Source organism: Hoplias malabaricus, chromosome 3 (assembly GCF_029633855.1).
Source record: "Hoplias malabaricus isolate fHopMal1 chromosome 3, fHopMal1.hap1, whole genome shotgun sequence".
Taxonomy (NCBI): Eukaryota; Metazoa; Chordata; class Actinopteri; order Characiformes; family Erythrinidae; genus Hoplias; species Hoplias malabaricus.
In genome coordinates, this window is record NC_089802.1 from 61,758,332 (window position 1) to 61,830,420 (window position 72,089).

Below are 72,089 nucleotides of genomic sequence, written 5' to 3' on the forward strand. Positions count from 1 at the left end.
ACAAAGTGTTGCTTGTCTGAAATATCAGCTACGAAACAGGCTGCATCTCAAACCTCTCTGTTCACCCTATGTAGTGCACCATGCAGGTGTGAAATAAAACAATACGTTTATAGTTGGCTACACGCATCACTTCTTCCTAACATTTAGTGCATTGGGTCCAACCTTGACGTCCTTTTCATGTTAGTCTATTAATCAGAGCTTTAGTACTCCAAATAGCTTAATGCCGGTGAGCTTTATACCCACTGGCTGAAGCTTGTTACTGTATGTATGTTACTGTAAGCTCATATGCAGCAGCTCCAAAGTGTCCCATACAACGAGTGCAGATGAAGCATGTCATTGTTGAGTGTATCTGCCCATTTTAAATCTGCCAATCTCAAAACACTCTTGAGTCTTGGATCATGGACTCTGAGCACACACTGACACTTTGGCATGTCTTTGTCCTCTTTTTTCATCTCTCCCTCACTCACGTCTAATAGGGTGTGAAAGTACTGTTAGGACGCCGCTCTCCACGCAGGAGAATCTTAGCGCTTTGGCGAAGGGGCTCTCGGGGAGTGATTTGTGCGAGGATTAAATAAATGCAGCAGCAAAAACTGTGTAATGTTGAATGATGAATAGCACTCTGTTGCTTTCTGCTCTGTTGGTTGTGTGTGTGTGTATGTGTGTGTATGTGTGTTTCTCCTCCCTTTACTTTCATAAATTGGTTCAGAGACACTAATGCACTAAGCCACATCGGCTTTAACTGCATCTTCAGTCCTCACAGATGTGAATACTCTCTCTTTCATTCTTTCATTCTTTTCTTTTCCTTGTTTTCTCTATCTTTCTTTAACTTTCCTTCTCCTTTTATTAGTTTCTTCTTTTTCTTTCTTCTCTCTCTCCTCCTTCTAATCTCCCCTTTCTCTCTCCCTCTCTCTCTGTCTTTCTCTCTCTCTCTGTCACTCACATCCTTCTATTTCTGTCTCTCTGATTCTTCTATTTAATTCTCTTTTTCTATCCAAATCTCTTTCTCTTTTTCACTCATACACAAACACACTCTCTTACAACCTTCTGTCACAATTTCTGTCTTTCATCCTTCTATCCATATCTTTCTCTAACTCTCTCTCTCTCTCTGTCTGTCTCTCTCTCTCTCTCTCTCTCTCTCTCTCTCTCTTTCTCTCTTCAGATCTTATATCTGCTTTTCAGAAACACAGTTGTTGAACGAGTGCCCAAACAAACACACTCACACTCTCACAGCTGGATCACACATCAGCTTTCAGTGCCACAGCGGACACCTTACACTGCAGAGTATACGCGAGCAAAGCACTACACAAGTATCTGTCACATGTGCAAAGAGCTCTCCTTTCACTTCACCAAGACCCAATATCTCAAACGCGGCGAAAGAACTGATAACCCAACACACAATACCCGGGCTGTTGGGGATGGGTTGTGGGGAGTGGGGGGGGGGGTGTATGGGGACAGCAGCAATTATGAAAATTGAAAAGAAGAATAAATGGAAAAGAAAAAAGCTCCACAGCCGAACCTTCCCATGGTTTGATTGATTCCGAGCACGGACGCTCCCAGCCACGCTCTCGGCCGCTGTAGGTTCACGCCATAATGATAGAGCTATAATTAAGATTAAACACCACCCAACACTTGGCTGACACCACACAGGGGCACGGGGCTTTTTCCGTGCCATGTGGAATAATCAGAGGCAGCCCCCCACCACCCCATCTCTCAAACACACACAGATTGGTTTTAATAGAATGTCAGGACATGGGGTTATACAGACCCACACTAAGCTTGTACCTCCAACATAGTGACTTCCTCCAAACCTACAGTGATGGACAGTAACGAAGTAAATGTAATTCGTTACTGGACCTAAGTACTTTTTTCGTGTATCTGTACATTTCTGAAGTATTTCCATTTTGGGCAACTTTTTTTTACTTTTACTCCACTGCATTTCCAATTCAAATACCTTACATTTTACTCCACTACATTGTAAAAATCTGCCATTATTTTTTTGTTTATGTGTGAATAAAACCATAATGTGTCTCCAAATCTCCCGTAGATAAAAAATAAATAAATAAATAAATACACTCTCCACGCTAAAAACAAGTCAAAATGTTTCTCCGCCTAAAACCAATAATACAATAATAAGGCTGACTTTGTGTTTAACAGCTGTTGTGCGAGTTTGACACAGCAAGTAATTACTTTCAGTTCTTAGAACCATTATGAATTAACAAAATGATTTGTACCATTTAGAATTTGGCTGCATGTGAGTCATCAGTAATAACTATTCATTCATAAACACGGTTTATGGTTCTGTAGATGCCACAAATCACTCACCAAGGGTGAGAGTCAGTTGGAGATTTATTTTAAACACCATATGTAAAGCAAGGTCAAACCCAGAAGAAATATTCCAAAACCCAAAAATCAGTACAGTACATGTCCAAAATCAAAACCGTAGCCTGTTGTAGAAACAGTTGTCTCAGAATTGCAGAAATAGCTCAGACTATACTCTGCAACTATGTAGACAAAATAGAGAGCTTAAAGGAACACCATGTAATATTATTACCTTAAAATTACTGCTTCAAAATTTGTGATGCTTCACAGACCTGTAGTAGGGAGAACTGATCCTCTATCGTTGATACTCTCAGTTCAGCACTGCAAAAATTGTACTATGAAATGTTTGGAGGAGGGTAGGAAACCACCCCTTCCCTCCCCTTCCCTACCAATTTCAGTACAGTGCTATAAAAGTTAATTGTACTAGGGGGAGCCCCAGGAGGAGAAAAAGTCGCCCAAATCTTACCTAGTGTTTGAGTAAAAATCTATGTTATGCACAACTGTCCTATGCCATTGTGAAAGATTAAACTTGTGCTGCTAGAATGAAAACCAGCAGCCACACCGGCCCTTTGTGGTTAAGATTGATGACTCAGGAACTAGAGTCTTTTCAACTAAAATGTGTTAAGCATGAGTCTTGTTACAGAAATGATCACGGCACATTAGAGCCATAATATGTTATGGTACTTTTACTTTCAACAAAGTTAAGTACATTTGAAAGTAAATACTTTTGTACTTTTACTCAAGTAGAGATCTACAACAAGGACTTCTACTTTTACTGGAGTAATATTTTAACTTGAGTATCTGTACTTTTACTCAAGTACATGGTTTGTGTACTGTACCCACCACTGCAAACCTGTAACCCAATCTAAAAATAACACTAGGGAGTATATTTTACCTTATAATTACAGCTTCAAACTCATTGTGATGCTTCACGGATCTGTAAAAGGGAGATTAGTGCCTCTGTTGGTGCTATTTAATGTTATGCACTGCAGAAACTGCCCTTTGTAACTTTTGGATGAGGGTAGGAAACCACCACTCCTTCTCCACCCTTAAATTCCCCCTTGATTTCAGGACAAAGCTGTAAATATGATTTACAAATTCAACTGTAGGGGAGCCCAGGAGCAAAACCACCAAATCTTACACTGTGTTCCTTTAAAGCATCTGAACTGTAATTAATCCATGGTTATTGATGAATAACATTTGCTTTTTTACTATTATAAACACACTTGATTTCAGAAGAAAGGTTTGGTGTCTACACACAACGTCTCTTTTAAAAAGAAAACATATATATAACTTCACAGGAAAAGAAAAAAAAACCTTCTTGACTTTCAGTGGAAGTCAGTGTAAAACGATTTGATTCCAAGTAGTTTTGGAGTGTTTCTATTGGTCTGTTCATCATGAAATTTTCACACAATGTGAAGGACAGCTGCTGGGTTCAAACGATGATAAATATGGAGATACATTTTTTTTTTTCCTTGGACAGCGACGACATATAATTTCCTTTAATATTTATTGAGATGGCCCCATTAAAAAGTCCCTAAGCTGTGATTCACAACCCTCTCTCTTTGGCAGCTGAAAATCAGAGAAAGACACATAACTTCAGAGCCCTGTTTCAATGAATATTTCTTTTAGAACAAACAAGAAGTTACCATCCAAAGTGGTGACCACTCTATGGCTACTCTACGCTGACACATGCCTTTAGAATCAAACAGAAGCCGCTATCTATCTATATATCTATATCTATATATATCTATATCTATCTATCTATATCTATATATATATATATATATATATATATATATCTTTTCTTTTCTTTTTGATCACTGGTGGAGCATCTTTGTTCGGAAGCGTTGGGATTCTTCTCTTTTTTCCCCCTCTCGAGTCCCTCAAATGACTAATAATCATATCAGAGGTGTCATGTCACTCAGCAGATTTAAGTAAGAGGGGCTTTGGAGCAGCATTTGCATGTGCCTAGCTGCCTGGGCTAAGAGGCTAATGCCATAAAGTACTGCAACGATGTGATTTAATGTAATCTGTCATGTCATATGCTAATCTTCAGCCTCTTCTGGCCGACTGTAAGTGAGGGAGACGGAGCGCTGGGGGTGAGGGGGGTGGGGGGAGAGGATAGAGGGAGTGGAAGGAGAGGTGAGAGAGAGAGAGAAAGAGAGAGAGAGAGAGAGAGAGAGAGAGAGAGAGAGCAAGAAAGAGAGAGATATGTACTTTTTTTTCCTTTTCTTTTTTTTTTCCCTTCGCCGTGATGTACCCATCGCGTTTGGTCAGCTCAAATTGGTTCTGGGCAATGAGTACAGGACTCCAGTCACTTTGATAAGGTCATGCCTGTACATGTGTCTCCTTTTCTCCACCACCCCCTCCTCATCTTTTTATTTCTTTTTTTTTTTTCTTTTTTTTGGGGGTGCTCCATCTGTATATTGGAACAGCTGTTTCTTTCCGGATATTGCGTTTCGGGGGCTCAAACGGAGCTCAAACACACCCCACCAACCTCCCCCAACCTCCAATAAAAGACAAGGGCAGCCCGATAGGCTGCGATTTATGGTTATAAATAGCTTTTACAAATTGCTAATCTACCTCTCAGCCTCCTAAGTGCCTTTTCCTTTCAGAATTGCGCTATTGCACAACACTTTCTCATCAAAAAGTCAAACAGAGAGGCAGGAGATTTATTCCCAAGGCTTACTAAGGGAAAAGGAGCTGTCACCCCACACTCTATACACCATACACCCCCCCACACACACACACATCCTCTACACACTCTACACACACTCCTCCATACCTCCTCACTGTGTGCTCAGCGGGAAATTCACTGCCTTTGGCTCGAATCAAGAGGACACCCCACTAATTCTGACTTAGGATGGACAGTATCAGTACATGAGAAAGGAAGGAGTAGGTGTGAGAGGAGTATTCGTGCTCTGTCCAAAGAGGTCACCATCCTTCAACCACACTAATACAGATCATGGGTTAGAGAGCATTACATTGTAACAGTCTAAAATAAAAAAAAAAAAAAACATGTATTGCCAAAAGAGTAAATTCATAAGAAAAGAAAAAAACCTTCAAAAAACCTTCATAACCTTCAAAGAAAGTTCATGTAAAAATATTGAGTGGCTGTCACACTTTTTTTCCAATGAAAATATTTAGTTAGGCATTGTAAATACAGATCAGGTAAAATAACTTGCTAATAATTTCTTAACTATAATCAGAATGGACTGTTATTCCTGTATCATTCAGTTATCCCATAGTAATATATTATTGGGATAGTCCACTTTTAGACACCCTACAAACAGTCAACCAACCATCTACAGACTCCCACCCAACATTAACGTTGAATAGTCTTTGAAAAAATGATTTAGCCAGCTGTCTCAGCCGTCTAAACAAAGTTTACCTAGGGTTGATTATGAAAGGTGAAAAGACATCTACAAAAAGATGTCTCTTTGTGTCTAAAAGTGGTTGAAATATGGTAAAGGTTTTGAAAAAAGATGTATGTCTTGGGCTAAATTTGGACCAGATCAGGAGAACCAAACAGAGCCCAAATTTCAACGCCTATTTTTAAGGATGGCTGACCGGATTTGGCCCGAACAATAAGGTTCATACGATATCTGGTGTTTGGTGGGCTGTCAACAACCTATGGTTCTCATTAACATTTACACAGTCTAGTCTATAGTAGTAGATGTTTAGTTGATGTTCTGTAGTTTACACTTTATTTGGATAGTCTGCTGTGTTCTATGGACTAACCAATTGTCTAGTGTTATCATAGTTTTTTCTTGTTGTCATAGTGAAAGCAAGGAGCCAGACGCAGGTGTACAAGCGGAGATGAGATACCTTTATAAAAACAGGGAATCACAAACTAAACAAATAAACAAATGAAAGGAAACCAGGAAATAACAAAAACCAATATACACCGACCACCTTCTTAGTTATACACTCACAGCCCATTCTCTCAGCTCTCAGCAGGAGCACTCTGTTGTTCTACATTTACAAAGTAAAGTCCATCTGTTGTTCTGCATACTTTGTTTGACCCCTTTCACCATGTGTTTCAGTGGTCAGTAACTGGAGCTCCACAGAGCAGGTATAATGTGGGTGGTAGATCATTCTCACGCTGCAGTGACACTGACGTGGTGGTGATGTGTTGTGCTGGTAGCAGTGGGTCAGACACAGCAGTGCTGCTGGAGTTTTTAAAAACGATGTCCATTCACTGTCCACTTTGTTAGCCACATCTGCCTTGCTGGTCCACCTTGTGGATGTAAAGTCAGAGAGAGTAGCTCATCTGTTGCTGCACAGTTTGTGTTGCTCATACTCTAGTCCTTCATCAGTGGTCACTGGACCCTTAATAAAACCTGCAAGTTTTTTTTTGTTTGTTTGTTTAAGGGTTGCATAAAATTAAATAATCTACATCCAGAGATATAAACATGTACCTATTCTCAATTTTTATATCTGGATGTAGATTGTTTAATTTCATGCAACACTTCTGCAAAATGATCATAATAATAATAGTATTGTATATAAATTCAGTCACATTCCGTTCAGTGTAGTGCCAAATCCTGATACTTGTCCAATTCAAATATGAATATTATCAGTAAGGAGTCAGATAATATGCAAAAAAAAAAAAGAATTACCTCATATGACTAGAAACAGAGATTTGCTTATATATTTGTTTTTTATATATGTTTGTTGATATTTAGCCTACGGGTAGTTGGTGCAAATTACATCATAGTTGTAACTGAATTAATAAATGAATTCGTCAGTTGTTGATACATATACCCTGCAGTCCATAAAGACTCTGAAGATGCTTTGTCAAGTGTTATATTAAAATTTATTGCATTCTTAGTTGACAGACAACACGTAGGGTGTTGATTGAGTTTATGCCTCAAATGTTTGTTGAAAGATAGATAAAGATCTAGCCACGTGTTGCTTACATTGAGTTGATAAGCCGGTTCATTAATGTTGACTAACAGGTTGTGACAGTCTGTAGATGATTTGTCGGCTGTTTGTAGAGTGCCTACAAGCAGACATTCCCAATAAAGTATATAGTAATATTATCCATACAATCACTTATTAACACATTCATTCATCTTGTGTAAGTGCTTCATCCTGGAAAGGGTGTCAGTCCATCGCAGGGCAACACATACTCAAGAGTATTAATATTAATATTGGTATTGGTATTAGTATTAGTATGTGTATTATTGTTGTAGACCACTCTCAGGTTTGCTTCTGTATTCCAAAGCTACTATTCCACTGCTCACTAAACTCATCCTTTCCAAGCAAGAGTGAAATTTTCTGCCGCATCTCTCGCCAAAGTCATTTAGAAATCATCTCTCCAATGTGACTCACAGCCACTTTGACTCTTGCTCCATGTTTTCATGGACTAAAGGATCACTTGAGGTTAACCATGCAGGAGAAAGTAAAACGAGAAAAAAAAATCTCTGATGATGAAAACTCTCAAGTGCTCTGATGGAGTTCCATAAAAGCACTTTCACAAAACACTGAACTCTGATCTGCTACAGAAGAATGCTCTGTGCTGAGGGCACACTGAGTGGATCTTGCACATTATGTGGTCTCTTCTTTGGCCTAGTTAAATATATATTACACTGCTGCATGATTCGAGCAGGTTTAATCAAACTAATATGATTTAGCAGAAGTTAAGGTTTGTATAGAGGTTTGTGAAGGGAAACAGATGGCCATGCAAATATTTCAGTTTCTATAATGAATATGGTATTAACTTTAACATTCAGCCCACACCAGGACAGAGACTCTGATATCTGAAGTGCATTGACCTGGCTGCATTGTCAAGGTTCTGAGAGATGCATTCTGATTGGCTATCCATACTTCTGAACATACACACTTCAATGAATTGTTTTGTACTGGTCTCTTATTTGAGATAAAAGATAGTGGGACTGTTTTATCTTTCTGGATTTTACAGTTGTGTTTTCACTTAAGTTTAGGTTAAAGATCTAAGCTTAGTGGGGTTAAGAGTTAGTGCTGTATTTTATGTGGGGTTGCCAGATATACTTGTATAATTTGTACACAGTTTACAAATCCTAGGAATGCTCTTTTAGTAAGAAAAATATTTTCATTTTGATACCATTCTGGTCATAAATGTATATCATTTAAAAAATGGAAATATGCAAAAGCAGTCTGTAATGCATTTTGAAACAAAATATATATGATAACATTAGCAGGTGCAAGCTTGTTAACAAAATGTAAGTAATAATTTAATACATATATTTCAGTTAAAAACACTATGATTTTAATGTCTTTAACGCGTTTTCATAGTGTAATCTGTAGTCATTAAGGCTAGAACATACCTGCTCACACAGCATGTTGCACTGATAGGTTCTGAAACTGCTTCATAAAACATCAACAAGCAGCAAACTGACAAAAGCAACAAAAGGAATATTCTTGGTAACACTTTCTATGAAGCTTGTATATTATAAGTGCAGTTAGAACTCTTTGTAATTTGGTGACCAAAAGGAACTTGTAATGAGGCATAATTGATTATTTTGTAACTTATAAACATATAGTTATACCATTGTCACTGTTCATTACCCATCCATCCATCCATTGTCTACTGCTTATCCAGGTCAGGGGGAAGCAGTCCAAGTAAAGAACCCAGACCTCCCTCTCCCTTGTCATCTCTTTCAGTTCTCTTCAACAGAGCAAACCTCTGCAAACGCTGTACCAACCCGCTTGTCAACCTCCTGCTCCATCTTTCCCTCACTCGTGAACAAGCCCCCAAGATACTTGAACTTATCCACTTGAGGCCAAAGCTCACTTCCAACATTGAGAGAGCACTCCACCCTTTTCTGACTGAGTACATGGGTCTCAGATTTGGAGGTGCTTATTCTCATCCTGTTCGCTTCAAACTGGAAGTCTCAACTTGATGAAGCCAACAGGAGCATGTCATCTACAAAAAGCTAATGGGGGCCCTGAGACCCCCAAACCAGAAACCTTCCGCCACTTGGCTACGTGAGATTTGTAGCCCTGAGTCCAACTCCAAAGGGAGACCAGTCTGACTCACTGCCGGCACTACCTCCTGCTCTGTTTATATAAGGACTGGATAGATTTTAGCAATGAGCCCAGTGCCCCATACCATTTATAATAGTTAATACATATTAAAAGACATTTTTATTATTATTCACAGGTCATTATACGTGTAAAAATGTTTTAAATGAAAAGTGGTGAGCGTCATGGTGGTGCAGCAGGTAGTGTTGCAGTCACACAAGTCCAGGAACCTGGAGGTTGTGGGTTTGATTCCCGCTCCGGGTGACTGTCTGTGAGGAGTTGGTGTGTTCTCCCCATGTCCGCATGGGTTTCCTCCGGGTGCTCCGGTTTCCTCCCACAGTCCAAAAACACACGTTGGTAGATGGATTGTTGACTCAAGAGTGTCAGTGTGTGCATGAGTTAGTGTGTGTGTTGCCCTGTGAAGGACTGGTGTATTCCTACCTTGCGCTCAATGATTCCAGGTTGGCTCCGGACCCATCACGACCCTGAACTGGATAAGCGGTTACAGATGATGAATGTAAAGTGGCACTTGTTAATAAGTTTTTAAAAATAGTCTTATGAGGCATAATAAGAGTTTATAAGTATGCTTACAAAACTTTATAATCAATTTACAAAAAGTTGTTACAAAGAGTTGTTTCACAGTTCTCTTCAAGAGCATTCATTGCAACAAAAATGCAGAAGCAGTATGAACAAGAACAAGAGAGAGAGGCTTCATAAAGAAAGAGCAACCCCTGACAATATGCAATAAATGACACATATGATGTTTATGATATATATATCTTACAGTATACATCTGTTGAATTTGTTGACATTCTGCATTTACACAATGAAATCGTGTTAATTTATAAGATTAAAGCAAGTAAAACACACACACATACGCACCCACACAGAGTAAGAAACAAGCAACAATGCTGAAGCACTAATGACCTCTATAAGATCTTGAAGCCCACATATTATTCCCTACTGTTAGCAAAGAGGAAATACTGATTATTTTTCCAAAGCTAGCAACACTTAATATGATGACACTGATGCACATGTGAGCAATTACCCTTGCACTCTACTGGTTTTGGTCTGCTAGTCTGAGCCACTGAGTCACCGCAGTGTTAGTTAATAAAAACAGACATATATGAATAGTGTTTCATCTGAACAGCACTTGGCTCGTGTGCCTCGGTTCTCTCCATTGCCTCCGAGTCTCTCCCTAATGAGTCTGACTGCCTTAATTGTGAAATATGTTTTCACATCTGAGTCGTCCTCACGTCCCCATAAATAAAATGATAAGGGAATGAAAATGAGACAGGGAGAAAGAAGCACGTGTCTCATAGAGAGAAGGAATTGTGTGTTGTGGGTTTTACACAAATCAAAAATGGGAAAAATTCAAGGGAGGGTCACTTTAAGGCTCTTTTAGCTCATCTCTTTAGAAAAAGCTGACTTCTTCCTGTTTTGGTCCACATTACTTGGATTATTGATATCAGTCGTTTTCTCAGATGATTCTTCTTCATGTTATAAAATGGCCGTTTACTAACACCTTGTTTTCTGGCTGTACCAGAAATTATTTAGTAAACGAATTAATAAAAAAGTTCACAAAAATCTGTACATTCATTCATTCATTATCTGTAAGCGCTTATCCAGTTCAGGGTCACGGTGGGTCCAGAGCCTACCTGGAATCATTGGGCACAAGGCGGGAATACACCCTGGAGGGGGTGCCAGTCCTTCACAGGACAACACACACACTCACGGACACTTTTGAGTCGCCAATCCACCTACCAAAGTGTGTTTTTGGACTGTGTGAGGAAACCGGAGCACCTGGAGGAAACCCACGCGGACACGAGGAGAACACACCAACTCCTCACAGACAGTCACCCAGAGCGGGAATCGAACCCACAACCTCCAGGCTCCTGGAGCTGTGTGACTGCGACACTACCTGCTGCACCACCGTGCCACCCTAAAAGCTGTACAATGTTTACAAAATATAGTTTGCCCTGCATAGAAGTCCATTTCTGGTGCATATACCCAGTGTTAAATATCAGCCATTAACCTTCTCCTAATAATAGCCTTAACAAATACCGTGAACCTGACCCTAAACCTAACCCTTAGCTTAAAAGCGGTAGGGTTTTCTCCTGTGTTACATTCTATCAAAACAATTTACTGTGCTATTTCTGTCATTCTTCTTTAGGTACATAACAGAGAGCTGGTGTGAGAGCTTTAGTGACTGGGCTATATCTGAGCTAACAATTTTGGAAACCTAAAAGATCCTAAACAGGAACACACTTTGTACAGGGCACCTACGCAGACACCGGGAGAACACACTCCTCACCGACTGTGATGCAACAAAGGGATTGAAGCTAGGACTCAGAGATAAGGAGATGGTCAAGAGCACAATACAAGCATCAATGGAGGCTACAGTCTCAAACAGTACAGAGTTACAAGGTTGCCTTGGTAATAAATTGGCCAGGGAGTGTAAATGGTTATCATCATTTCTGCATTGATATAAGATACTTTAAGGATGGCATTGCACAATGTAACCATATGATATGACCAATATACCAAATACCTTCTGCCCTCCTTTGTTAGTAATTGAACACTTTAATGGCTGGATATTAATGCATTGATCCTGGAGCTGTTGGAGGATCCATCTTTAAAAGCAAAATAAATAATAAAATATATATATATTAATAATTTTATGTGACATGAAAACATGAATAGCTGCTTCTCCCTGCTCTTACACTTAGCTCTTGTAGGCCAACACGCATTCCTCTCGCCGCAAGTGGTGTTTCCCTGCTTCTTCATCAAAGTCAGGCCTGTACAAATGGTTAGAGAGATGAAGGGAAATCTGTCTTGAGCGACCCTGTCGCCCAAATACCAGCAAATGAAAAATCCATCCGGAGAGCGAAAGCCGGAGCTGCGGCGTGCACTTTCAGCTTCTGAAAAGACACAATTACATCCCCACCCCCCACTGTGCTGGAGGAGGTGGCATTTCATGCTGGTGGTCTACAGTGCAAACTCACCATGCCAGTGCCTGGACCCCTTTGATCTTCACAAAAGAAGCCATCCAAGAATGACACCAGGGGTGATGTAAGAGAGAAAGGTTTGTATAAATGTGTGTGTGTATGTGTGTGTGTTTGTATGTTTACCAGAAATATATCACATCGTGGGGACAAAAGCCTGTTTACACACTTACATTGTGAGGAATTGTCTTCCTTGTGGGGACAACCTGCTGGTCCCCACAATGTAAATCACTACCTTTAAAGGAGAAGACATGTTTTAATGTTGGGTTAGGGTTAGGGTTAAGCTAGTACTACTTAAGGAAAAGTTAATGGTGAGTCACCAACAAATGAATGGGAGTCTACATAATGTCTCCACAATTCACATTCAACATTCACATACAGGACACATTGTATTGTGTGGAGCATGTTGGAATTACAACTATAAATGTCTCTTGGCCTTGACATAGATTTCTTGGAAAAGTCAATTGATATACAATTATAAAAAGAAAGATGCTACAAAGGATTCTTTGAGTGATGTCATAGGAAAAACACATTTTTCCCATAAAGAACCATGTTTAAGAGATGTAGGAGAGTGAATAACCCTTGATTTTTATTGTATAGTACAAAATGAGGAATATTGAGGAGACCTTTGCCAAAATGGTGGATTACCAACAAGACACAGTGTTGTGACTTTACTAAGCCCTATATAAAGTAAGTGTTGTTGTTGGAGATAATGAAAGTACTGTATACTTTGGGCTTTTAAATGGATTACATGGGATATTTCTTACTAATTCGACATTCTTTCCAATGGCTCATAATCTGAAGATTTAATGACTAGGCAAAATGATTCAGCTTTTTTTTTTTCCAGATTTCAAAGCAAGAACCCATCTGGTCATTGGAGCTGGTTGAGTTCCTCTCAGACAGTAAGAGATCTTTATTGAGTGAGGCAGATAGGAGATGAAAGCGAGTCACTAAAATCTCTTTGTTCCACCATTTACACATGGCTGAAGCAGACCCCTCATCAGTTTATCATTCAGAGAGTCTTCATAAATGGAGACTGCTCTCATGATTCCCCTGGAATCTGTATCAGCCAGGCCTGGGTGAGTGAATGAACAGATTAACATATCCCATCTGCACTGTCACGAGGAAGCTCCTCATCTCCGAAACAACCAGGAAAAAGATGAGAATATCTCAGCCTCCATCATGGTTTACTTTTGCTAGTTTGAGTTTTTAGGGCTGTAGGTTTGAATCAAAATGATTATCAAAGGCCATAAACTAAGCAGCCAATTTTGAAGGTTAAAATAAATATAAGACTCTTCTGCAAAAAGAAGTACAATATGAATTCCTGAACGCTGATCCTACTAACAGCCCACCATGTATTTGGTGTGTAAGTTAGGAAGTGTTTAAGAGTCTTAATTTTATAGTTATTACAGTCACTTGGTAAATAATAATAGTTCATTAATTCAGTCATTCAGAGGCTTATTTCACGTTTTTACCCAAAAGATCTACCTAAAATGATCAACCCAAACATTCATAGCATGTTTACATTATGATTTGTTATGGTTCATAATTATCTTAAGTTAGCATTCCTCCACTGACAGTGCTGTTTGGCCTAATCCCATGCAAAATTTCTGTTCATCCATTCATTCATTCATTCGTTCGTTCGTTCGTTCATTTATTCGTTCATTCATTCATTCATCTTCTATAACTGTTTCATCCTGAGGTTGAGATGGGTCCAGAGTCTACCCGGAATCTCTGGTCACAAAGTAGGAACAAGCTTTGACAAGACACCCGTCATCAGAGGGAGTCACACACTCACATAGTCACTCACACCTGTGGACAGTTTAAATAGCCAATCTATCTACCAACATGTGCAGGGCCCAGGCATCATGCGACCTGTTATGCATCCAAATATGATTCACAGAAAGTTTTTTTGTAGAAAGTTACACAGGATAAAATCCTGCCACTTCTAAATGTATGGAGCTCAAAGTAAAGCATGGTTTTAGATTTATCCACACATATCTGGATATTTTTGAAAAACAAAATTTTCATCCCTCTGTTTTTGAAATCCATCAGCCATCCAGATGAATACAAAAAAATATGCCAGCACTATATAGGGCCATATAGTTTACCATAGAGAGACATCAATACACCATAACGAAACACAGGGGTTCATACTCCCTGTGTAGTGCACTGTGCAAGTCATGAAATTACTGAATGTAGATCTTAATACTGCATGATATATTTCACATAAAACATCATTTACATTTATTCATATGTGGGAATCTGAAATCTAGTGCTATCTGCATGTACACAGCATTATGACTTATATATACTATATAGTGAATGAGGACCTATTTGAGTTTTAGCCAGAAACAGACACATTGTGGGATGCCAGCCTTTTTGAAAAGTTCTGTTTTGCCTGTAAACAGGACACCACTGACAACTGAGATTTCAAAAATCCCCATCTTGAAGAGCGTTATCAAAAACCTCCATTTTCAGTGACCTAAAAGACCATTTTCATGTGAATGGGAGGCCACGCTGGAGACAAAAACCTCAAGTTTATAAAACTTGAGATACATTGAGATACGTGTGGATGGGGTCTTAGGCTTAATATTATGGTTAGGATATAGGCTAGCGTTAAGGGTTTGGTTAGGGGCATTCATGGTGGGTAGGCATCAGAAATTAATGTGTACATCCATGAATAAGAACCTATATTTTGGACACATTGTACAAATGATGGGATTCATATGTCATAAATGTACACATTCATATTAAAATGAAAGATTTGAATTGATTTTTTTCTTCATTAAAAGTATTTATGAATTGACTGAACTGTACACTCAGTAGTTACTCTTTCATCAAAGGGAAGTCATCATTAAATATACAAGTGCACTTAAAATACATATGAAATGAATTGTTATATTCATTGAAAGGTTGGAATCGACTCTTTAGAATAAAATTCTTTGTATGTTTAATCTACTAGAAACAGTTCAGCTGAATGAAAGATGGCAGATGGCAATCTGGCAAAGTTACATTTGTGATGCACCACTGCATGTTTACAGCAACTGATGGCATGGCTTCATGTCAAGAATACACTGTGGATTGCCATTGCATATTTATATTGTACCGGGGCAGGAAGCATACACGTGAACTGTTATAGCCCAGATTAAGATGGTGTTTACAGTGCTGGAACCTTGTTTGTTTTTGTGTGTAATCCTCCTGAGCCTGTTCCCATTGTGGCAGTTTGAAGGTAGAGTCAGCTGTGTTTAGTGTCAGCTAGAGCATGGTCAACATGAATCACTCTGAGCATGTCATGACACTGAGGTCCTGTTCCTAAGCCTAATCACTCATGCACACACAAACACACACACACACACACACACACACACACACACACACACACACTTCAATTGATGTTGGTAAGTCTCTAAAGCAAAGTAAACACAGCTGAACTTAACATATCCTGAACAGTTCTTATGCAACGTTACCAGCTATGATGTCTCCGCCCTTTTCCTTCAAAAACCTCTCTTTCTTCCTACTGCTGTCAACCCCAGCCAGCTTCCTGGCTTCCCTCACCTCGCCCTCACCAGTGGATTTATCCCTTATTTTATTCTAATGCACGAATTTAAAGTCATTATAGTATAAATATGAGCGGATAGGGATTGGAAGCCATTAGCATATGTTTCCCCCACATGAGCATTAGAGATATAAGGCTTTGGTTTAGAGAGGAAATCTGTCTCTTATTAGTGACACAGGAGAATTGTGTTAGCCTTATCATCCGCCACTAGCCTGCTCCAACATCCACGTGTGTTAACCACTATTCCTGCCACACGTCAAATAAATCAGCTCTTAACATCCCCTCCTCATATTTATCGCCCTTTTTTCTGTGTATTTACACACCTCTCCACGATCCGTTGTTGATGTTAATTTCATTAGAGAAGCACAGAAAGCATTATTCTCAAGAGCAATCCTTCATTGGCAGGTGCAACCATCAAGGTGTGCCCTTTTCTATTACTGCATTTCCATATCACACGATAAAAAATCATTTAAAGTCATTTTAGCGCGTTGGTTTCTCCAGAACACCTGCGACTCCTCAGATCTGATTTACAGAATGCGCTATATGTCTTCGCTTTTCAAAGAAATGACAGGGTTTGCATTTAGGATTACAAGTACCAGGCCCCTTTGACCCTTAGAAATCAGGCGTATTGGCAGTGTGAACAAACGCAGCGTTTTATTTAATATTAGTTTTCACTCATCATTGAAAAAGGAAAAATAAATGCGTACAAAATTTGCATATTTTACTATCATATATCAATTTTTTTATTTATACTTGTTTAAAAGTTACTATGTTGTGCCTCTTTATTTTCTTAAAGAAAAATCTTACTAACCCTGGCCCAGGCACTGTTTATGCAGACCTTGCATATAAGTGATGAAATAGCTAACATTTTAAAATCATGCTGTGTAAACTGGATGCTTTCTCAATTACAATAACAACTGTAGGGGATTTAGACTTTTTTTTAGTCTTTCAAAAATTTCAAAACTGTTTTGTTAACTTAGACAGCCCCATGTCCTTGTGACTCCTGGTTATCCTCTTTTACATCAAAGCAAATTCTAGTCAGTGATGTGAAAACCTGATGATACAGAAATACAGAGGAATGTAGACGTAGCCTAAATATATTACTATGTAATAATGGTGTAACTACATTAAATAAACATAGCAAACCTATATACTTCCCATGTTTCTTTGCTGTTACTGGGGTTATGTAGCCCACCAGTTTCCAGTCCCTCTTGCTCTGTCTGGTGGTGATCAGTCAATCCAGGGTGGGAATAAAAAGTCCCTGTCCGCTCCTGTCCTGTCCCATGTTTGACATGCCATCCAGCTCTGGAGCTGTCCAGACGTCAGAGGCAATCGGCAGAGCTCGCAGAAAGTCAAACATAATGCCTCCCAACATGGCCGATGTGAGCGTGAGTCACTCAAACGTTCAATCGCATCCAGTGCTGCGCTCTGCTCAGGAGCGCATCTCATCCAAATGCGATTTGAGATGATTGAAAGCTTTTTGATTTGGAAGTGTATTCTCTTAAGCTAAGTGCTCCCTGAGACCATCAAGGAAATTCAATTGCTTCATTTAGAGTGGGGAGGGGGGGAAAAAAGAGGGTTTTTCAGCCCAAAATCATATCAGATCTTAATGTCTCAATAGAAACACATGGGATTGGATGGGCCTGGGTGGGTGCTTAATTTCATTGGGAAATGCAATTTTCTGATGGCATTTCCTTACGCTGATGCACAGAGAAACATAAGATTGATCAAAATCTTAATGAGTCATTTTCAGAAGTGGACTCTAGCATGCTTGTCTGTGGATAATGGAGCCAAAGGGCCTTCTCTCTGTTAACCTTCAGAAAGCCTGATGCTACATGGCCGATGCCTGGACGTTTCAAAGCTGGAAGCAGTGGCCTTAGCCTGGCTGTGGCTTCTTCATCAAAGATAAGTGAAAGGAATCAATGAGGTGCAGATCCGCCATCTTGGCTCTGATGTTTCTGTGCTGGGCACAGTTGCACGCCTCTCTATCTTCAGGCTATTGACGTGCGCATGTTTCCAGGTCAAAGGAGAGGCTGGGGAGAGTATGATAAGACGCTGACCGTTGATTAAGTGCCGTTTGGCAGAGGCACGCCACACCCTGAACACCAGCACTGTGGGAGGACAAAGGTAATGCAGTATTGATCCAAGCTGACATGGATGGCTCCACTGCTGTGTGATCATAGTGTGGAGGCCCAAAGCCAGCCAAACCAATCAAGAATGTCCACCAAAAATCACACATATGCTGGAGGAGATAGGAAAACCACACAAGCACACAATTCTTTCTTCTTCACGATTCTGTCCACATATATTAGTCGTCCTGCCATGCATAAACAGCTAGGTATGTAAGCAATATCTGGGTATGAAAAGCCTATATTCCACAAAATTATGATTCATAGGTGACCTCTCTCTCTACTCATAAATGCATTCATTCATGGTTGATAGGTTGACCATGTTTTACTGAACACATAATATTGGTCTGCTGTTCATTCATTCATTCATACATTTTTGGAGAACACTTCATACTGGAATCATAGACAAGACAAGTACACACCCTGGACATTGCATCAGTCCATTGTACATTCACACAATCACTCACATGCTCATAACTATGGACAATTTCACACAGCCAGTCCACCTACCAGAAAGTGTTTTTGCTATTGTATTAACAATAGTGTAAATATGGGTGATCTAGTCATAAAGCTTGTCCAACCTTTGTTTTTTCTGATATCGCATGTGTTGAAAGGCAGTTTGCCCTCCTTATCTGCAGTAGTTGCTGCTTAAACTCTTCTGAAAGGCTTTACACTGGATATTGGTACATTGCTGTATGGATTTGAATCAGCCACAAGTGCATTAGTGAGGTTATTTCTGTATCACAAATGCCACTCCACAATATTCTAGAGGCATTCAGAGAATGCAGTTCAATGCTGTGGTTCCACAGGCCAGTGCTGGGCTTCTGTTGTCCAAATACCTTTGAACATGTAGTGTATAAAGCGTATTATGCGCCATGAAGGGCAATAGGTCACATATTGGGAATGAGAGGCCTATTGCCCACATACAAGCCACGTCTGTTCATACAAGTCTACGAAAATGAATCAATATATCTGGTGTGTAAATGCTGGAGTGTAAATGTACTGTAATCACATTGCCCATAGTAGGTAACAGGGCTCTTTATATGCTATGTATTGGCTTTACAGAATGTAAGAGGAGAGAAAGAAGTAAAGCACAGCGTGCCTCCTCCATATGCCTTATTCTGCGCTCTGCACCGTATTGTATTACATTCTCTTTTCATATCGGAGCTGAGGTACAAACTGTGACCTGGAGACCTGCCCCTAGTGAAATGGGAAAAAGCCTGAGCTCAGGTGTATTCATAGAACTCGTTTTAACCCCAAGGCTGCGTGCATTCATATAGAGAAGCAATTGCACAAGCTCTCAGAGCCATGAATTGGCATAAAGCCTGTTATTGGATTGAGAATGGGAGCTGTATACCTGCTCCTTGCTAAGAGGTTGATTAAGATCTAACATAAATAAAACAGTGGCAAGCATAAAGTAATCAGCCACAAGATTAAAACCACTGACATATGATATGATTAACATTGATTATCTCATTACAATGTCATCTGTCATGGGGTGGGAGCAGCAGTCTTTTGGAGGCAGGTAAATTGGGCAAGCATAAAGACATGAGTGACTTTGCCAAGGGCCAAACTATGACTGCGATTGTCATAATGTTTTGGTCAGAGAATTTCCAAAACAGCTGTATGTAGTGGTCAGTATCTATACAATTGGTCCAAGGATGGATAACGGGGTCATGGACACCCAAGGTCCAGTGGTCTGGTCCTTCAATCTTAAAATCGATTAAAAAATAAACAGACTGTCTACTTGCAGCTCAACCAAATGATGCTGTAACAAGATCAACAATGTTGTTCATTTCACAGGTTTATGGTTTTAATCTTGTGGCACATGTTGGGCTGTGAGAGGTATGAAAATATTAAGCAGCCAGGTACTTACAGATACATTCTGTCGTCTTATTAGAACACACCTACACAGGTCATGCCAGCATTACTTCAGCATTAGGGTTTGAATTAGTTTCTTAACTCAGCAAAAGCACCACTGAACCCCCCTTTCAAGAAGCATTTCTTCAAGACTCTCTGCACATATAGTGTAATTAATTTCTTCATAAATAAATTACTCTCACAGCAGTGCACAAACTCAAGCATATACACCCCCACAGAGCCCTGAAACACCTTGATTTATTTGAAACTTTTGTCCCTTTCCTGATGCCTTGATGGAAGGAATTCAATTAGATAAAGTACACTACAAAGATGAGTAAAGGAATCCAGAACTTATTATGAAAAAAGCCTTGCAGATAATGATCCACTTAAAGAGGGGGCTATTAACATAATTTGATGCAGATTGCTGATTGTAATTTAATTTTGGAGATAGGAAACCCAATTACACACAGGAAAACTTTGGGAGGAGAGTGAGGGGAATGACATGGCGGTAAATTGACAAATTTCTGATTATGTTTTACTCAAGTGGTTTGGAAACACAGGATGGCTTCCCCTTCAGGACATGTGGGCTTTGTGAAGGAAACCAAACCTAAAGATAACAAAAAAATAAAATAAAAAAAACATTCTTTTTCCTTATGCAGCAATGTTTTTTAGCTTGTGCAACTGTACAATCAATGGCTCTACAACTTGGGATCACTTAACCAAGAGGAATTAGCCTGGAATCTAAAGAATTCAATTCAGCCAAGAATAAGGGCTATGCAGTTCTTTAAAGATGGGAAAAAACAAAATCACATGTGGGCTAATACGGCAAATACAGAAAAGGTAAAGCTTTTCTAGAGTCTTTCTATAGGCCAAAATCGCTGCTTTCTTGGTGGAAGGAATTGTAATCTTTTTTGTTTACATTAGGGTGGGTTAGAAGTCAGCTTTATTTACTTTTTCATGCTTTTTGGGTATCAGAAATTAATGTGTACATCCACAAAGTGCTAATTATATTGAGTACATATTAGGTACATGCTGTGGGCAGCGAGTATGTTGCAGATTGACCAGAGAGGCCTGTCAACCAGAGCTCATTCAAATGCAGAGCTCATTCAAATCCAACACAAAACTCACCGCTTGTAAAATCTCTGAAGTTACGGCAGCTTCCACATTTATTTACATTTCACATCTCATAAAATTACCCCAAGATGTTTCTAAGATGTTTAAACAGTCATTGGACCAATGGCCAATGGAAATCTCCAGCAAAATGTGAACATGCAACAAGGAAAACTGATCTGTGTGAACTGGGGAATGGAGCTGTGTTCAGTCCAAAAAATAAAAATAAAAAATAAGTAACAACATGCAAATATACAAGAACTAAACAATGCCTAACTTTACCGCCAGCATTGTTGTAGTTTTCAAAATCTGTGGTTTCTGTTACAGATGGGTTTTTGCTATGACACTGCCGTGGAGAAGCTGTGCTAGTAAAAAACAAACAGGTTCAAAGCGAGGCGAGCCGAGCAGACCTAAGTCAAGTCAAGTCGAGTCAAGCCAGTCCCACGCACTGGAAAAGCACCATTAGTCAAATATGTAGGAATTCATCCTGAAGCCAGCCTGGCAGAACTATTGGGACAACATAATCTGCATAGATAATTGGTAACACCATTATCTTCCCCACAACATTCTAGGGTTTGAATAAAAGCTATGGCAATATAGGGCCTTGGGCAAGACTCTTAACACCACACTTGTCCACATATCATTACTGTCCAAAGAAAAATATTTATCTTCAAAATAGTAACTTTACAGGAGATGGAAGAAACTTCTTCTTCTTAACTTTCAATGTAATGTCGAAGTTATTCCAAGTAATTTTGGAGCATTTCTATTGGTCCATTTTTTGTGAAATTTTCACACAGTGTGAAGGACAGCTGCTGTGTTCAGATGATGTATTAAACTAAAAATTGACACAAAAAATGCTTGTAGATGTTTTTACTTTGGACAGAAACAATCTGTACCATGATTAAACTTGTAAATTGCTCTTGATGAAATACAGTGGATTCCATTGTGTGAACATGGATAACATCATGATGTTTGGCTTGTGATTGCAACTGGTTATTATTGACACACTCCCTCTCTGGCAATTATATATGGCTACAAATGTCAACTCTGACTTGTTGTTTTTTTCACTGTATAACATACAATGCGTCTGATATTTTTTAAGGGACACCAATAAGCCTATATCACTCTGTGCCTTTATCTTCAGTATCTTATATATATATATATATATATATATATATATATATATATAACTGCAGCACTTTTGCCAGCACCTAACACAGGTCCATATTGAACTTCACTAGAAAGATGTACTTGAGGGCCTCGGTGCTCTATAAAGGGGCTAAAAAGCATGATGGGCGAGATATTAAGCAATATGATCGGTGCGTAATAACCTTTCTACGGGTCCTCTTACTGCTGCCACTGCAATGAGACCCACCACCGAGGGCTAAGTAATAAAATCCTCACCTTACCATGTGACAAATAATATCTAACTTTTATTAAGAAAAGGAAGCCAAGGCCTTTCGCCTCTTATTGATTTTCGACACACTTCCCTGTGCACCCTCGGCTAAGCAATCAAGCCGCGGAGGAAAGCTGCAGGCAGAGGGAGGGACAGCTACTATGAGAGTCACCTCCGAGCCACAATAATACACAAAAGCAAGCCTCTAACATAGCAAACTCAACCAGAGCTAGAACTAAAGTGTCAGGACCCAGACAACACACACCTGAAAATACATCTGTAACCATAGATGGGGGTGGTGGGACAAGTGAGAGAAAAAAAGATGTAGTGAGAATGAATCCAACAATATCCAGGCAACAGTGTCCTATGGGCAGTGACCACTGATGAAGGACAAGCGAATGAAGGATTTACACAAACTGAAGCGACAGATGAGCTCTCTTACTTTACATCTATATGGTGGACCAACAAGGTAGGTGTGTCTAACAGAGTAGACAGTGAGTGGACACCATTTTTAAAACTCCAGCAGCAATGCTGTGTCTGATCCACCAGTATGACAGTGTCACTGCAATGCCAAGAATCATCCACCACCTAAATAACCTGTTCTCTGATTTGTTCCTGTGGTGGTCCTGTCCAATGAAGAGCAGGGTGAAAAAGGACTACAGCCTATATGTGCACCTATATGGTCACTAGCGCTAATAAAATAGAAAATGGAGTCTAGGAGCAAGGAAGGTAGGTGGTATAAATATTTTGGCTGACTCACATAAGCATGCATATCAGTTTATTAGATATTTTCCAACCACTGGTCTGTGTATGAGCTTATGACCTAGTTTCTGAGCACAGGACTAGATCAGATATTGTTCTGATACAGAGCTTTAATGCTGATGAGTGTAACAACATTGAGGAGTGTGTCTGGTGTAGAACCCTGCCCCCACCCCACCACCATCACCACTTGCTTAATAAAACAGCTATAAGGGGGATCTGTTGAAATCTGCTATTATAGGCCTCCAGCAGCAGTGATGGTTGTACATATATCAATACAATTGTAAGCAACCTAGAATATTGTAGTTGTTTATTTGGCTGCACTACAGAAAAAAATATTTGTAAATTATTTTATTAAATTATTTAAATTATTTAAAGTTGTTAAATAAATCCAAGGAGATTGAATTATGAATTATGGTAGATCATTCCATATGAGCCTCGCATTAAGGAGAGAACTTGCAGAAAATAAGCAGGTAACACTTTAAAATAAGGGTACATTATTTAATGGTACTTAACACTGCATTATGTAATAAGAGAGTAATAAGTATTACTAAACAATTATATAAAGTCACAATAAATATTTTTGAATTTTATAAACAAGAACGAACATTATTTTAGGATTTTATAAAATCCTAAATAATCATCATTAGGTTTCTTTTATATATATATATAATTGTGCCATTAACTGACCATTTAGTAAGTATCGGGAACTATGTACCCGTTTGTAAAGTATTTACAAAAAGGCATTTAAAGTACAGGAGCCAATGTCTGAGTAATATCTGCCATAAGGGACAGAGTTTTTAAAATGCAGCCAATACAGACTGATACATTCAAACCCTTTTGTGTTGAAGGAGCTTGCATGGCAGTAGGAATCAGCAGCACATACAGTTCAGTTTCACTTCGATTTCTATTTTTTGCTGCTATAGAAACATCATTATATAGTGAGTTTTGTGAGGAATGATGATTGGTTGGTGGGTCTGCACTCATAGGCTCTATATCCGCCACTGCTCCAGGAGAACTTGGCTTTAGTACATTTTTGTAGAACCACTCGTGTGACCCCAGAGTCCACACTGAGACCCCTGGTGAGCTCACAGTCTTATGGTTAAAAAAATCCTTTGACTAGAGCAGTGGTTCTCAAACTTTTGTCATTTCCCCTCTCAGACGAAGAGGAATTTCTGCGCCCCACCTGTCCCATATCGCCCCCAAAAAAATAGCAATAAAATACGCATGCAAGTTTACAATTTTCTAATTTATTCAAGTAACATCAACTTCTATCTCTAAATCAAGGCTTAACATTATAACACCAGATACAACATTACCATCAATGTTCAAAAATACGGAAAATTAGTAGAAATTCAGAAAGTTTAAGATTTAAACTGTGCTTCAGTTTCTCAGCAATCTGTGCAAAAATGAGCAAAGGCAAGTGCAGGGCGTAGGAGTTTGATATTGGGAGGAATATATTTGATGAGTCAAAGCCCACCCCATACTCAAAATATTAGCTATAAGCTGATTCCTATGTAGATAAGGCAGTAAAATACTGCATTTATAATGACGTGGAACAGCATTTGATTAACATTAACCTTAGACACTGAGGCTGTGTTCCAAACAACACACTATGGAACTTTACATACTACGTTACAGAGAGCACTGCTAAGGGTGGTAGCTAGATATGTATTTTCATACTATCCAGAGCATCAGTGTGCAGTCTGGGACATGGCTAGAGACTAACATCAACTTGCTGCATATTTAGAGCGCTTTCTCACAACCTGAACAGAGCTAATATTAACGTTAACTAACTCTCAGATCCTTCTCTTTATAACTGTAATTATCCGTCGTTGTTATCTGTTGTTTTCTCGTTACTGACCTCAAGCCCAGAGCTGGTAAAAACTAACTTTATAAACCAGACTCTGGCGGTGAATAGGAGGCCAGTGAAGCTGATGATTGGAGCGGCTTTATATTTAAACAGACGCCTTAATGAAGGCTTAAAGAAGACCCTTCTCAGACTCACTGTTAATCTCGTGGTGCATTTTCAAAATAAAGATTTGCGGATAACAGCATAATTTGGTTCCAGGCAAGCTACATGTTTCTGGTCTCCTATTTAATGTTCTTTTATTATGTTTAAGGGTTATTAATGAATCCGTTGTGAGTGGGTACTTTTTACTGAGTAAGCTTTATAGGCAAAACCGAAAGGCATTAATAAATACAGGCTCATTATTAAGGAAATGCGCATTTCTCCAGATTCTTTGCACCCCACCTGCAATACCTACACACCCCACTAGTGGGGCACGCCCTACACTTTGTGAAACGCAGGACTAGAGCATGGTTAACGGTAAAGGTGTCTCCAGCTGAACACCAGAAATGTAAGAGTTTGCAATGAAATAGTGAGTAAATTTTTTTATGCAAATCTGATTCAACCCAGTTCCACACATAATGTATTTTTATGCTTTTTTTTGTCATTTTTAAGTCTTACTAGACCCGCATTAAGTATTTTGAAATGTTGCAGCTCTCACTGACAATGATGACAGTCCTTTTTTATGTAAGACACCATACCATACCTGTGAGCTTGGTTTTTACACAAAATAACTATGAAAAACAACAACTACAGTATAGATCCCACATTGTTCGGTCTGCTGGGTGTCGGCCTATAAATTAGCAGGGACTTGCATTAGCGCAAACTGCTGATATGTGGATTGAAATGGACTGGGCTGAAAAGAAATCTGTTCATTAAACAGAGAGAGGTTGCATCCACTCTACCTCAGCCCCCTCAATTAAGATAATGCCTTGAGTATGGTCTTAAATAGGTTCCACATTGTAGTGCGCTGTCGAGGATATATATTACAGACCCATTAAGCGCCTCTCTGTGACTAAGGACATCCATTTCTTGAGTAAATCCCTCTGCCGGTAAGTGACTGATGTCAGGGTCACTTTGCGAGAGCTTCTCCAGCCTTTTCTCGGGGCCTGGAAATGGAGGCTGTCACTCGTGTAACGGCAGCTGGTGATTTTGGCTGATGCCCCTTTTTGCCCAAAGTGTCTAAATCTCTCCTCTAAGCAGTGAGTGAATATCCAGACAATTGAAGTGGCTGGTTGTGCTCGACAGAAAACGACTTTAACAGAGGATAAGTAGGAGGGAATCAAAGTAGTTCAGGTGTCGGCGTAAAAAGAAGTAAATAGCAGCACATATGGGTCAGGGTCATATAGATAGATAGATAGATAGATAGATAGATAGATAGATAGATAGAATGGTCACTTAATAATTGGACATTGAACATCTGTCATTGCTGTTTTTGTCTATTTTAGTGCTACCATATAAGAAAGACATATATTATTATTCAAAATCCCAACTTTAGTGAACATTACTATATACTAACAAACCTGACGATAAACAATCATGAGTAGGAACAGTGTAATGGATAACACTTCCCGACACACAGTACACCAAGGTTTGACTTTAAGCTTGGGCCAGATTACCATGCTAAAATATTAAATATCCCTGGCCAGGACGCCTAACAGTGCATTCGCTCATGCCTGAAACATCTTTAAAATCTGCTCTGATTAAAAGTGAGTGTGACTTCCATACAGCTCCAGGGTCCTGGGGTTGTGGGTTCAATCCTCACCTCAGGTCACTTTCTGTAAGGAAATGTGTTCTCACTGTGTCTGTGCGGGTTTCCTTCAGGCACACCGGTTTGATCCTACAGTCTTAGAACACATGCTGTATAAACAAATAAATGTATAAATGATAGATAGATAATAAATAGAACCGTCTGCTAAATGCCAGGTCAATGTTCACTCAGCTGATGTTTCATTATACATCCCCATAACTGTTTGTTTTGGCTCTCTGCACTTTCCCCATTCAGTCCGTTTGTTAGAGTTTAATCTGTATCTATATATCAGTTTGATCCCCAAATTCTACAGTCATTTATATCCTTTCAGTTAAGCTTGACCTCACGGTTAAATTCTTGATATTTACCAGTAGTTTGCAATGTAGGCCATTCTGGTTAGTTCATCTCCTTATGGTCATCTTTGTGTGTTGGTATATACCTGAATGTTTCTTGTTACTCGCATAAAACATTTTGAAACATCTGATATATTAATTCTCATCATTCAGGCTTGTGAAGTCCTAATTTACTGATGTTGACTTTTCTTTGGCCCTCATGTTGAGAAACAAGAGTAAGTGACTCATCATGCAGATGTGTAGGATGGAATCAACTCTAGATCCTCTATATCAGATGCGCTGATGTAGCAACAAGTGACAAGTCAAGTAAATGTATGAGTGATATAGATACACTGAAATATATGGCATTTTTCAAATTGACCATATACTCTTTGTATAGATTCATTGTACAAAATGACAGATGTGGGTTTGGACTGTACAGACCGTATTTAGCTTCAGTTAAAAAAAAAAAAAAACCCTGATCAGAATTTTAAAGCCACATCATGAAAACTGCATGATGATCGGTGGTGAAATTAGAGCATTATTTCCTGTATAAGTAATTATGGAAGGGCTCAGAGTTAATTAATCTCATATCCATGAAGCCATTAAGACTTTATTAAGTTAGCAGAAAGACTGAGAGAGCGACCCTGCACTGTTTATTTGCCTGCTGCTAATGAGCTCGAGTGACTCCAACACAAACGGACTCCCAACTGTCAGTGTGAGCCACTGCTGCTTCTCAATCATCTATAGCAGACACACAGAGGAGAGAGAGAGAGACAGAGAGAGAATGAAAGAGGGGATACAGAAATAATAACTTAGTGTATTGCTAAGCACAGAATCGTGAGCAGTGAGCTTTGTGAGGCAGTTTCTTTATGTGAGCGAGTATGTAAATGTATGACTGCGTGTAAGTGATTGGCTGAATGAATGAGTGATTTACAAGCCAATGCCATGAAATGTTAAGCATCTCTTTATAAAATGAGAAGGAGAAAGATAAAGTAGTAGAGGATGCAGTTCAACAAAAGAAAAAAATAAAGCGAATAAAGTGATGAGGGAGTGAGAAGAAGAGTACAACACAAGATAGAGAGAGGGTGAATGCTAAAGGGAGGAGAATTCCTGGAGGAGGTCTACTCTGAACTGAAGAGCCAGGGCTGGTATGATCCGCCTGCAGCCGCTCGCTCAAAACAATCCGGGGCCTAGAGCAGCAGCTATTACACAGAGAGCTACATTAGCTAAATGAATCATCCTTTTTGGCTAATAGCATCAATAAACATCAGTCTTCTTCCCTTCCTCTGCGAAATAAGATGGCGGAGGGATCAGGGAGGTTTAGGTTGTGCAGACCCCCCCCACCCCTCCTTATCTTAATAATATTACCAGCACACCCAAAATGTTTTTAATGCATTCATGAGCATGGAGGATATATTTGGGGCCGGCTTGACCACGCATGCCCTAATACTGGGAAGTGAAACACACAGGAAGAGGAAAATGCAGCTTGGTAGGAGATAATTAGCTCTCCTAGCTTGACAAATGGGATGATACCTATGTGCATACATGCTTTAGAAAGCTGCATATGGTGTCTTCATTAATGGGCTTGGTGTGGCGTCCCTCTTTGTAACACACATAAATATTTATCGCCGCTACTCCTTAACTGAGTCAAGCCGTGGCACCAAACAGAACGCACATGCTAATAGCACCCCGGTGGAAAGGTAAAGCAGAGCTGATGGAAGTTTTAGATGAGCAGTGGTGTCCCGCAGCCCATAGCCCCAGGCCGTCAATGCCCCTACATGACCCTCTAGCTTGGAAAAGAATAAAGAATAAGACTAAAAAAAAAGGTAAAATAAATGCATTCATTTTACAGTGCTGCATACCACTGGCCAACTATCTCCACCACAACCCAACCCAAATCAATGCCAAACATGGAGAAAGAAGTTTAGACCCACTTACAGACAAAGGATCCACAGGCCCATGAATACATATGAGTGTCATTGATTTGTTAGTCAGAGAACTAACAATTATTTTGCATTTTATAGTACATTACACCAGGTCTTCCCTCTGTATGGCAGAAATATGGTCATAAATGTACTTTAATATCATATGTTTATTTATGCTGGAGTGCTGCTTGTACAATATGCACCCATTAGAAAAAACATCATCCATAACCGTTGGGATTAGTTGGAGTGGGGTTTATAATTCAGATCTAAACATTAAATATCAATACATCACTTCACTAATAATCTTGTGGTTGAATGCTGCTAAGGCACAGGACGTCCACACTTTAGGCAATGCAGTGTACTGTTCAATTTATGACACTTACATTAAAAGTGACGTTCATGATTTTAATCAAAAAACACTTTTAATATATTTCTGAGCATGTTTCCTCACTATTCGCTACATCTCCAATCTGTTTGCATGCATTGGTGGTATGCTAGGCTTTCTCTTTTTGCTCACACAAGTAGATCTGCATTTTTTTAGTTTTTTAGACAATGATGACGCCTCCAAACGTTGAAAAGCATGAACCAAGATAAGGTTATTGCTCTATTCCTGCTCTGTAGGTGGGTAATATTTACTTTTTTTTGCTGTAGATGGATCTGACTAAATTTAGGAGAGCAGTAATTGCATGAAAGTGCGGCACGGTGGCACAGCATGTAGTGTCACAGTCACACAGCTCCAGGGGCCTGGAGGTTGTGGGTTTGAATCCCGCTCCGGGTGACTGTCTGTGAGGAGTTGGTGTGTTCTCCCCGTGTCGGTGTGGGTTTCCTCCGGGTGCTCCGGTTTCCTCCCACAGTCCAAAAACACAGTAGGTAGGTGGATTGGCGCCTCAAAAGTATCCGTAGGTGTGAGTGTGTGAGTGAATGTGTGAGTGTCTGTGTTGCCCTGTGAAGGACTGGCGCCCCCTCCAGGGTGTATTCCCGCCTTGCACCCAATGATTCCAGGTAGGCTCTGGACCCACCGCGACCCTGAATTGGATAAGCGTTTACAGACAATGAATGAATGGATGAATAATTGCATGAAAGTAAACACGGAAAGTAAGCACAGTGCTACAAAACTAACCAACTCTAGTAACAAACATGTTTCTGTGGTAATTCAAACAGTGAATTAAAATTTACAGACAAGTTAAAGTTCAGCTACATACAACCAACAAACCAAAGAACAGCATTTCCCCACAATCGCAGATGTTCCCTTTACACTGACATATAACACATTTAATTCATTCAAATAGCAAAATATTATGTTGCAAATATTGACATAAGCTGTGTATTAATACCTTAAATAGGATATTCACTGCTTACACGTGCTATAAAGTCTCTGTAGGTAGGCTTAAAGCATTTCTGTTTTTTCTTGTTTACTAGGAAATGTGTGCATGCGAATCAGATTTTCCTTTGAACAGGACAGATATCCGATCATGGCCTGCTCCCAGCGAGAGAGAGAGAGAGAGAGAGATGTGGCTACTGGCTATCTCTCTCCGCATCAAGGATAAGTGATTCCATTTAGATGCTTTATAATAATACGGTTTATGGGGATTCTTATCCTAACCCGCTATAATCACTCTCTCCTCTGGCTCTGTGTGTGTGTGTGTGTATGTGTGTGTGTGTGTGTGTTGTTAGGAGCAGGGAGCTCATTATGATGGCACTGAAAGCATAAATATTACAATCTTGAATCTAATCCCATTTGAGGTTCTTAAATCCCTTTTTGTATGTTTGATGGCTGATTCAATTCTTACACTATGTTTTGAAAGTTGAGAAGCTGAAGGCTTCGCACACTGTTTATAGCAGGATTTATTATCCTTTACTACTTATTATCAATTATCTATGATCAAATACTGTTTTCAATTACAACATGTTAATTGATTCATAAAATATAATAGCTCTACACAAGAATATTGTTGATGGAAAGAATGGAGTCTTACTCTCAGTTATTTTAGTCATTAACAGTTAGATACTAATTTCACTCTTTTGCCATATCTTGACCTTAATTATTAATGATCTCACATTTAATCCCATCTGTGGATGTCCCCTGACCACACACAGTGCAACCGGCCTTGGGAGAATACTCTCAGACATATGAAGTCAGCTCTTCAATTAATGCATTTCCTCTGAACAGAATGCAAACAGCCCACATCTACCACATCAGATGACTGACATCACTAAGCCCACGGAATTAAATAAAATGTTATACATTCATTCATTCATTCATTATCTGTAAGCGCTTATCCAGTTCAGGGTCGCAGTGGGTTCAGAGCCTACCTGGAATCATTGGGTGCAAGGCAGGAACACACCCTGGAGGGGGCGCCAGTCTTTCACAGGGCGACACACACACACACCTACGGACACTTTTGAGTCACCAATCCACCTACCAACGTGTGTTTTTGGACCGTGGGAGGAAACCGGAGCAACCAGAGGAAACCCACGCGGACACGGGGAGAACACACCAACTCCTCACAGACTAGGAGCAGGACTAATTTAGTGAACCCACTAAATTGTTATACAGAACAATATATATTATTATACATGCTGGATACATCTGGTACATACAAAACACAAGAGGGTTTGCATGCCTCATATTTTTAAAGACTCCATTTTAGAATTTTGCCTTATTTTATGGAGATACGGAAAGGCGGGTTGGTCTGTTTGCGTAAAGCTGTCCTGTCTGTTGATCCAATACTGAACAAATATAGCACCATAGTTTTTCAATGCATGATGTAGTTTATCCATAACGGTTGCAAATCCCTAGAAAATAATATTAAAATATTACATTATGGACTTTAAAAGTTTCCCTGAGGGCCTGGGCTCGAGATGAATTTGTACGCGTTTGATTAAAGTCAGTCCTTCCCGTTTGTAAAATGCGTATGGAGTGTAAGTCATGCTTTTTGAACATTGTTGCTGTCCAAACAAACATATATCTCTACTTTTTTCTAGTTTTAGTTTACTACATCATAGCCTACTACAAAAGAGCAGCTGTCCTTCGCATTGTGTGAAAAATTCATAATGAATGGACCAACAGACAGGTGAATATTTTTTCTCATATTGACTTCCACTGAAAAGTAAGAATGTTTTTTCCTTCTCCAGTAAAGCTACTATATAGAAGATAAAAATCTTTCTTTGGACAGAGACAATATGCAGGTTGTATGTACAGTGTGAAAAATCAGCCTTAAATCAGCCAAGAAATCTTAACCCGAAATCTAACCATAAATTTAGTCCTAATCATAGACTTCAATTTACTAAACCTAGCTCTAGTCCTAAACCTAACCAAAACCTTAGCTCTAATGCTATCTAAAATCCTGACCCTTACTAATTCTAACAGCGAAATTAGCCCTAACCCTAAACCCTACAATGTTTCTTGTTCTAAACCTAACCCCAGCCCTAGCTTTACACAAGCCTTAAACCTAGCCCTAACTCTGACTCTTGTCTTATTCTGAGTCCTAGCTGTAATTTTAATCTCAGCCCTAACATTATTAGCCCTACCATCCAAAACATCAGACATGACAGGACTTTCTTTCCCCAGTAGTCTAAAATTATCTTCTTCTACAGCAGTTTATAGTATTATTCCTCTAATTCCTCTTCATGGACCTCACAGAGGGTTTGTGTAAATTTGAGGAAACTGTGCCATTAGTTGGGAGAGCCTGATAAAGCTGAAAGGTTAAGCATATGACTGTGATGCACAGATCATTTTTTTACAGCACCGATATGAAGGCTGTCTCTGCTAATAAAGGCAGATCATGCCTAAATTAAGTACAATTATCTTTGATCAACCACAAATGAAAGGTAAGAAAAAATTACCTTGAATTTGCCACCTCCAATTTTTTTTCTTCAGAGTACAACCAATTAATTAGTCGCACTCTTGAAACTCAGAACTCAAGTCTCATTAAAGCAAGAGCATGTGTGTGTGGGAGAGAGATGGAAAGAGAGGGAGAGAGAGAGAGAGAGAGAGAGAGAGAGAGAGAGAGAGAGAGAGAGAGAGAATATATATGTGTGAAGAGAGAAATACAGTGAGGTAAAGCAAGAGAGAGAGTCAGAGAGAGAGAGAGACTCTTATGCTAAATTAATTTCAATATCTGAAATTACATTTCTGACCACAATCTCTTCCACCCAAATGAAAGTTTAAGGGATGGTGCTCTGTGGCTGTAGTGGAATCCATAGCTTTGAAGTAAGTGTGTGTGTGTGTGTGTGTGTGTGTATTATTATTAATCTCCAGCAAAAGCTAGGTGCCTCTGATTTCACTGTTGTACTCACAGCCACTTTTTTCTTTTTTCCCACTCGCATCACTTCATCTCATTTATTTTGCTGGGCGGTAATTCTATTTATAAATGAACATCTTATTAAAAGAAGACAAGAAAAATTAGCCGGTGTTCCCTGGATTGGTGGCAAAGAAGCAGAATGAGCCGTCTAACCCAAAGTGACACTTACAAATTACCTGTTAATTTCAACTGGGGTGAGGGATGACAGAGCTGAGCTGCAGCGACAGAAGGGAAACTGGGCGAGTGACAGCAGGGCTCGGGCAAAAAACTCAATGCCAAAACATCACCATGTACACCACAAGCCGGTCACTACTGTCCACTCTTGCCAGCACTTCATTACCTATTAACCACTGCCCCTTTCTATCTGGGATGTTCTCACCCAGTGTAATAATACTGTATGTTATTGTGGTCTTTATTGGTATGAGGTCATGTCTTGCCATATAACTGTAAACAAATCCACTCAGAATTGCTTAATGTGAAATTCGCCATCGTATGGCAAATATGGTCTATAGTGATCACAGGAACCAGACGTCTGGGAGGTTTAGACCTTTAAAAGCCACTGCATAGAAAGCTATTGCATAAAAATGGTAATCGATACAATGTTTTATGTTGGCCAAAAATATACTTTACAATATATTCATCAGTATATTCATCATGCAGATTTTTCAAACACTTTTTTAAATAGTTAATAGAAAAACCTGGTATTAACTGAACATGGTTTTTTTTTTTAATCATTGCATAGCAGTATAGTCTAGTGGATCAAAACTAGAACCCTTTCAGTTCCCAGCATGCTTCTTGATTACCCAAAGCCAGGACCCTAAAAATTGCACCCAACGTGGGGCTCGTGCGCATGACTCTGATATTAAGACACGCTACTGACTGAGTTAAATTCTTGTACAAAAATGTAACTTCAGGAGATGCCATTGTCACACATTACATTAGTAGAGTGTATGTTAATATGTAATTTGATTGATTATATCTTCTGCTATTTTCTGTTATATAATATATATATATATATATATATATATATATATATATATATATATATATATATATATATATATATACATATATATATGTATTATATATGTGTATTAAAAGTAACATAACACTTTATTTTCTGCGTAACTGTAACAGAAAGTTGTGTTATAACTTACAATACTGGACTGCATTTCTTTGCCCTGTACTGGTAAAGTTGCCCTGTACTGAAAGTAAAGTGACTGAATCTTGAAAAACTGTGTTTTTTTAATTTGCTATGTTTCCACATTTGTGCGGTCTGTGTTCTCTCTCTCTCTCTCTCTCTCTCTCTCTCTCTCTCTCTCTCTCTCTCGCCCTCTCATTCCTGTTACCGTTAGTGCCAAGGCAAAATGATGAATAGTAACAATCAGTCTTGTTTTAGCAGCTGGTGCTCCAGAGGATAGCAGCCTCTCAGCGAGCAAGTAAGAGAGTGAAATAGAGAGAGAGAGAGAGAGAGAGAGAGAGAGAGAGAGAGAGAGGAAGAAAGAATGAGCGCATTCAGTAGAGTCCCAAACCCAAGGTGAGTTTTGCCGTGCTGGCTCGCAGTGGTGTCACCTTGCGCCTGTCCCAGCTTTGCTCTCTCTCCCCCCTAGTCTGTATTGATGAATAGCCCTCCGCCCCATTTGCGCCCACTGGGCAGGGTCACCCAAACCCATTTCAAATTAAGTATTTAAAAAGAAACTGCATACAGTGAGACAAAACACACAATCGGCCCCTCCTGCCCAGCCCTCCTGCCTCCCCACTTGCTCTCCTCGTGCTGTAGAGCGCACTTTAGGGAGCAGTAGCGTGTGCCAGGCATGTGACATTTGAATTGAATGCCTCCGTAATGGATGCCATCTTCCCCTGACCTCCATTTAGCTGCAGGAGACGCAGTCACGCCGCCCCAGTGCCCGCTTCCCCGGGTCACAGCCAAGCAGAGGACATCACTTAATGACAGCTGCATTAGTGCACTTATGCTCCTTCACCAAGTCCAACCAAGATGTTATCAAGCAGACGTTCAGAACTGGAGCACATAAGGGGGAAAAAAACAACATATATGGAATTTGACTGAAAACAAAAAGTAAATAACAACAACAACAGCAATGTAACAAGTGAATACTTCTAAAACTAACATGTCTGTCTCATGTACTTACTCATGTCTAGACTTACAGATCATTCTTTAATGATGCTACTATTCTGTGCAATATTATGTGTAATTTAGTTTCGGATGCCAGTACCACCCACCAGTTAGATTCCACCACATTTTTAATACAACTTTGGTAGGCTACATCAATTGTACATTACTTAATGTGTTGCACTGGAGGGAAAGCTGGAATGCACTCAGAATTGTTAACTATGTGTTTGGACACCACTACAAATTAGAACCCCCAAACAGTGCATTATGTAGTGTCTAGGTCATAGTTTCAGACACAGTAGGAGTCTACAAGTTAGTTCTATCTTGTTAGCTAATGGTGCTTTTCCACTGTATGATATCTACTTGACTTGATTCAGCTCTACTCAGATCCTTTGCTTTCCCGTTAGGAAAATCTGGTACCTGGTACATGGAACCAGGTCCTTTTTTTAGTATCTGCTCGCTCATGGTTCCAAGGAAGCCGAGTAGGGACTTAAACATAATGTGTAAACTTTGTAGTGCACTGATTGGCTTGTGTCTTGTGTCCAGTACAAACTAGGTGTTTATTCAACCCACAATGGCAGGTCGTAACATGACACCATGGTTTTTTTGAAGAGTTATGAATGCTCCTTGGATTGGAGGCCGACAGAACCTCCTGTGAGTGCTGCATGGGGCAACAAAAAACAAAAATCTACACTGAGCTGGGGTGTGGAGCTGTGTTCAGCCCAAAAAAAAACAAAAAACATGCGAATACAGGATGCAACACTTACCATTACCGCAACTGTTATTGTGGTTTCCAAAGCTGGCGATTCACATTAGAGATTTTGCAATATCACCGGTTACATTAAAAAAAATATTTTTTTTTGTACAAAAGCCAGCAGAGCTGATTAGAGCTGTGTAAAATGGAGTAGACTAGTACTACTCCACAAATGCTGGCATCATGTGGTGTGATAGGGTGGGATGCCATCCAGAGGCCCAGTGTGGACCTTTCTAATCCTGGCCTTGGATTTTGGGGGCATCACTAGGGATCAAACTTGTGGTACACTGATGATAACTTTTATTAAATTATGAGCAAGGAGTGATAATATTTATTTTGAACATAAGTACGATATTTATGTTAGCACACATTCATTTCCCAACCCTGTCAATGCTAAAAACATCCTTCTAAAATCACCTACTAGATCATGAAATTGATCATGATCATAGATATTAGATCATGTTACATAATACTCTGCTGTTCATGTTTTTGATTATATAAACATACTGAACCCATTCCCTGTTAACAGTTTCTAATCCATACTTTCAAAATATGGAGGAAAGCAACATCAATGCACAGAAGATTAGTCCATACAGTGGTCATGATGTCATACAATCAGGCCTTCTTTGATCACTTCCATCGTCAGTGTGTTAATGAAACCCTGCAGTGGCGCGTGGCGTGCTGGTCTGGCTGGGGATGTTTTTTTTTTTTTTGGTTCTTGTGTGACGCTTGCTGTGATGTGGCTTGTTTTGGGGTCAGGCTGCCTCTGAGAGGGAGGTCATTAAGCTCTTTGTGCTGCACTGGCCCTAAGGTTAGCCCTGCTCTCTTAATGATGTGGCCCTGTCACCAGCGCACTGGACTGGACGGCACGGGGTCATTGGCTTCCCTCGGTCCGGTCAATCGTGGCTGGAGCGTCCAGTTCCGTCCTGACCTGCTTCCAGAGCTCGTTCCCGGACACTCTGCGTCTCCTCGGCCCCATGGCTGGAGGAAAGCTAATGAGAGAGAGAGAGAGAGGCTGCAGCGGGGCCTAATGGGCCTCAGCCTCGTAGCTGCAGGCAGCCCTGCTGCAAATGAGCATTTAACCACAGCCGGGTAATTGAAAAAATGACAAGCCACACAAAACACACAGAGCGAAGCGACACTACACAAGGAGAGCACAGGCCACAGCAAATTATTCTGATTATTACTCTCCTCTGATTGCCCTCTGTCCTCTTTCAATCTTTCTCTCTCCGTGCCGCTCTTTTTATCTTCGTATACTTCTCCTTTTCATTCGGATTCTACTTCTACATTTCTCTTTTGCTGTTGCCTGAAAATCACAAGCAAAGAGGCTAGAGGAAGTGGATAAAGGGAAGCATCATGATATGATTGATTGGTATGAATATGATACAGTTGTTCCAATTAAAAATGAAAACAGAACTCCATGCATCTTCCTGCAGTGAATCTGTCATTTCCATCAAAGAAAAGAACTTCTTCTTATTAAAATTCCTCATAGGTTCATAGGTATAGGCTTATCACAAATGGCATAAACCTGAATATACATCTATAAACTCTTATTCCAAGCAGGTTCAGCTGACTTAACATTTTCTAAAGATAAACTGACCTTAAACTGCAGCTTTTTTTTGACACCTAACACCTGTTGAAATAAGCCTTTATAATAACATATATTGTAATGGATGTCAGCGGTTGTTATGTAAGGCATATGCCAGTGTCATATAGTCATTCAGATGCTTCACTACAGTAACCAGTTACTGGAAATAAATTAAACTATACATAAATACTGCTTTACACTTTGCTGTATAACTGTTCTCACAAGGCTTTGTGACAACAGACATAGCAACAAGATGTCCAATAATTGGTGCATGCACTATTAAAAAGGAGCATCCCAGATATTCATCGTATTTGTGCATTGGGTTGCATTAAATAAATCATTTAAATCCAGTTAAAAATGCGAATGAGTACATTTTAATCAAATTATGTCTGGAGGTAGATTATTTAATTTCATATATCCCTTTGATGTAAAAAATATTGTTTCATTTTTTCATTGTTTCAGTGTTGAATCATGTTATGATTCATAGGTAATTTCTGACATTTAAGCGAGCTCCCATCCACTGGTGGCACTGTTTCACTAAATCACAATTTGTCTGTTTTGTGTCTGAAAGAGTTACAGAAAGAGTGCTGTAAATCACATGGTTATGCCAAAGGTGTACTATAAAAACTATAAGGCAAACTATAACTAGTACACATCTTGAAATCTTGTACAAATCATGGGAGTGCTCTTTTTTGTTGAGTAGCTACAAACTCCCCATTCATAAATAAAGACCAGGCTGGATATAGACCCATATAAGCAGTTATAATGGCTTACATTTTCTGACATTAGTTTGTCATGACATTTTCTGGGGTAAAATTTCAACTTTGTAGTGCATTATTTGTTGAAAGGTTCTGTGACCCTGAAATGGTGTTTGTGTGTGTGATTATTTAATGATTATTTGTAATATTATAAAATAAGAGCTATATGTTCCTGTGAAATACTGGGTTTGTACTGGGTATTTTCACTTCAGTAAATTTTTAATGCGCTTCTTAGTACTTTCAAATCTTAATATGCAAGTATATTAGTGAGTAATTGAGTCTGCCATTCACTCTACATTTTAGCTGTTCATAAGTGATTGGTTGAGGGTGTGATGCCCTGTGATGGATTGGTGCCTGTGTAGGGTGTGTGCCCAATGAGTCCAGGTAGGCTCTGGACCTACCACAACCCTGAACAGGATGAAGAATATGATGAAAACTAAACAACTTTTTTTTCAGTGTGTTCTACTTGTGCATTGCATGGTGATTGGTCACACCACTGTGTTTCCTGTGCGGTTGTAGTATTTATACAGTGATAAAGAATTTCTTGAGCTGCTATTATATCTCTACTATTAATTGACTTGAGTCATTACTTTACCCAAGTAGTGATAGTACAGTTCACTTATCTTTTTGCGTCTTGAATACGTCAGTGTTACAGGTGAATCTAGAGGCTCTGAAATATAAAGGAAAAGTACCCAACCTGACCCACTTCAACAGCACGTGGCCACACAAATGTACTACTCTTCCACAGCACTGACTGACACACTCTCTTCCTCTCTCTAACAATGTGGACTGTGCTCTGTTATGGTGTTTTCTGAGGGTTTAACTTTGCACACAGCTCCACCTGCCTGTCATATATTGATAGTGACTCACTCAGCACTCCACCCCACCTCCACCCAGCCCTTCTTCGGCATCTCCAAGAAAGTTTATCAGAACTGCAGCTACTGAATCATTATCAGACAATACCAGGGAACATCAAACTCAAGGACAAACTTAAACAACCCTTAGCACAGAAGACCAAAAGAAACTGATTTACAACTAAGTTACTCTGATGTGCTACGTCAACTGTGTTCAGATTTCAAATGTTATGTTCTAGACCCCATCTGCTCTTCATACATAAGCTAAACCGAAAGACCATGTTTGGAGTGCACTGTTTTTGTTATGTCACATGCAATGCATTTGCATATATCATACCCACACATGCAGCACTTTGTTTACTATCATAACATTTTTAAGGAGTGTTTCCTCAAAGTTTAGTTTTGAATGATGTATTATACTTGGCAGCCAATCAGAACTGAGCAGCCAATCAGAAGAGGCAATTTGCATAGATCAGTCTTAAAGGAACAGTAAAAACAGAAACAGAAAACAAAGCCAGACAGTTTAAATCAAAGTGACAAACAGTGGTTGCAAAAATCAGTTATAGTGTATTATTATATTAATTATGATACATAAACTTGTTAAAGACATAATGCAAGTAAAATCAAAATAATTGTATGCATATAAAGTACAGCTGGCTGAGATTGAAAAGTTAAATGTGGTGAATGTGGCAGTGGAACAGTTCAACAACAATTTATACATATTTCACTTAAAGACAATTCGCAGGATTCATACAATTTGTACAAAATAGAGTTTGCCCTTGTACAGTGTGCAAAAAGATTTTCACCCTTGTACAATGTGTACAAAATACAGCTTGCCCTCATCCAATTTGCACAAAATACATTTCAACCTCATTTAATGTGTACAAAATAAAATGTGTCCTTTTTGGATGTACACGTGAATATCTGGCATGAAAAATTAGTCTTCACCATGCCCTTATTTACCATAATTCTAACACTAAATCTAACCTTGAGCTTGAATAAAAGGTCCGGAAGGTTATAAATGGCTGAATTTCCTCCCACAACTCTTTACAGTGCTTTCGGTAAATCTTCTTTAAATATGTAAGAGTTTGCATGGATTTAGCGAAATATCATAAAATAACTACGACTCATAATTAATCATATAGATCAATTGTTACAAATATTTGGGCTGCTTCATTTAGTGGTTTATACACTAATTTGCTGAGATGTTGTTAAGTGTATGTGTCTGTGTCAGAGTTCTTTGCAGAAGTCTAGGCCCAAGCAGACAGGTTTAACAGAGATTAAACTAAACCAGAGACACAAAGAAAGGGGGGGAAAAAAGGCTGAACTAGATAGAACAAGGCTTGGCCCAAAAATAAACAATACTTGGAATAACAAAGACTGTCACACGTAAAGCTCTACAAAAAAAAATAAAATAAAAAATACAAACAGAACTAGGCGAAATGTAAACAAAGAAAATAATTCTATTGCAAAATAGACGCAGGTGTAACCAACAATGAAAGGGAGCTATTATAAAGCTGGAACATTCCATGATATCATATGACAACAAGAAGATACAATAACAAGCTGATTTGTGACTCTCACCAAAGTCAGTATTTTGTTTACAAGCAGTCAACCCAGTTTTAGATGTTATCTGAGGAGACATGACTATGCTGAAATAAAGGGAGCGTCACAGTGAAAAAGCAAGAGAAAACAGCCCTACAGTCACTAAACTAATTGCTTCGGCACCTACTAATCGACTCCTGTGAACATCAGGTTATCGTTTTGTGGTCAAGGTGAAGTCCATATTAATATATAATATATAAAGCACTGCATATGTTTTATCATGTATATATTTTCATTAAATGTCACTGAATCCCATTATGTTGGTGGCCCATATCTATCAGATTTCATAAAGTGTAACGCTGTTGTGGGGGGGGTCGCAGTGAGGTAAATAAATTAGGTGTGTTTGAGCACTGCAAACCCTGTATGTAGGAGTGGGGAGCAGGGGCTTACCCATGGTTCGATCTGGCCCATATTCACAGAAAAAAACAGGATACTGTTTAGGTATATGCTTGTCAATAAAGGTACAAACAGTGGTGTTAACACTAGAAAGAAAGAGACAGTCTTTTTGACCTTTTTGGATTTTGAGATATAAAAACTTTCACCAAAGAGCATATTTTAGTCTAACATTGTTTTGAAATTAATATTACAAACCCAAAAAGTGTTCTGAGCACATAAACCTGGAAAGACAAGGTCATTTTGACCATTTACATTATGAATGATCTCTCGTCTCCCCAAGCCAGCTGTTTTTATTGCTCTTCCAGTGCGTCAGTTGTTACCTTGACAACTATATATATTATGTATATAAAAAAAGCTTTCAACTTGTTGTGTAAACCATATTTAATTGTTATTGTTCTTTATATTTGCAAGTATTTTTGTAAATGATTTGCAATTTTTTTAATGATTTTTGTTTTTATAGTTTTTATTTCACAGTAAATTTATATATGATGTAAAACGTAATATATCCATATATTGCAATAGTATACTAACTAGTACTGCACATTAAATATTATCAATAAATAAATAATCATTAATACAATTTAATATTGTCTTTCTGATGTTTTATGACCATTTGCAACAAAAGGATTTTAAAATTTTATTTATTTATTTATTTATACTGTATGATGTCATCAATACGTATGCAACTATTAGAAGGTCAAAATGACCATGGTGCTTGTTCTAGTAGTTATGGAATCCTGGCCATTCTGGTGTTAAAGTCCACCAGTTGTGTTCCCTAAAGTTCCGTAACATTCTCTTCTCCAGAAGGATAGGCGAATATACTGTAGTAAGCTTTCATTACAAAAGAATGTAAAATAAAAGAACAACATATAAGTCCTGAGATGAAATGGGGTGAATGAAATCTATAGTTAATATAGAATATGGTAATATTATGTTCCTTAACTAAAGGAATACTGAAAATGTAGACTGTTTTCTGAGAGAGCACCAAAACCGCATAACAAATTCCCTGCATGTGAGTTTGGGTGTGTGAACTCTCCTTCCTGGCTGTTTTGCACACATTTCTGTAACTCAGAAGTAAAGCAGGTGGGGAGGCGAGGACAGCATGAGGCATATTCAAGACAATACATAAAGACCCAGTCAATAAAGCCCACTCAATGGTAAATGTTTGCCAGTGCCCCTGGTATGGAGTCTGAAAAATATTATCTTCTAAAAGGGGCACTGCAGAAGAAGTTTAGGAAGCATTGGTTAATAAAATACTGCCAACATAAGATTGGCAAACCAGCAAGCCCTGTCTTAGTGTGGCACTTAAGTTGCTTTGGCTGAAGTATAGAGTAAAATTTGAGTAACCATGGTTATACTGCAGTGTGTATGCTTAATAGTAAATTCTCTTTCATATCAATGCTTTTCTGCAATGTTATTTGTATTTTGACTGATAAATCAATTCACTATTTATGGCATCCAGTAACATTTTGGAGCAGAGGAATCACAAGACCTAACTTGTTACCTAACTAACAAGACCTTATGTAGCTGTGCCCCACTAAAATCACTGCAGTAAATATAATTTTTATCCTGAGTTGCAGAGCAGAATTACAGGACATGGCACGCAAATTCACCACAGGCACTATAATTCCCATAATGCCAGAGCATCTTTCCAAACACACTTTCAGTCAGAGCCAGTTCAAATATTTTCTATTTAAAAGAAAGTCAGCCATGTAATAGATAATGATAATGCTCATAGCCACATATAAACATGTAACTTACCAAAAATACATATTACAGTAAAAAAGCAACAGTCTGACATTCCCTGTCCTCAGAAAAGAAGGGTAATGAAACACCATCAAAATTTTCATGAGCATGTACCTTTTAAAGATGTTTCTGAACCAGTCAATTCTACACAATACCATATTAATTTTGAAACATAAGGAGGTAATTAATTAAATAGTTGTCTCAGTTTTCAGTGAACCCGATGTGTATGTAAAGAAGTGTGGAAGCAGCTTTTGGCAAATGATGCAGACCTGAGAAGAATTATATTGTATCTGTTTTTATTTGTGTATAAAAGTGCACATAAACAAAATGAATGCAATTAACAGGTTCTTTAGTGTTAAAATGTTCATGGTAGAATGCCCAGAGATAATGTAAACAGAGCAACCTTATTGGGCTTTAGTCTGTATTTGCAAAACTACAGAATGCAGAGTGAGTTTAGAAACAAGGAGATGGTCATAATGTTATGAGTGACTGATGTATATAAGACTCACATAGAGATCATAGCCTGTTATAACAGAGTAATGTTATGAATATAGATTAATTTGTTGAGAAATTGCTTTGAAAATCTCTATATTCTCTGTATTCACATGGAGAAATATTGCGTAGAAGGTATTGTACTATGTTCCTAATATGAGCTTCTACTACTGAAATAACATGTGTAACAAAGTCAAAAGAACTTTGTCCTTCCTTTACTAACTATTAACTAATGTGTAAAGACACTGTGTGGTATGATACAGCATGTGCTTCAGTTGTAGCAGACAGAGACGAGGCTGAAAAGCCATATTCCTTTAATGAGCCCCATTGCACAGGGAGGCCTAAGGATAACAGGCCTATAATTTTAACAAATTGCAATTTCTTAAATGCTAAGGGCAAGCGGTCATATGCCCAAACGCATGAGCAAAACAAAACCGCTTTTGATGCCAAATTGAAATTGTCATGACACGGGATGACCTCCGACCGTAAATCCTCGGCCACTAGCCTGCCCTTCAGAGTGCTGGCTTTTCCAGTGGAATGGGCAGGCTTGAATAAAAATGTCTCTGGTTGGGGGAGGTCTTTCTCTCGGAGAGCCCCTTGTTTTGGTCAGGTGAGGGAACTCTGAGTGTGTACTCATATTACTGTATTGAGCTTTAATTAAACAGGGCTTATTAAGGAGCTCTGTGTTATTAATCACTAGCTTTAAACTCCTGACGCATGAGTGACTTTCCAGGGTTGGGCTGTGTACACAAATTTAGAAAAGTAATAACCTTAGCAGCTAATGTGCTATGTTCACATTTCACACGTAGTTCCAAATCCCACGTCCTTTTTATTTTTTTCTCTTCCCCAGCTTTAAAAACAAAGCACTCTTGTTCTGGAGGAGGTTGAAGCTGCCAGGCTGAAAGTGGCGCTTTGTAAACAGCGCTGGAATGAAACAGGTGTAGTTTGGGCGTCTTCCTGCTACAAGTTTCTGTCTGTCTCTGTGTGTATATATACGCGTGTGTGTGTGTGTGTGTGTGTGTGAGAGAGTGAGAGAGTGAGAGAGAGAGAGAGAGGGAAGGTGGCTGTGTGTGCTGCACGTTCATTAGTGGAACGTGGTGGTCCCCAGTATGCCGAGTGGGCTGTCTAATTTGAGCGTCTGAAAGGGAATATGTTAAAATGTTATTTGGCTGGAGAGAGAGAGAGAGAGAGAGAGAGAGAGAGAGAGAGAGAGAGAGAGAGATCCCCACCTCTAATCCCCCACCTCAAACGCTATAATTAAGAATGTAAACACTTCTTATTGATTATTGATACCTTATTACTTTTCAGTACGTAATGAATATCTTATTCTGTATATTCAATATCGGATCAATTTTTTTTCTCAAATTGATTGATTCATTTCCTGATTATCATTATTTTTACTGTAATTTATATTATCTATTCCTTTTTTTATATTTTTATATTAATTGATGATTGTTTGCTTAAATAATATAACTATTAATTATTCAATTAATTATTTGTTTTTGAAAATATATACAAAAATATACATGTTCTTTTTAATGTTTATATGCTTTGGCAACATAATAAAGCCAAGCTGAATTGAAATTGAGAAGAATTGAGACAGAGAGAGTGAGACAGAGAGAGAGAGAGAGAGAGAGAGAGTTGCTCTCTTAATTTGAAGCAGTCTGCAGATGTGAATCTGAATTAATAATCCAGAAAATTGATACTACCACCATTACGTCTCCAGGCAAGCTCAGCTTTCAATATTGACTTGCCCTCTCTTCTCTCCTTCACTCTCTCAATCCCCCTCCCTCTCTACTCCAGAACTCTTTCTCCCTCTTCTCTCTCATCCTCATTGTCTCTCTCTTTCTCTCTCTCTTTCCTCCTCTCAATTTCTTTTCCGTCTCTTCATTTTACTTTTTTACACATGTCCCTCTTCACTCTCTCCCTCTCTGTCATTCTCTCTCTCTCTCTTTCTCTCTCTCTCTCTCTCTCTCTCATTGCCCTACCTTTTTCACATTTTTACTTCCTACTCTCTCATTACATACCCCTGGATGTCTCCTCTCACTTTCTCCAACTCTTTTTTTACTTTTTACATACATCCCCTCTATCCCCTTTCTCTCTAGTTTTTTCTCTTATCCCGCCCTCCCCTCTCTCTCTCTCTCTCTCTCTCTCTCTCTCTCTCTCTCTCTCTCTCTCTCTCTCACAGCAGGGTCTTCATTATCACAGTATATAGATGTAGTAGAGCTAGGCCTGAGCTCTAATGAGGGTCAGGAGCATGGCTTTCCAGAGAAACTTTACAGCCGCCGAAAATTGTTTACGATTGTTTTTAATATTCCGAAGAATGCCGAAGACCGGAGTTGCCGGGGAAACTGAAGGTCACATGGTCACATCGGGTTCAGGGTGTGTTGTCGAGAGCGGCACAATAAGCCGCAATGATGATTTATTCAAACAGAGTTTAAAACCTTCACTTCTACCCCTACCCCCACATCTCTCTCCACTGGCTTAATGCAGCCGGGCCCCTCATTCATAACTGTCAAGAAGCTATTCATCTGGACCTCGGCTTATTTAGTCGAAAATTATACATAAAAGGCATTTTCCACAGAAGTGAGTAGAGCAGAAGAGGAGAGAGGGGACACTGGAGACAGAGTGTAATGGAGTAAGGCAATGATTCCATGTCTTTTGACATAGAAAGGTCCGTTTTTTGTTTTTAATTTATTCCGCAGTAGTACTCTTTCAGTGACTTTAAATCTATCGCTGAGCCGGTGAGGAGCAGGCCTCAGCAGTTTGACTCTGGGCTGTGGTTTCTCTCTCAGATCACAGACAGTGTCGGTAACCCTCACTCTGCCCTATTCCAACAGAATATACATTAATGAAGGGGCACTTTATTGTTCTACAATTGCACAAATTGTACAGTTGTTGATCTGCATACTTTGTTAGGTCCCATTCACCCTGTTCTTCAATGGTTGTGACCCCCCCCCCCCCACACACACACACACACACACACAGGAGTAAATAGAACATAAATACATACATTAACAAACATTGCTATAACGAATAAATTAAATTAAAGGAATGTAGGTTAAGTCAAAATGGATAGTTAAAAATTCTGATATCTTTTTTTATTCTAAAAGTTAAATAACTATTTAAAACTTGGGTAAAAATCTCTAAAATGTCAATCAAATCCACCTCTGTGTTTAAATTTTGGCTTTAATGGAATAGCGTGTTAAAGCAACGTTTAGTAGTATTTTACCTTATAATCACAACTTCAAAGTCATTGTGATGTTTTACTAGCCTTTAATAAGGAGAATAGAGCCTCTGTCATTGCTACTGCAGAACAGCAGAAACTGCAGTAACTTCTGGAGGAGGGTAGGAAACAAAGCCCCTTCCACCTGTAAAAGTGAACTATACACTACAACAGTAGGCAAAACTACTAAATCTTACCTAGTGTTGCTTTAACATTGTTGATGACGCAAAACGTGCTTCAACTTGAATAGTGACCTAGAAAGAGTAAAAGATATTTTCCATTTCACTTGTCAAAGCTTAAATTTTCATAAAAAAAAACATCCACCCCGCCCCTCCCTGCACTCCAAGGAACTCCATATCTCAGAAAATATGCTAGGGACAACTTTAAACTCTGACCTGGAAAAGCAGACTGGCCTTGCCTTCGAGTAAAGGGGCAACACCTCACACCCTGCTGAGTCACAAAGCGCAATCTCAAGAGACAACTTTAAATTTGCCAGAGGTGGTATGTGAACTGGGTTTGCTCATTTTTTAGAGAATCAGTCCACAATGCAAACAAAGTCTCTAGTTTTTAGTGTTCCTCTGAGTCCGGGCTGCGGGGTGGGGGTTTTGCTGGATCTGTGGCAGCAGAAGCCGGCCAATGATTCCCCTGTAACAATATCAGATTAGTCTCTAAGATTTTTTTAGGGTTCCTGAGTAGTTTGGACAGGTAAGAGCAGAATGTAACTAGGTAATTACATACATATACCATAAAAATCACTGTACAGCAAAATAAATAAATAAATTAAAAAATGCAGTTACACTTGGGACAACTGAGGGTTAATGAACTGCTAGAACATTTCACACATGGAGTTAATCAGGCCATGGATCTGCTCCACTAAGAACTCCTACATAAGGAAGAGGGGTGTAATCTACATGCAGCAGCTCTGCCTCACAGGACGGGATGAGGGGGTGTTAAACACAAGGAAGGCCAAAGGTCCAGAGCTGCTGATGTGGGGGTGATGAGGGGAGTGTGAATTGTCAGTATGGGCTCAGCAGGAAATGAGCAGCTACTCGTGGGGCCAAAAAGAAAGGAACTTTTTTAGTCTTTTTTTCCCCTCTCTCTCTCTGTCCCATTCGGAGAAAATAAATAGTTGTCTGTCCACACGGCTTGGTGAATTCATGATGAGGAGGGAGTACGTGTTGGGATGGCCAGTGTGTGTATGGTTGTGAGGGTGTGTGTGTGGGATGGTGGCAATCTTGCTGAGTAAAATGAAAGCATCTGCTACTCTGCAGGAGACTGTCCCAGGGAAGAAAGTATAGGCTTTCAGCTGAAAGAGTGGTAGAGTAGAGCAGAAGGAACTGGCCACTGGATTCTGGATTCTGGACACTGGATGGTTCTCCCATGCTTCATGGTGTTTTGATGTCATTCTTAAAGTGATACTATGGCCCCCTACTGGACTGGCATGATAATGCAGCCATTTTCATATTCGTCTGGACGGGGATATTTTCAAAATCAGAGAAAGTTGAAAATCTCAGTTTTTAAACATAAACGGGTCCTTGTACAAGATCCAAACAATATAAATGTACCTGTAAAGGCACAATAGTGGTGCTAAAAGTCCACAAAAGCTACATTACATTCTTTTCTCCAGAAGGAGAGGTGAATATTTCTAAGCATTCATTATAAAACTGAGTAAAATAAAACTGCAAATATAAGTCCTGGAGATGAAATGGGGTGTATTGAAAAATGTACAATTAATGTAGGATATGGTACAATATTGATCCCTAACTCAAAGTATTGAATCTGTACCCTTGAGGGTACCACCACAGTGAGAGTTTTTCTGAGAATGTACCATGCAGTGGATCAGTGGTGTGATGCCTAGTGTTGATTTTAGAGTTAGATGTAGTGTTTGGTTAGGTGTATGGTTCAGTTTAGTGGATTGTAGCAATATGACATTTGACATTTTAGATTCACATTAACATAACATAGACCAATTAGTGTAGTAACTTGTGTATTACACACTTAGCCATGATACTGGGTTTAAAATAAAGAGACAGTCCCAGTCAACCATTTTAAGCCTGAAGCTCTAAAATGATGCTATATTAATTACTACAATTTGTGAAAGAAAGCACATTTAAAACACATTAGTGAAGTGCCCTGAAACTTCTGACAAACACAAAGCACCCACAAATTATTGACATAGGGTTAATAGCCTCATCTCAGTGCTCCCACAATTTCCTTTAAACAGCAAGCAAAACCCTGTTGTGTATGAGTGTGTGTATGTGTGTTCCAGTGTGATCTTTTCCATGCCCAGAAGAGTGGTATGCCTGCAGGAACTCTAATGTACCTCGACTAATGAAGCACTCTTTAATATGCTGCAACCATTTTCTCCCGCATTTCTCAGCCAATGGTGTCGGAGTAGCTCGGCCACAGCCGCGCCCACCATATAATTGAGTCATCTGGCCGTGAAGCTGACAGCTGATCCCACTGCTGAGAGCCAGCCAAAACATGGAGAGAGAGAGAGAGAGAGAGAGAGAGAGAGAGAGAGAGAGAATAATTAGTGTAGTAAAATAATGAAACAGGAGTTCTCTCCATTTCGAATATCACACAGATGCTCTGTCAGATCAAAAACCTTTCTTCTTAAAAATGGAGATGTATTTTTTGTAGCTGTCCTGCACAGAAAGTCTATATCTGAAGTCTGATTAGACTCTCTCTGAAGCAGATGAAAAAAGAATGCACAATACATAGTGAATAGTCTGCCAAGGAATAGTCTGCCAAATACATATACATTTTTCCTCACTTACTCCACTTTGTTCAAGGAATGACTTCTGTCTGACACATTAGATGAGGTCAAATGATTTCTAGGAACTAAAAATATATGTTTGTAATTATTAATTCCTTAGAATATTCACTGTTGTATTTAAACTCCACTGTTAAGCTTTGGTCAGACATTAAAAAGTAAACATCAAATTGAATTTGTCCAATCAGATTTTTTTCTTGATGTTATCTAGGTAGTTAGGGTTAGTAACTGGCCAATGTCAGAACTGCAGAAACACAACAGAATGTCTAAAATGTCTCATGAAGTAACAGTATAAAGAAAGCATATAGGCAACTATACAAGCTCAAATAAAGAATAATCTGGGTTCAAGGTTTATATAAAACATAATGAATATCTTTTACAAGGTCCACATGTCCGTGTTTAATGCAGGACAACACTCCTAGAAATGCCTTATGGGGCTGTGGAGAATACCGTTTAGAAACTGACCAATGATGGATGGGGTAGAGGGAGGCTAATAAATTGTGTAGCAACAGATGTTCTACAGTCTGTAATTGTACACCTTCATAGTGGGCATATGAAGAAGGGGGTCCAGGTAAAGTGTCCACAGGGAGGAAGTATATTTCCAATCATCTCTTTATCTACATTTTTCGTCTATCTATCAATATGGTCTATCAATAAAGGCTGATCAGATTCCTATTAAAACGAAAACAAACTCAACAGCAATAATTGCAACAATGTCTGTGAAATAAACATTAAGCTCATGATCTGAAGATGGAGATGAAGTTGTAAATGACAGGAGAACTACTTTACTTTTGTTCAGAAAGAACCCCTTCCTCTTCAGTTTAGTGCTGTTCATCTGCCTTAAAAAAAAGTGCTTCAATTCTGAATGTTAATTATGCAAATTGGTGGCTGGAGGTAAAAGGGAATGATCAAACCCCTCCTGTAAATGAGACTATAAGGAGAAACAGCTAATAACAACTCCTGAGGAGGAAAAGGGGGTGAAATTATCATCTTCTTCTAAAGCTGATCTAATCATGTGCAGCAATGGCTAGATCAAAGTCTGCACACTGCTGAGAGATAACCCAGTACAGCGCTAATAAAAATACCTGAATCTCCATCATCTGAGGCCTGTTATTAGATACATATGTAAGCTATGAACATATCCATTTAACATAATGAACAGCACACAAACTGTATAATACTCCTGCCATTTTACAGTGAATTACAAAACAATTTCACAGTAAGATGCTGCTTTCATTAATTACAGTATGATGTTGCATTTTGCTGTCAATTCTGGAAACTGGTATTACTTTTCAACAGGTTTCTGTATAATGTAGAGTAAATTCCTGTAAAATATATCCCAGAACTCCTTACATTCTTTTTAATTTACTGTAGAAATTACTGCAGTGTTTGATCCACACTTAACAGTGCAAAACACACTAACACAACATCACAACGTCAGTGTCACTTCAGCGCTGAGAAAGATCCACCACGCAAATAACACCTGCTCTGTGGTGGTCCTGAACATTAATCAGAATCAGAATCAGAATCTCTTTATTTCGCCAGGTATGTTAAATATACTAGGAATTTGTCTTGGTGACAGCAACACATGTATGACATGTAACACGTACACAGACTGTTAACAAAAACTCTAAAAGAGGTACAATAAACAATAAATAGACTAAAAAAATACAGTTAAGTACTAGAAAAAAAAAGAGCGTTAAGACATAAATTAGACAACATAAAATATAAATCTATACTGTACAGATATGAGTATGAGTATAAATGTTTCCAGATATTCCTAAAGTAGGTTATATTATATATTGTTGTAGAAGTACAGAAATAGAACTTCTGTACAGCTGTGCAAAATAGCATAGTGCAAGTGAGTAAAGTGTCCTGTTCAGTGCAGTTATGTCCAGTCGGTTTAGTTCAGTGGTTTGGAGACTCAGAGGTGTTCACTGTGGTTGAGGAGAGCTACAGCTCTAGGAAAGAAGCTGTTAGCATGTCGTGTTGTGCTGGTTTTGATGATGCTTAGTCTTCTACCAGAAGGGAGAGTCTGGAAGAGGTGATGTCCAGGATGTGATTAAAGAATGAATAGCAGCAGGTGGACTAGAACAACAAACCAGAATCAGGTTCTTCTTATGGTTGTGAGATTGAATACTGTGAAATTACAGTATGCATTTATTTATTTAACCTTGTCACTAATGTAACTTGGGTTAGGGTTAGGGTTTGCACAGTAGCGCAGCTGGTAGAGTCGCAGTCACACAGCTCTAGGGACCTGGAGGTTGTGGATTCTAGTCCCGCTCCAGGTGTCTGTGAGGAGTTTTGTGTGTTCTCCCTGTGTCTGCGTGGGTTTCCTCCAGGTGCTCCAGCTTCCTCCCACAGTCCAAAAACACACGTTGGTAGGTGAATTGGTGACTCAAAAGTGTCCATAGGTGTGAGTGTGTGTCACTCTGCGAAGGACTGGTGCCACCTCCAGGGTGTGTTCCCGCCTTGCGCCCAGCGATTCCGGGTACGCTCTGGAACCACCGTGACCCTGAATTCGATAAGCGGTTACAGACAATTAATGAACTAATGTAACTCATTTATTTATTTTAAATGAGTCAGCGAGTCAGTCCTAAAAATAAAGGTGCTACAAAGTGTTCTTTGAGCGATGCCATAGAAGGACCACATTTGTTCCCAGAAAGAACCATGTTGGTTAAAGAGATGTGAGTGTGAAGAATCTTTTAAAGGTTTAAAAACATTTCTCTTGATGTAAAGGTTCTTTCCCAATTTAACAGATATATGAAAAATGGTTCTTTATGGAGCCGAAAGTGGTTCTTCTATGGCATTGTTCAAAGATCTCTTTGTAGAACCTTTATTTTTAAGAGTGTAAGGCCTCATTCTGACAAATACATTTTCATCTCCAGATCCTGAGCATGTTCCTTGTGTAAATGAATGAAGATCATGGACAATAAAGAAGTTTTAATATCTATAATTAATTTCAAGATGAAAATGTGACCAATCTAAAAACCTTCAAAACCATTCAAAAGTAGTTCTTTCCACCAGTATGAAACTCAAACCACTTCAAGCAGTGACTTAAACTTTCAGATATGAAGCTGTTTAAAATAGCATTCATATTGTTAAATATTGTCATTTATTGGAATTTGCTTAAGGCTAAATTAAAGACATGATGTTGAAATTGCATTAGCAATGTCACCCTGCCTTACCTGGCAAAGTCTGCGTTGACAGATAGATTCTTTAAAGTAAAGCTTGCTTTTTCATTACTTCACTAATACTATGGCATTTGGGATAAGACCTGCCAAGTTAGTCACCTCCGCCAAAACTTTCATCATATCTTTATAATAACTCCCTCACTGAACACATAGTGTGGCCTGAACATCTCTTAGCGATGGTGACAGATATATGAGGGCATGATCTGTGCAAATACATGAAAAAATTCTGGATAAATGTAACTTTTGCAGCAATGCATTGAGAGAGAGATCTTAAACATGCCCCAAATAGGTAGAGAAAGCTGAACTGAAATCCATTGCTCATTATACAGTTGTGTATAAACTGCAAGATTAATGTATTCTCAATAGAAAAATAGAGCAGCTGCAAATGACACTAACTTTAATAGACCTAATACCACGAGTATACATACAGATCCCCATATTCATAGGGCAGTGTAGAGAAAATAAATCACAGCTCCCTATTAATACACTTGATTACAGAGGAAATATTGTTTGCGCATATACCTATGGCCAGAGCCTCTGGAGGAAAAATGATGTGGATCACTAAAGCCTCGCCACTGACAATGCCCTGCAAACATGCTCCTGTCTCAGGCAGGGGTGGCATGGTCATTGCCAAAATAATGGGAGAAGTATATTTAAGATAATTTGGGATGTAGTACTCTAACATAAGTATTTAATATATATATAGATATATATAGGTTATAATACATTTGTGGCATGTGTGTATTCAGGTTCAGGATCAATTATATTTAACAATTATTTCCATATACCTATATTTCACCTAATATTAATATATAAATATATATAATGACCTCATGTCTATTTCAAGTTCTAAAAGCAAATATGTATGTGATTGGTCAGTGTGTGTGTGCATGTGTGTGTGTGTGTGTGTGTGTGCGTGGGTCTGTCTGTCCTCCAAACAGCATCAGTAACAGTGCTTGCGGCTATGACTAATTGGTGCAGGACTCATGCCTCAGCAACATGAGCCACGAGCAGCCTGAGGCCTAACTGGTCCCACCACATACACATACACACCCACACACACACACACACACACGCACAAAACCAACCACATTCAATATTATTACTCAGAGACTGAATCATGTGACAGAAGCTGTCATGACTGGTCAGCTGTGTTCACGGAGTCAGGGCAGTAGATAAAATCCTATAGCTGCATGTTTAGACCCTACAAGCTGATGCTGATGCTCTCTATACGTCCACTGTGGGAGAATCTAATCTTGTCCTGCAGGAATGGCCACTGTTTGGCTTAATTAAATGTGCCGGGCATGTTGCTCTGACAGACAGGAGGGAGCAGATGCGAGGTAGAGCAGAGGAAGCAGACCTAAGCCAAGGCAAACACGGACAAGACAAGAGAAACATTCCTGGTTAATGGAGGTTCAAATGGGCTCTGTTTTTGGTTCTTCTCTCCACAGGGCTCCCCGCTGAGGGCAGAGTCGTTTGAGTCCATGCGGAGTGTTTCCTGCTTCTGTTTAGACATGGATCGGAATAGACCAGCTACATTTTTTTTTTTTTGCTCATATACATCTCAGGATTTATTTAACAAAGTCTAAGCATCCAATATTTCAGTGCCCTTTTGTCATTTCCACACAAGTTTTGATTATTACCATATTATTTAAAGTCCCCTCTTTTATATTTGTTTTTACAAAGGTTTATCTGTTTAACCAACCTTGATGTCCAACACCTGCAAAATCACTAGGCTGTTAGTGTTCTCCTCCAAGCATTCAGAGAGATCCAATCACAGCAGTTCAAGAAGAAGCGATGGTTGGTTTCATATGTTTCAGAGGAAGCATGTGCTTCCCAGCTTGATAGTAGGCTATTGTGTAATTAGAGAAGATTGGAGGAGCAAAATAGTGAGAAACTGGATACACTCCACACACCACATGGTGTGCATATATCTGCACAGCCTTGTTTTTCTTGCTCATTCTATTTAAAAATAAAATATTAGAGGATCTACAACCAAAGAACAAAGAAGACCAAGAACATTTTGTTGATTTTAAGAATTACAATTACTTATTAATTCAATGTAACAGTAGAACTCAACTCAACTTTATTTATAGAGCACTTTAAAAAACAACAACAGCTGAAAGAAAGTGCTGTATAAATATGTTTATAAAACAAAAATAACGAATAAGGAGAAATAAATAACTCAAATAAATCAAAACTAATAAAACAAAGCAAAATTCTCAAGCTGTGTTGAAAGCTAAGGAATAAAAATGGGTTTTAAGATAAGTTTTAAAAATCGATAGTGAGGAAGCCTGCCTATTATATAATGGTAGGTTGTTCCACAGTTTCGGCGCAGCAATTGAAAGAGCTCTATCCCCTCTGAGCTTACGTTTTGACCTCGGCACCTCCAGGAGCAGCTGATCAGCTGACCTGAGGCACCGAGCAAAGACGTGGGGATGTAGCAGCTCAGAAAGGTAAGGTGGGCCGAGTCCATTTAAAGATTTAAAAATAAATAAGAGAATTTTAAAATGTACTCTGAAATGCACAGGCAACCAGTGGAGAGAGGCCAGAATGGGAGTTATATGCTCCCTCGTACGCGATCCCGTTAAAAGTCGGGCAGCAGCATTTTGAACTAATTGAAGATGTCTGAGGTATGACTGGCTGACTCCAAAATAGAGTGCATTGCAGTAATCCAGCCGGGATGTGATGAAGGTATGGATTACTGTTTGAAAGTGCTCATGTGCAAGAATTGGCTTCACCTTTGCCAGCTGCCTCAGGTGGAAAAAGCTGGACTTAACTACTGTGCCAATTTGGCGGTCCAATTTAAAATCACTGTCCATCTTAAAACCCAAGTTTAAGATTGTTGGCTGCACATACAAAGTCAAAGGGCCCAAATCAACTGGAGGGGCTTCACAGGGCCCACTGGGACCAAACACCATCACTTCTGTTTTGTTTTCATTAAAATGTAAAAAATGTAAAGCCATTCAGTCTTTAATGTCATTGAGACATAACAAAAGTGGTTTAATCGAGAAAGCACCTTTCTTCTTCAATGGGACATATATCTGGCTGTCGTCAGTGTAACAATAGAATGCGATGCCATTCCAGCAGCATGTGAAGTTTAAAGTGGCTGTGCACAGATAGTTCCTAGCCGTCCTGCTGACCTTCTAAACAGTAGATAATGAAACATACAAACAAAGCATGTTTAATTTCCTATTATTTATTTATATGAAATGTTGTAAATGACCCGTCCAGCTCCACTGGGTGATAACACTGTATTTGAAGCTCTGAGCTTTTTCTTTACTGAACCTCGACACGCACATGGACAAAGCAATGGTTCGTGCTGAATAATCCACTCTACTCTCAAATTTTTCTGGTTTGCGGACCAGTTTATGTCGGTGGAACCATGCCGAATGGTTCCAAATTTTGTTTACGAACTGGATCCTTTCCCTTGTTTGTGGAAAAGCACTATGTGAAATATGGCTGAACTAACAGCAGAAGGTGAAATAATGTTTCTACTTGTGCGTTTCAACATTAGTAGTCAGTCAGTCAGTCAGTCATTTAGTCAGTAAGGAAAAATGCCTCTTCCAGGCCTGCCTGGTAGGCAGTCCAGCAATAACAGACTGTAGTCCACCCGTTTCTCAGCATACTTACTTATCCCCATTTCACCCTGTCCTTCACTGGTCAGGATGAACACAGAGCAGGTATTTTGGATCATTCTCAGTGCAGCAGAGACACAGACGTGGTGGTGCATAGTGTGGGTTGTGCTGGTACGAGTGGATCAGACACAGCAGTGCTCGAGTTTTTAAATGTTGTGTCCACTTACTGTCCACTTTGTTAGACACACCTATTCTTTGGTCCACCTTGTAGATGTAAAGTTAGTAGACAGGAGACAGTAGCTCCAGCAGAACTGCTGTGTCTGATCCACTCATACAGAACAGAACAACAAACCTGAATCAAGTTTTTTTTTGTGGGTGTGAGATTGAATACTTAAGTTTCCTTAGTGTTTTGTACTATGTCTGTTTCTATCTTGGATTCTATATTTTTTAGCCAACCCTTAGGTCTGAGTTTTTCTGAGTATTGTATTGTTCCTTTCTATTTAATCTAGTGAAACTTTTGGTAAATTTGATTCAAGCCTGTTAAACCATCTCTCCTCGTGACTCAAAATATAGCTTATTAAGCATCACTTTTGTCTGTCTCTGATTGTGTTTGGATATTCTTGTCTCTTGTGTTTAGTCTGTTGCCTTTCTCCTGTTGTGTGTGGGTCGTATCTGGGTTTCTTTATCACTGTGTGAGGTTTAGTTCTTAGTTTATTCTTTGTCTCTGTTTCAGGTTATAGTGCATGGTCTTTCATTGTATATTCTCTTATTGTTTGGGTTGTCTCTGCTTGAGTGTTTTGCTTTCTGTTTGTGTTCAAATCTTCGCTAATTTGTGTATCTCTATGTTATCAAAATAAAGTCCATCTGTGTATATACTTCTCTCAGTTTCTGTCTCCCAGTCCATTGATCCGTGACATATGTATGGAGTGGGGATGCTCAAAAATATCCTCACTGAACGAGGATTAGGAACACTATCTACCCATTGTCCATAATCAGCTCCGCTGAAACAGGAGCACTTTGTAGTTCTACAGTTACAGATTGTTGTTTCTCTGCATACTTTTTATCCCCATTTTACCCTGCTCTCCAATGGTCAGGACCCCCACAGGACCACCACAGAGCAGGTATGATTTGAGTGGTGGACCATTCTCAGTGCTTCAGTGGGTGTGATGTCCAGTTGGCGGGGTCCAGTGAAGGACTGGAGGACGATTAACACAAACTGTGCAGCAACTTGTCATCTACAAGGTGGACCAATTAGGTAGGTGTGTCTATCAGAGTGGACAATGAGCAGACACAGTGTTTAAAATCTCGAGCAGCACTGCTGTTTCTGATCCACTTGTACCAGTGTGGATTTAACACACACTAACATATCACCAACATGTCAGTGTCACTGCAGCACTGAAATAATTTATTCACTACCCAAATTATGAGGGGGTCCCGACCATTGACCATTTAAATGGGCATAAGAAAGTATGCAGAGAAACGTCTGGACTATGTTCTATAACTGTAGAACTACAAAGTGCTCCTGTTTGGTCAGTAATAATAAAATGGACAATGAGTGTAGTTACAAGGTAGGTGCTTCCAATCCAGTGATCATTCATTGTGCAAAAGAGGGGCACTGCAGAAGATGTTTGGGAACCACTGGGATGGACTACCATGCTGTATTCAGCCCAACATGTTTAGGCCTGATTAAAGCTCTGATCTAATAACCTTGTGAGAAGTGTACAGAATTGGCGTCACTGACTTCAGTAGAGTTAAGACTGATAACTGTATAATTATAAGGCTCCAGTTTAGGGGGCTTAACACTAAAGCAAGCTGGAAGCACGCTTCCTTTTTAAAAGTGCTGACCTTCTCAATGTAGATCTCAGTCAGGTGAAAGGAATTAAGGGCCATAGTTTTGCATGAGGTTTGGGTTTGGTGGGGCCTTCTTTTGGTTATTATTTCATTTTTGTTAAAAATCACCTTTTGGACCGAGGCAGTGACCGGCGTGTGTTTGGCTTTGATGGAAATCTCTGGAGGAATGGTGCTTAATCAAAAAGTTGTGCCACCACACCTCGGCCCGAGACCGTGGCCCTCTTCATCCATTTAGTCCATTACAAACCAGGGGTTTACAAAGAGGGCAAGTGTCTGCGCAATGAGGAAGAATGTGGCTTTGTTTTGCGTGAAGGGGGAAAAGAAAGGGCCCATCTCTCTCTGCACCTAATCTGAGTGATTATGGCTGGGGGAATAGGCCCATAATGGGAGACTGTGTAAGAGAGAGAGAGAGAGAGAGAGAGAGAGAGAGAGGGATGCTCCGGTACTGCTCCACATGTTAATGCAGTTTCTCCTTCTTCCCTTCCTGCTTGATCGATAGGCCGTGCTAAAGTGCTTACAAATTACCAAAGGCAAATGCAGCTCTATTAGCACGCGAGTGGATTTTACAACATCGGCGTGTCTTTTCATTTCAATAGCCTCTCTCCCTTTCTCTCTCTCTCTCTCTCTCTCTCACTCTCTCTCTTCTCACTCACGCATTCGCTCTCCGTCTCTCCCTCTCGTCCCCTCAACGCAACTCCATTTGCTAAAAGCTTCTTCGTTCCTACCTACCATAACCCTGCTCTGTTTCAAAAGGCCACGTTTGATCATAATTAGCCTGAAGAGATCTAATTCTAATGCGAGGATGCTTTAAAATACCATACCAGCCCCCTCTTCCTCCTCCTCCTCCCACTCCGGAGCGTGCAGAAAAGAGCAGCTCCTCTTTATAAATAGAAATCATCATATATTGTCATGATTGTATTACAGTGCTATTAGGAGTGGGTGTGCTCCTGATAAATAGAGAAAGCAGCTGGGGAGAAAAAAAAACAAAAAACAATAACAAAACAAAACAAAAGGGCAACATAGGGGAATCATCACACGCATGCATCCATACACACACACAAACGCACACACACACACACACACTAATTCTCTAAAGTTTCATTCATTAAGGCTCATTGTGTGTCGCCACGGCTAAGCCCTTATTACCATGCATTTAGGAAATGAGGCAAAGAGTGGAGGAATAAGAGACCAATCAATAGCTCTTTTCATTTCGCCTCTAATGGGTCGCCTCCACTTTTTTTCCCCTACAGATGACAGAAAAAAAGAAAACACAGGAAAGATTGGTGTAACGGCCATAAAATGTAATTTCTCCGCAGAAACACAGACAATAATGCTCGCTGGCCCCCTCCAGACCCCACCCCCACCCTGCATATTTTAGTGGCATTTTGCTAAATTGAGTATGGATTTAACATCAAAGGTTTCATGAATTTTTCAAATGAGATATTAAAGTCAATATTTCACAAGGCGGATGTTTCAATCCGGGATGCTTACACAATAACACAGGCTGCATTTGCTCAGAGAAAGAGCAGACAAAGGCACATTAGTGTACCCTGTTGTAATGAATTCAGGGGGAAGCAGAGGGGGAAAAATTTTAAAAATAAAGAAAAGTAAACCAAGAGGTTTTTGTACTGTGACAAATGGCAGCAAATAGATCTCCTGAAGAGACTCCTGAAGCAAGTACAGCAAGTTTTTGGGCTAATTCACTGAGAGAGGAATCAGAGGGAGCATGGAAGTTATCTGCAGCTTATCTTTAGTCTTGGGAACGAATTGGCAGCAGCTTCTTATGAGCTACCTGTGTCTGGCACTCAGGAGGTTGGATTTGAAAGGGTTCCACAGTAATTAGAATATGATGGAGGTCCACTGACAGTTCTCTGTTGTTCACATCACCCAAAGCCTGTAGGCTTTTTACTTTAGGATAAGGCCAGCATAACTGAGGAAGCTACACAGGCTTTGAAGCTATAGTTTGGAAAAAAAAAAATCACCATCAACATAAAAAGTCAATGCAGAAAATTATTCAAAATATTAATTCACAAACAAATTAATATGCAAACAATGGAATGTTTTACTTTTTTGGCCAGAAGCATTTAATGTTGTATTTTCAATACAAAAAGAGCTCCAAAAACAATTACATACCACTGAAATAAGAACTTATACACGTATCCCTACCAATTCTACATTCTGATTGTTTTTTTGGGTCATTTTATGAACACTAAGCAACCTCCCATCCAGTGGTGGCACTATTTCCCTAAATCCATACAAGTTCTGTTATGAACCTGAAGAAGAATGACAGAAACAGCGCTGTAAAATGTTGTGGGACGGTGCTATACATGAGAAAATTCTGCTGTTTCTAACTATTTTGAGTTTAAATTAGGCTTAGGTTTAAGTTTACGGTTATGTTTATGACTGTGATAGAGTAATATCTGGGTTGATGCTGATATTTCAATGTATATATGTTAGAGGTGTATGTGTATATCTATGAAGGGTGAACTATATGTAAGCATCCTAGTTATGGTCTTTTAATCAAATGCGTACAAAGTAATTTTGAGACCAGGCTGGTTCCAGAAAATGTAACATGTTATATGTAAAAGTGTTTTGTTTGAAATGAGTAAATGTCTGTTTGGAACAGTCATACAGAACATGAGAATAAATATCTTTAAAGGACCAAAATATGTAAGATTTGGTATTTTTGCTCCTGGGCTCCCCTACAGCTGAAAAAGTATAGCTTAGTTTTACAGCTCTGTACTGAAATCAACAGGGAGGTGGAGGGAGTATCTCCTACAAACATTACAGCCCAGAGCAGCTACAACATAGGCTCTATTGTCTTTATCACAGGTCAGGGAATCATCACAATTTTTTGAAGCTGTTATTTTAAGTGATAAATACTTACAAATTACAAAGGTAATAATTCAGTGCAAAAATTCAAAAGAGCAGCTACTAAAGTTTTAGACATACCACATATTTTTGTCTATGTTAATAGACAACAGTACATCAGACAGTGTCAAAGACCTCATGTGGTGGTAGGAGAGGATGAGAGGATGACACTTGATTGTGTCATGGTGGGATGTACACTGCTTGTATGCTCACTGAATCCTGGTTAGTTCCTCTGAGCAGAATCACATGTTTGAGTCTGATGCAGGGAGCTGCTGCTTAGGCATGTTGCCCTAGCCCAGAGCCACAGCCCCCAAGAGAAATCATCTTCTATTGGAGGTCCGAGAGAGGAGAGGAAAGAGAACCCACTGCAGATCAGCCGCACCATTAGACATGCATGACTCAGCAACTGGCTGCTGGATAATAAGAAGTGTGTGCTGCTGGGCAGTAGGCATGATTGTTCACATTTGTTTTCTACACCTCAGCATGGGCAGTGGAAACAAGTAACACACTGGATTTACTTTGTTAAGAGAAACATATGTATTTCATTATTGCAACTTACCCCAAAGTAAATCAACTGAAACATACAACTGTTTTAATGCACTTGTTGAGATGGGTGGTGAGTGCGGTGGCAGAAGCCCTCTACAGGGCAAACTATGTTTCAATACCCAGCTTGGGCCGGAACATCTTGGGCACTCTGGTTTAATAGTAGTCTCTGGACAAGACTTTTAGTGGTACCTCAGGCTCCCTCTGTAACAGGTAAGAGTACAATAAGTATCTCCATATTATTATTATTGTTGTTATTTTAATCATTTGAACATAGCTATTTTCCTGAACACTAAATATATATTTCATGATGAGTGGATCAATTTTAACACTTACTTGGAATAAATTGTCTTTTTACTAATATTTACTTACATTGGAATTAAGACTTTTCTCTTTTTCTCTCACATTCTTACAGTTTTGGAAATACATATCTTTGTACAACAACAAAATCTGATGAATTTTAAAGAGAAGAGAAAGACCATCTTACACTCCACACACTGCTTTCCTTGCTGAAATAGCCCCTTCTATGAAATGAGCAGCAATCTTCATATTGGTTAATATACATATGTTACACTCCCTTTAATCAAGAGGACTCCAATAGTAATTTACTGCTTGAGTGAGCGGAATGAATACACACATAAACACACTCATAAATTCATACACACACACACACTCGCACAAACACACATATATAAACATGGACATCCTCCTAGGGATTGTGTTGAATATGGTTGAAAACCCTTGTTCTATTTATTTATTTATTTTATTAATAAACATTCCAAAGTTACCATTGGATTTCTGATCGATTTAATCCCTCTATTTATAAATCAGAGCATTTTGAATTGATTACTTTTGTGACGTTTTAAAGAGAGTTTCATTTTTAACTGTTTTTTAAAGAGGCACAACAGAAGGCAGCCAATTGGAAGAGAGTTCATTTAAATATGTTGGTGTTAAAAGAAAAGTAACAAAACAGCTGGCTACAAAACGGGAGACTGATTTTGGTACTCAGAAACCTCAAGAAAACAAAGACATATTGGGACATTGATGTGTCACCACTCTTTTTAAAGCATTGGCTGCTAATGGCACCCCCTTAATGATCGTTTTTTGCCTGCTAAACATGAGTAAGTGAGTGAGTGAGTGACAGAGAGAGTTATAAACCAGTCCCATAAGGGAAATGTAACACATTTTCATTCATTCATTGTCTGGAACTGCTTATCCAGTTCAGCTTACCCGGAATCACTGGGCGCAAGGCAGGAACACACCCTGGAGGGGGCGTCAGTCCTTCGCAGGGTGACATACATTCACACCTATCAACACTTTGAGCAGCTAATCCACCTACTAGCATGTGTTTTTGGACCGTGGGAGGAAAACGGAGCACCCGGAGGAAACCCACACAGACACGGGGAGAACACAACAAACTCCTCACAGACAGTCACCCGGAGTGGGACATGAACCCACGATCCTGGAGCCAGCCATAACTTATGATGTAGTTGTTTGGTGTAGTGTGTAAGGGTTCAGTTCTCTGTTTGGGTAATCTCACAATGTTACACCAATAAGAATACAGGCAAACGCTTGGTTGCCCATCTCTGTCACATGATCTTTCTGGATAAGAGCGTGTAAATGCTGTAAATGTAAACATAGTTATATTGAATTAAGTTCAGAAGTCTTTTCAGTGTGAGCAAATGTATGTATGTATCTTTACACTTATATAGTGCCTTTCTAGACACCCAAGGACGCTTTACAATCCACACTGCTCAGAACACTCCACACACACACTGGTGAGAAGCGGCAGCCAAACGCGCACAGCGTACTCTCGACCAGGAACGACCGTCCACCTGGAGGACTGCATCAGGCACTAGGGTTTCACCCAGGACAGAGTGCCAATCCATATCTGGGCTCACACTCATTCACTCACACACCAGGACAGTTATTAAACAGAAGCCTGTTGTTTAGACATGTTTTTGGACTGTGGGAGGAAACCGGAGTCCTGGGAGGAAACCCACGCAGACACGGGGAGATCATGGAAACTCCACCCAGATGGGACTTGAACCCAAGATCCCAGCACTGGGAGGCGAACGTGCTAACCACTAAGCCACCGTGCCGCCCAAATGCACTAATAAGCACACAAGCTGTATGTGAACTTCACTGTAGCAGTTGCCTGTAAACACCATGTGCCTCCTTCTTGTCTGAAAGCACACAGAGGCGGTTACAAAGTACCTGTGGAACAGCTTTAAAAGCCGTCACCTTGAGACTGGGGAAAGTTTGAAAGCGATCTTGATGAGTTTAGCACAATAACAGGCCTCGTCGTTAGCGACTGCAAGCCTTGCACTTTCATCAAGGCTGAAAGGAGCTAATTAAGGCGGCAGAAAGTGATCACGGCGTGAGCAGATTAGAGAAGAAGTTTTTCTCTCTCTCTCTCTCTCTCTCTCTCTCTCTCGCTCTCTCTCTTTTTCTTTTCCCACACTCACTCTCTCTCCCCCGATCTACGGGGGGTGCTCTTGAGGGAGCGGGCAGCAGGGTGCCCCACTCGCTGAAATCTTCTACGCCTCATCCTTCATCGGCCTCGGCTCGTCATGTCCCGTCGACGGCCTTTTTACACCTGAACACTCTGCTGCTGCCAAACACCTGGCTCCATCTCCCTCTGTCCAAATGAAAAATAAGCATAATCTGCCTTCATTGGGATCCAGCAAATGAGGGATTTCATGACAAAGTGGAGTGTGGTGGGGGGTGGGGTGGTATTGAAAGGAGGGGTGTGGTGGAATGAGAATGGTGTAGAGACTGGCAGAAGTGAGGGGAAGCATGGAGCAAAAGACCAAGCAGGTTTGTGCTCACGAGCATAATTGCAGTAATGAGTGAGTATGTTCATGTGTATGTGTGTTCTGATATTAGCACGTTCCCAAAATTCATCATGTAGAGAGAGAGAGAGAGAGAGAGAGAGAGAGAGAGAGAGAGAGAGAGAGAGAGAGAGAGAGAGAGAGCAATCTGAGGGAAATTATTTGCATAGCTGACTTACTCCAAAAGACGAGACGCAAAACAAACACACAAGGGTTTTTTCCATCTCTTTCTTTCTGTCTCTTTCTTTTTTTTCTGCACTACCTAATTATCTGAGTTTCGCAAGATTCATCATCAGAGGACTCTTCCATTGTTTGATTAACACAAAAGGGGTTTATACAAATGCTCTTATGTTCCTGTTGGATTTTTATCACTGTCTCCCACTCCGGAGTAATTAAAAAATTAGGTCCATAATTCATCTCATCACAGGGAAGCGCAACAATGACACTGTGTGGTCCGTGACTCTGTGCTTTATGAGCTGTACGACTAACAGTGAGGAAAAAAAAAAAGTTTCCAAAGAGCCCAACTCGCCCTGCCTAATAAGGAGAGCACCAAGTGATTGTGCTGATTACTGTGTAGATGCATTCTTAACCAAACCTCATCAAAAAACTGCAGAAATGATTTAATAGCCTATTATTCGTTTTCATCTGCAACACAGGCTCAGAATGCCAAATTGATTGCCAATTAGACGGTGCAACTAAAGCTTCATTCAGGCTACCTACAGCTAATATCCCTGTTTTTAATTGCCCCATGCATGTAGTGTACTATAATTAAAAGACCCATAGGTCCTTATTAGCTCATTGTTAGCCTTCAAGCACGGAATATCACACCGATTATCTCTATTGTTTTGCAACAGAACAAAAATGATATTCTACTTTCCATTTAGCAGGTATTCAAACAAATGGCAATCAAGCTGAGCAGCTATGCACTCGACAAAGCTGAGGATTAAAACACTAGAGAGTTTTAAAAAAAAAATTAAAAAGGTAACAGCTCAGTAACTTCAAAATGGAATTACTTGTGTAATTACTGTATAAACAGTCCTCAGTTCTCTGATTGGCTGAAACGTGTTTAAAGTTGCATGACAAATTCTGATGTAAGCAATTGAAATGGAGACTTGAGTCAGTGTTTCAGACTCATGTTGCATGTTTATTAACTTGCAAGTCAGAATGGGCTTAACTCTCAGATGACTCATGACTCAAATCAACTCTTGGATGGTCCCAAAGTCCAGTTGCGGTTTGTGGGTTGGATTAAGTGTACATTACCATGACATATTTCTCAAAAGTGTTCATTAAGACCACAAGTGTGTGGATATGTATCGAATTTTTCTGGGAAAGCAGTGGCCAACATTCTCGCAAGATTAACATTCTTCCCTGAAAACAGTGTGCTTGTACATCACCAGTGTGTGGAACTGTAGGATACATGCTTAGACCAAAACTGCTTTGATGCGGTCTTTGGGAAAATGCATATTTAGTATTGGTTTAGTGTGTGTTTAGTGTGGTCTTGTGCAATAGGACATATGAGACAGCTGCATGCAAATAACTTACAGCATACCTCAGACAGGCCCTTTAATGATCTGGCTGTACTCCTTCCAGTCACACATTGAGCACTAGTAGTCTTGCAGTTCGCAGATGCATGTGTAAAATTTGCTGAGACAAAGACAAAGGCCAATCAGAGCGATTTGCTTGAGCAATATGGCAGGAAAGGAGATATTCAGGTATAAATTTCTTACTTTCTTAATTTAACTTCCCTTACAAAAAGAAGTTTATTTAAGACTTACTATCTTAGTATAATTCTTTTATACTAACATGAAGCAACTATAAATACAGTTTACTTTTTATATACCTATCAGTGATATATTAAACACAATTATACTTATGTATACTTAAGTATATAGAAAAGACTAAGTATATTAGGAAGATAGATATACTGAATCTTTTGATCGAGATACACTAAATAAAAGAATGATTAAGTATATCTGGATTGTAGTTTGGAGTGGAATAGGAAATATTAGATTGGTACATTGGAACATTGGTAAACATGAAAACAGATAAAACAGAAAAACAGCAATATGGTTTCATGTCTTAAATGTTAAATATACAAGACTAAAACACTATACCTACTAAAACATTGTCATTTTAATGTTGGGAACACTTTGCTGCATCATAATTTGTAGTTATTTTATGTTCACTAAGGCTCTTACTTAAAGCCTCTTACTTATAAAAAAACCTCTCAGTTATTTACCAAATGAAGAGGGTTTTAGGGTAAGGTTCAGGTTACTCTCGCATTGCCAGACTCTCTAGGGAAGGTCTGGTGCCTTTTGCCACTTAACATGGCCAAGAACCGCCTACTACTGCAGGAAAATAAATTTAACTGACCAAATTTGAAAGGACCAATCACAAGTCTGCTATTTTGGCATGATGTGTAGAAGGAGGTGATTCGGACCAATGCCAGTACAAAAGGATACATGGAAGTGCGTATACACAGATGTACCAAGAGCCAATCAGTATGCAACTGGCCGAATCCTGATAGTTAGGCCAGATAAGTTTCATGAAAGTATCAGACTCTCCGTCAACTTGCGGGCGGCTGATTTATTTATGTCAGGTTTATTTAGGGAAAGTTTAGGGCTGTTATTTTCTTTCTTCCTTTAACACACGGTTGCCAGATATGTATATGTTCCTATATAATATACAAGGTTGGGGACGAGAGTATTATTACAGGCTTAATTCTTATTATAATCCATTACAAGTATAATTGGGATATAAGTATATAACTAGGAAAGATACCTAGGTTATTTTAGTATAGTGGCAGTACAATATAAAACTGAAATAGAATACTACTTATTATACTGTACGTACATTATTATTGGTATACTTGTTACATAAAGTATACTCGGAAAACATACTTCAACTTTACTTTTGTTTACTTAATAAGTTGAACTTTAAGTTTACTTTTCTGTGAGGGCTGTCTATAAGCTGCATGCTTGTAATGTGCATTAAGCCATTGTATGTATACATCTGGACATAAGTCAAAATTATTCACTAGATATAGAGCATAAAGAGGTTACCAATTGCATAAGTAGGATTGCCAACCATACCATAAAACATGGAATAGTCCCATGTTTGGACACTTAAAGAAACATGTATTTTGAACCAATTTTCATGTTTTTGAGGTCAGTCTTCATAGAGGGATGATTTGATTGACACAGACCACTCTGCAGATACTCCATAACCCTTAAAATGAGAACACTCTTTTAATTGGTAATCAGTCATATGGATATGTCAATCATTTTCGACAGAAGCCAATTACGAAACCGATTTTTGATGTAAATCCCTTTTATTAAGCCAGTCAGCAGCACCCAGAGCTTGCTGTCCTTCATTTAGTATTCCAACCAATGGAGTCAAGAGTCCCTCCTACAGGGGTTTGTTTTGCAGCAGAGAGCATCAGGTCAGTGCTGAAACACTAGAGAGCTTACAGCTCTGATTTTAGCTGTAAATCATGTTAGCGCTGTGGCTTGGAGAAACTTCTTTTTGTTTCTCTCTCAACAAACCTCTGATGACAAAAAATGACAATAAATCTGACATTGACTTTTAGAATGAAAGTAATTCTTTATACATAAAAATACATTAGATAATTCCATGAGATTAATAACAATAACATTAACCAAACATTACTAGAGTGTAAGATAAATACAGGAGTCTTAAATAAGAAGTCATTTTATTAAACATAACACATAACAGTAAACAACTGAAAATGTGTTTTAGCCAGTTCTATATATAAAAAACTGTTATTTTATATATTATGTAAAATAAATGCTGTACAAATGAGATAAAAATTAATTAATTACAAAAAGAAAAAAAAAATTGGATCATTAAGTGATTGTGTTTTCACTGAAAGAAGGAATCAAATATAGGTTCCACATCATATGAAAACTGAAAACGTGGGCTAAAACATTAAATTACATTTGGCTAGTACAAATTAAAAAATTATCGATCAGTGGGCAATTGATGTAGGTTACTATTAAAAAATACATCTGTGCATTTTTTACTGGACATAAATGATAAATACTGTAATGTAATAAGGATTACACTGTCTTTTAAACCTCATAGACCAATAAGATGCTTTTTCTCCAAATCTCATTCCAAATATCACTGTAATTAATGAAAAAAATATATAGTACAGTAGTTTTATATACAGTACTGTGCAAAAGTTTTAGGCACCAGAGATTATGAGATTAAAATTATTTTAGGTTATCATCCAATACCTATATTTGCGATTAATAAATACTGATTTTAAATAATATGTGCAGTTGATTTAACAAATTCATGCAAGCAAGGAGAATTTGAACAAAACATTGTTCTTCAAACTCACTCACACCTACTACTTTATAGAAAAGTACATTATATTATATGTCTTATTTGTTTTATAATATTTTTTTTTGCATTATACATAACTTTATACAAGCACCACACTTACTGAGAAGGCATTAGTTTAAATATATATAATTATCTTAGGTGCCTAAGACTTCTGCACAGTACTGTGTGCTTGTTGACTTTACCTGTTCTTTTTATTTTCCATCAGATTTTTTTAACCAATAGGACCACTGTTAATGTCTACTTTTGAAAACACTATTAAGAAGAGTGCCTACAGTGGAAAATGATAGACAATCAACTCCTGATGCAGATTGGCATACATTGAAATACAATTTGATTAATAAAAATGTGATTAACAACAAACCCACCACCTACTGTTTCTTGGTTCCTACCTTGGCTATCATTACGGGTCAGGCCCAGTGTTTAAACAAGCAGCCTTGAGGTCTCTTGCCCTATAGAGCAGCACATTGTTGATGTAATTACAGTGTTTGATTTTGAGGAGAACCACAGGGTTTAGCACATTTAGGACTGGACTTGCCGACACAACTTGGACTGAAGCTCAGATGACTCAGATGATAATTTGACTTGGACTAGATACTTAAGCATTGTGAAGTTTTAGGCCCAAAAACACAAACAGAGCTGTTTAAATTAGGACTGTGGTAAGTAAATAAAGCCTTTCGTTTCCAAGCTTACATAGGTGACTTAGCTTGTTAGTTTTGCTCCAGATATAGGCAGTTATTACTGCTGAGTCACTCTGCTCCAGTTCAGAGTGGTGTCAGGTTTGATACTCTTTCACATAACAAGCCTTTCATTACACAGAAACCTTCAGAACAAAGCGCTACCTGCAGTAAATGCAGTGTTTAAAGTAAAAGAGCAAAACAACTGAAACTTGGCTAACGTAATAGGCATTATAACTGTAGGTCTTATCTGAAATCGCTGAAGTTTTAGTTAGACTCAGATTCTGTTCCTATAAAACTTTAACTGGAAATAGACAACCCAATAATCAGCTGTTCAAGTTCTTTTCCCTTTTTTCTTTAAAATAAATAATGAATGTAATGTTTTTTTTTCTAGATTTTGTTCTACATTGAAAGATTTATTTAAATCCATGTTGCAGTTGATATGTTTTAATTAGCATGTTATTTTTGTATAATTCAATACCTACAGCCAACATTTGTGGGGATTGCAACGGGGTGAGGCATATGCCCCATCCTAAAATGTTCAAGAAAACTCAAGTCAGTTTAATTATTATTACTTTACCTATTATTTTTATTTATGTTTATTAACTGATATCACAAGTGAGCAGCGGAGCAGTGCTAACAATCAACAATTTAGCTGCACTTGTACTTTTTCTCTTTCAGTTCTCTTAATCGGAGACCTATAAGCAGGTTCTAAAACAGTAATGTGTGCAAAATGTGAGCAGAGAGAGAGAGAGCGAGAGAGAAAAGGTTTTATATCCTTGAATTAAACCTTTTTTGTTTTGTTTTTTTGCAGCTACTTATGTAATTTCTTGTTATAAGATTTGTTTTTTCTGTTTTCACTGGGCCATCTGGTCCCATTTTTCTCAGAAGCAACAGTCACAACAAGTAACCATTTAAATTCACACAAAATTATACAAACGAAAAATACTAGAACCAATTCCTGGCATTATGGGATTGGGTCATGCCAACTTTAAATTCCATTTCCAGTGAAGAACAGTTAAAAAAAGGGAAAGACTGGTGCCATTCAGCTGTAGTTTACTGCATGTTGAGTGGTGAAAATTTTCAACATGCTCAGGTTGTAAAATGCTTATATTTAGATAAATATTATACAAACTTTTTTTAATGATGTATATAGTACACCCAAGTATACTGTTCGCTGAGATAACTAGCCCCCACCAGACACAATTTCCAAATGTCTCCCAGCTATTAGGTTATAGCCTCTTGGCCCATGTTGTTGATTAGTAAATAGTTTGTCCCATATTTGCTGAGGAAACAGCCTCTGGGAAGACTTTAAACTGCTGTGAGAAATAGACGATTAGCTCTGGACCACAGTCAACTTATCTTAAATGGGTGGAGCTCCATCACTCCACAGAATACAGTTTCACTGTACCAAAGTCTATTTGAGGTTTATACCCCTCTAAAATGTTTGCCAATGGACATTGTGACCTTCATTAATTGGCAGTGGCTCCACAGCATCCCATTCTACTGGTAATATTTTTTTTTACACAAAATGGATGTGCAAATTAAAGACAAACCTAAAGAACTCATATTTACTTGTGAGATGTGGTTTACAGATCATTGTAATGGTGTATTACAAAGTGTCATTTTAGTCATTTGTTTAAGTTAGAAATAGGAATGGCACTGGAAAATGAAGCCAGGGGCCTAACATAATTACAATTACATTACTGCTTCTAAAGATGAGTGATATTAAATGTTCTCACGAAATCACTGCACGCAATAAATTAATGAAATAAATATATAAAGGATTAAAACCCCTTCCTAAGCAATTCCTTACAATTGCAAATGTCTATTCTTTGAAGTACAAATGAAAACAATCGTTATGACTGTAATCTTCAAGGATTTCCTAAGACTACAGTGAATGTGTGGTGAAGTTCATTTATAGCCGGAGGCTTCTAGCGTCAAATCCCAACTGGCGCATCAAAGTTAAATCAAAAGCCCTTTAAGCCGGAGCCAAAAATGGCATCATCTGTTCTTCCCTTTAAATAGCATTATTTAATACTGACATTTTAATTGTATTGTGCTGATCATAAATTGGAAACATGACTTTTTCGGCATTTAACCATATTCACAATAACAAAGAGAACTGCTTACTGATCATCTATATGTCCTTCAGATAATGACCACAGCAAGTCAAAGCTGTACCTTCCCTCTTACGGCTGAGGCATATAGAGCACTGACAAATTTAGATTATAGTATTCTGAACACTGTAAACACTCAATGTCCACTCTGTTAGACATGTCTAGCTCGTTGGTCCTCCTCGCAGGTGTAAAGTCAGAGACACTAGCTCATCTGTTGCTGCACAGTTTGTGTTGGTTATCCTCTAGTCCTTCATCAGTTCATTCTCTGGGGTTTAACACTAGCAGCACTGCTGTGTCTGATCCACTCGTTCCAGCACAACACACACTTACACACTGCCAACAAGTCAATGTCACTGCAGCACTGAGAATGACCCACCACCCAAATCATACCTCTGTGTGGGGGATCCGGAACATAA